At 42.8% G+C, this 72,089-nt stretch overlaps 1 long non-coding RNA gene across 2 annotated transcripts; it reads left to right on the plus strand.

The window, feature by feature from the left end:
• Window positions 1–13,038: 13,038 nt before the first annotated feature.
• LOC142140511 (uncharacterized) lies at window positions 13,039–33,225 on the plus strand. Of its 2 annotated transcripts, none has more exons than XR_012688521.1 (4): window positions 13,039–13,220; window positions 25,343–25,555; window positions 31,321–31,416; window positions 32,939–33,225. It is a non-coding gene; the product is annotated as an uncharacterized LOC142140511 (long non-coding RNA). The 2 variants fall into 2 exon arrangements; XR_012688522.1 differs by having other exon boundaries at window positions 31,321–31,412.
• The last annotated feature ends 38,864 nt before the right edge of the window (window positions 33,226–72,089 follow it).

Below are 72,089 nucleotides of genomic sequence, written 5' to 3' on the forward strand. Positions count from 1 at the left end.
AACCGGGAGGTTGCCCTGCTCTCCCGGGAGGTCTCCCAGAAATGCGGGAGTCTCTCGGACATTCCGGGAGAGTAGGCAACTATGCGTTAAAGAAAAGCAGCTAATGAATCTCTAGAGACTGAAGTGTCTTTTACATTTCTGTCTCCATTACTGTAGTCATGTTGTCTTACCTGTCAGTCTATGATTAAATCTTGGTCTCCATGAAAATGGCCACCTCCATTGGAGGGAGGTGTCTCTCTGACATTCAGGGAAAGTTGGCAAGTATGCACTAAGGTGTGTCATTATCATCATTATCATCACCATTTATTTATATAGCGCCACTGATTCCGCAGCGCTGTACAGAGAACTCATTCACATCTGTCCCTGTCCCATTGGAGCTTACAGTCTAAATTCCCTAATATAGACACACACTCACAGACAGACTCATACAGACAGACAGAGAGGGAGACAGACAGGTAGAGACTAGGGTCAATTTTGATAGCAGCCAATTAACCTATTAGTATGTTTTTGGAGTGTGGGAGGAAACCGGAGCACCCGGAGGAAACCCACGCAAACACAGGGAGAACATACAAACTCCTCACAGATAAGGCCATGATTGGGAATTGAACTCATGACCCCAGTGCTGTGAGGCAGAAGTGCTACCACTACGCCACCGTGCTGCCCACGTCTCTGCCCACTGCGCAGGTCTGTGAATGGCCTTCAGGGGAAGCTGCCTGAAACCCCAGGGGATAAATGTATCAAGCTGCAAGTTCCCGGCGGTTTCAAAAGTGGAGATGTTGCCTATAGCAACCAATCAGATTCTAGTTATCATTTATTTAGTACATTCTACAAAATGACAGCTAGAATCTGATTGGTTGCTATAGGCATTTACCCCCAGTAGTCCAGGAGGCCTGTCAATAATCTGGGAGCGAAGGAAATATATTTTAGCCTCATCTTTAGGTGTGTTACAACACAACTACACATTCATTCAGTTAATTATACCAGTATAGAACACTAGATGATGTCACACAGTGGGAGGAGCTTGTTTATTGAATACTTCTAGGCAGACAGAAAGATGTATAGTATAGTACAACTTACAGATGTAAACATTGTTTGCCAGTCAGTTTTCAGTAATTAGCAAGTACGGAATAATTTAAGTGGCCTGGTTAGAAATTCAATTGTAGTAGTTGTTTTCTTATTGTCTTAGCACTTTCATACCACAATATTTGTGTGCACGACTTACTAATATTTTATTGTGTCTCATTGGTCCAGTACACAATACTGCTGACCACAATCCACAGGTCACTTGCTTCCTGCTTTGTCAGAAGATGTGGCGGAAATAAACGTTATTCCCCCTTAAGGAGTTTTTTATTTTACAGAAAACATAAGAATTTAAATCTTCATTCCCAAAAGTAGGAAAATACCTTATAACCGTGTAACAACCGTAGACGCTTTCAAATGTTGCAGGATCAGAAGTGTTGCCAAGACATGCCCTGGGTAATCCTTATCTAATTATTTTCATTTAAAATCATCTTTAGGCAGGGCACCAGTTTGTTGTAACTGTGCGACACGCTTTAGTGAAAAAAGTACTGCACTAATATGGCTTTCAAAAGATGAATCATCATCACTTCCAATGTATAATTAAAGTGATTTTAAAGATAACAAAGAAATGCAGCTATTAGACTCACAGGCAAATGAGCACTTGGTGACACACAAATTAGCGCTTGCTCGTCTCAATTACTTTTGTCTTTTAACTCACGCTAATTGATGCATGATTATTGTTGCTGTTTGAATACACTCTGCTGGTAACATGGTGTAATGCTGCTGATGGTTGTGTGAAAATCTAAGACTGAGCAGCTTTATATTCCTCCCAAGCTTTCACTACGTCCGATGTTCTCAGCTGTTAATGTGGAGGCAGATTTGTTTTGGGGGATATGGGGCTGCACCAGTATTCATGGGAACATAGCCTGTTCATTTCACTAGGAACTATGGGGCCTATTTATTAAACATAGAATTTGATGGCAGATAAGAACCACTTGGCCCATCTAGTCCATAGTTGCCAACTCTCTCTGAATGTCAGGGATACTCCCTGAAATAGGGGTGATCTCCCTCACTCCCTGAAGAGTCTGGCATTCTCCCTGATGCTGAGCCAGTACAAGACATGGTTGGCTTCGCCATCTGTGACATGATGACACTGTTCAGAAATTGTGTCCTATGTCCATGTATTGATGCCTATGGAGGTGTCCATTTTCATGGAGACCAAGATTTAATCAAAGACTGACAGGTAAGACAACATGACTTCAATAATGGAGACAGAAATGTAAAAGACACTTCAGTCTCTAGAGATTCATTAGCTGCTTTTCTTTAATGCATAGTGGCCTGCTCTCCCAGAATGTCTAGGAGACTCCCGCAATTCTGGAAGAGCTCCCGGGCTTCCGGGAGAGCAGGGCAACCTCCCGGTTCTCGCCCCTGTAATAGATAAGTGGCGGGGGGCGAGGATTAATCAGGCAAATATTGCGTCATCTTAGCCCCGCCCCTTGCTGTAATTGGTCAAATTGTGACAATCGTTTAGGGAGGGCAAAATGATGTGATTCGTCAAGCCTCGTCCCGGCACTCCCAGCTCCCCAGGATCTCCCTGAAGCCAACGAGGAAAAGTTGGCAAGTATTATCTAGTCAGCCCGCTTTTTTTCCTATTGTAACCTCAAACCCTATTTTATCCTTAGTTCTTTACAAGGATGCCCTTATATCTATCCCAAGCATATTTAAACTGCTCTACTGTATAAGCCTCTACTACCTCTGACGGGAGGCTATTCCAGTTATCCACTACCCTTTCTGTGAAGTAAATTTTTCTTAAATTTCCTGTGAACCTACTTCCCCCCAGTGTCAGTACATGTCCTCCTGTTCTAGTACTTCTCTTCCCCCCAGTGTCAGTACATGTCCTCCTGTTCTAGTACTTCTCTTCCCCCCAGTGTCAGTGCATGTCCTCGTGTTCTAATGCTTCTCTTCTCTCCAGTGTCAGTGCATGTCCTCGTGTTCTAATACTTATCTTCCCTCCAGTGTCAGTACATGTCCTCGTGTTATAATGCTTCTCTTCTCTCCAGTGTCAGTGCATGTCCTCGTGTTATAATACTTCTCTTCCCCCCAGTGTCAGTACATGTCCTCGTGTTCTAATACTTCTCTTCCCCCCAGTGTCAGTACATGTCCTCGTGTTCTAGTACTTCTCTTCCCCCCAGTGTCAGTACATGTCCTCGTGTTCTAGTACTTCTCTTCCCCCCAGTGTCAGTACATGTCCTCGTGTTCTAATACTTCTCTTCCCCCCAGTGTCAGTGCATGTCCTCGTGTTCTAGTACTACTCTTCCCCCCAGTGTCAGTACATGTCCTCGTGTTCTAGTACTTCTCTTCCCCCCAGTGTCAGTACATGTCCTCGTGTTCTAATACTTCTCTTCCCCCCAGTGTCAGTGCATGTCCTCATGTTCTAGTACTTCTCTTCCCTCCAGTGTCAGTACATGTCCTCGTGTTCTAATACTTCTCTTCCCCCCAGTGTCAGTACATGTCCTCGTGTTCTAGTACTTCTCTTCCCCCCAGTGTCAGTACATGTCCTCGTGTTCTAATACTTCTCTTCCCCCCAGTGTCAGTGCATGTCCTCGTGTTCTAGTACTTCTCTTCCCTCCAGTGTCAGTACATGTCCTCGTGTTCTAATACTTCTCTTCCCCCCAGTGTCAGTACATGTCCTCGTGTTCTAATACTTCTCTTCCCCCAGTGTCAGTACATGTGCCCGTGTTCTAATACTTCTCTTCCCTCCAGTGTCAGTACATGTCCTCGTGTTCTAATACTTCTCTTCCCTCCAGTGTCAGTATATGTCCTCGTGTTATAATACCTTTCTTCCCCCCACTGTCAGTGCATGTCCTCCTGTTCTAGTACTTCTCTTCCCCCCAATGTCAGTACATGTCCTCATGTTCTTGTACTTCTCTTCCCCCCAATGTCAGTGCATTTCCTCCTGTTCTAGTACTTCTCTTCCCCCCAATGTCAGTACATGTCCTCCTGTTCTTGTACTTCTCTTCCCCCCAATGTCAGTGCATTTCCTCCTGTTCTAGTACTTCTCTTCCCCCTAGTGTCAGTACATGCCCTCCTGTTCTAGTACTTCTCTTCCCCCAATGTCAGTGCATGTCCTCGTGTTCTAGTACTTCTCTTCCCCCCAGTGTCAGTGTATGTCCTCATGTTCTAATACTTCTCTTCCCCCCAGTGTCAGTACATGTCCTCGTGTTCTTATGCTTCTCTTCCCCCAGTGTCAGTACATGTCCTCGTGTTCTAATACTTCTCTTCCCTCCAGTGTCAGTACATGTCCTCGTGTTCTAATACTTCTCTTCCCTCCAGTATCAGTACATGTCCTCGTGTTCTAATACTTATCTTCCCTCCAGTGTCAATACATGTCCTCGTGTTCTAATACTTCTCTTCCCTCCAGTGTCAGTACATGTCCTCGTGTTATAATACCTTTCTTCCCCCCAGTGTCAGTGCATGTCCTCCTGTTCTAGTACTTCTCTTCCCCCCAATGTCAGTACATGTCCTCCTGTTCTTGTACTTCTCTTCCCCCCAATCTCAGTGCATGTCCTCCTGTTCTAGTACTTCTCTTCCCCCCAGTGTCAGTACATGGCCTCCTGTTCTAGTACTTCTCTTCCCCCCAATGTCAGTGCATGTCCTCCTGTTCTAGTACTTCTCTTCCCCCCAGTGTCAGTACATGTCCTCGTGTTCTAATAGTTCTCTTTCCTCCAGTGTCAGTACATGTCCTTTGTCTTATAATACTTCTCTTCCCCCCAATGTCAGTGCATGTCCTCCTGTTCTAGTACTTCTCTTCCCCCCAATGTCAGTGCATGTCCTCCTGTTCTAGTACTTCTCTTCCCCCCAATGTCAGTGCATGTCCTCCTGTTCTAGTACTTCTCTTCCCCCCAATGTCAGTGCATGTCCTCCTGTTCTAGTACTTCTCTTCCCCCCAGTGTCTGTGCATGTCCTCGTGTTCTAATACTTCTCTTCCCCCCAGTGTCAGTACATGTCCTCCTGTTCTAGTACTTCTCTTCCCCCGAATGTCAGTGCATGTCCTCGTGTTCTAATACTTCTCTTCCCCCCAGTGTCTGTGCATGTCCTCGTGTTCTAATACTTCTCTTCCCCCCAGTGTCAGTACATGCCCTCCTGTTCTAGTACTTCTCTTCCCCCAATGTCAGTGCATGTCCTCGTGTTCTAATACTTCTCTTCCCCCCAGTGTCAGTGTATGTCCTCATGTTCTAATACTTCTCTTCCCCCCAGTGTCAGTACATGTCCTCGTGTTCTAATGCTTCTCTTCCCCCAGTGTCAGTACATGTCCTCGTGTTCTAATACTTCTCTTCCCTCCAGTGTCAGTACATGTCCTCGTGTTCTAATACTTCTCTTCCCTCCAGTATCAGTACATGTCCTCGTGTTCTAATACTTATCTTCCCTCCAGTGTCAGTACATGTCCTCGTGTTCTAATACTTCTCTTCCCTCCAGTGTCAGTACATGTCCTCGTGTTATAATACCTCTCTTCCCCCCAGTGTCAGTGCATGTCCTCCTGTTCTAGTACTTCTCTTCCCCCCAATGTCAGTGCATGTCCTCCTGTTCTAGTACTTCTCTTCCCCCCAATGTCAGTGCATGTCCTCCTGTTCTAGTACTTCTCTTCCCCCCAATGTCAGTGCATGTCCTCCTGTTCTAGTACTTCTCTTCCCCCCAATGTCAGTGCATGTCCTCCTGTTCTAGTACTTCTCTTCCCCCCAGTGTCTGTGCATGTCCTCGTGTTCTAATACTTCTCTTCCCCCCAGTGTCAGTACATGTCCTCCTGTTCTAGTACTTCTCTTCCCCCGAATGTCAGTGCATGTCCTCGTGTTCTAATACTTCTCTTCCCCCCAGTGTCTGTGCATGTCCTCGTGTTCTAATACTTCTCTTCCCCCCAGTGTCAGTACATGCCCTCCTGTTCTAGTACTTCTCTTCCCCCAATGTCAGTGCATGTCCTCGTGTTCTAATACTTCTCTTCCCCCCAGTGTCAGTGTATGTCCTCATGTTCTAATACTTCTCTTCCCCCCAGTGTCAGTACATGTCCTCGTGTTCTAATGCTTCTCTTCCCCCAGTGTCAGTACATGTCCTCGTGTTCTAATACTTCTCTTCCCTCCAGTGTCAGTACATGTCCTCGTGTTCTAATACTTCTCTTCCCTCCAGTATCAGTACATGTCCTCGTGTTCTAATACTTATCTTCCCTCCAGTGTCAGTACATGTCCTCGTGTTCTAATACTTCTCTTCCCTCCAGTGTCAGTACATGTCCTCGTGTTATAATACCTCTCTTCCCCCCAGTGTCAGTGCATGTCCTCCTGTTCTAGTACTTCTCTTCCCCCCATTGTCAGTACATGTCCTCGTGTTCTAATACTTCTCTTCCCTCCAGTGTCAGTACATGTCCTCGTGTTATAATACCTCTCTTCCCCCCAGTATCAGTGCATGTCCTCCTGTTCTAGTACTTCTCTTCCCCCCAGTGTCAGTACATGTCCTCCTGTTCTAGTACTTCTCTTCCCCCCAGTGTCAGTACATGTCCTCGTGTTCTAATACTTCTCTTCCCCCCAATGTCAGTGCATGTCCTCCTGTTCTAGTATTTCTCTTCCCCCCAATGTCAGTGCATGTCCTCGTGTTCTAATACTTCTCTTCCCCCCAGTGTCAGTGCATGTCCTTGTGTTCTAATACTTCTCTTTCCCCCAGTGTCAGTACATGTCCTCGTGTTCTAGTACTTCTCTTCCCTCCAGTATCAGTACATGTCCTCGTGTTATAATACCTCTCTTCCCCCCAGGGTCAGTACATGTCCTCGTGTTCTAGTACTGCTCTTCCCCCCAGTGTCAGTGCATGTCCTCGTGTTCTAGTACTTATCTTTCCCTCCTGCACCTTGTTAAATCCCTGGATATATTTGAACATTTCTATCCTGTCCCCCCTTTCCATTCTCTGCTCCAAACGATACATATTAAGATCTTTTAGTCTTTCCAGGTAAGTTTTGTGCTGTAGACCATGCACCATTTTATGGTTCCCTTCTTTGTACAGTCTCTAATGTATTTATATCCTTCCGGAGATATGGGGCCTGATTCATTAAGGAAAGTAAGGATAAAAAAGGAGTACATTTTCTCCTGGACAAACCATGTTACAATTCGAGGGGTGCATATTAGTTTATTATTTTGCACATAAGTTAAATACTGGCTGTTTTTTTATGTAGCACACAACTACTTGATAGCTTTATTTTAACACTGAAATTTAAAGTTGATCTAGGACATTCCCTCCCTCAACTATAAATCTGTCCCCACATTTTAAATTTACCTCCTTCTCCAATGCAACATGGTTTTGCCCAGGTGCAGAGTTACTCTTTTTTTTTGCTTTACTTTCCATAATGAATTAGGCCCATGGCGTCCAGTACTGAGCACAGTATTCTAGATGAGGCCGTACCAATGACCTATACAGTGGTATTATTACTTCTTTCTTTCTCCTAAGGATTCCTCTCCCTATGTAACCAAGCATAACCGTTAAGTATCATCCTATATTGCAATGATAAGGGATGATATTTCAAAGCCATTTATTATATTATGTTTATTATAAAGGTACACTAAATAATGAAAGTCTTTTTACAAGTGTTTATTAGCAGAAGAATAACAATTTGGCTAACCTCCCTACCCCCTACCCTGTCAAATTATATCACTATTTAATACTTTGATGTCTAGGGCTGGTTTGTGCCTTTATAACATTTCGCTTTATAATTTCTTAGTCTATCTACAGTAAGCCAATGTTATGTTGAATAGATATAGTTGGTTTAACTATGGAAAGTTAGATATTTATTTTAAGTGTGCAAACAGATAAAGCAACGCTTCATAACTCGTCTCATAGTTACTTGCACACAAATAGCACAACAGTTACTCTGACATTTTATTGCCATATCTTCTCAAATATATAGATTCCCGATATATTCTTGAGGGAGGCATCGTGTGACTATGATAGTGAGGACAGGGCTGCATGTGACAGGGGCAGTGACATGATGTGAGGAGGGGAATGGAGGCAGCAGGAAGCCACAGACTGAGAGTTATATAGTGGAAGGAGCAGGGACCCCAGCAGCACAAAGTATATCAGGAGATGAGAGATGTGTCAGTGAGGACAGGGCTGCATGTGACAGGGGCAGTGACATGATGTGAGGAGGGGAATGGAGGCAGCAGGAAGCCACAGACTGAGAGTTATATAGTGTAAGGAACAGGATCCCCAGCAGCACAGAGTATATCAGGAGATGAGTGATGTGTTAGTGAGGACAGGGCTGCATGTGACAGGGGCAGTGACATGATGTGAGGAGGAGAATGGAGACAGCAGGAAGCCACAGACTGAGAGTTATATAGTGGGAGGAGCAAGGTCCCCAGCAGCATAGAGTATATCAGGAGATGAGTGACGTGTTAGTGAGGACAGGGCTGCATGTGACAGGGGCAGTGACATGATGTGAGGAGGGGAATGGAGGCAGCAGGAAGCCACAGACTGAGAGTTATATAGTGGAAGAAGCAGGGTCCCCCAGCAGCACAGAGTATATCAGGAGATGAGTGATGTGTTAGTGAGGACAGGGCTGCATGTGACAGGGACAGTGACATGATGTGAGGAGGGGAATGGAGGCAGCAGGAAGCCACAGACTGAGAGTTATATAGTGTAAGGAGCAGGGTCCCCAGCAGCACAGAGTATATCAGGAGACGAGTGACGTGTTAGGGAGGACAGGGCTGCATGTGACAGGGGCAGTGACATGATGTGAGGAGGGGAACGGAGGCAGCAGGAAGCCACGACTTCTCACAAAACAGAAATACACTTTGTATTGCATATGCAATGTTGGAAAGTTGTAAAACCATTAGACTTTATTCATACGATTACAACACACACAATTCAATCAGCTTCAATCTGATCCTTTGGGATGAAATCGTCCACCTAATCTGACAGGATTATTGATCGATCTTTATTGATTAGATAGTATTGGAGAAATTGTCACCCACACACATTCATTCTATACCAATTCCATAAAAAAAAATGATTTTGATTGAATGATCAGATTGTAACGTGTATGGTCAATTTACGACCAATCAGTAAGCAGACAGGAAGCGTTTTACTGTTTCGAATATTAAGAAACTCTGAGTTAAAATCATTGTTTACTTGTTAAATTTATTTAACAGTGACACAAAATGAATGTAAAAATATGTAAACAGGACCTGGCAGAGTACATTGTGTTACTAACACTGCAGTTTACTACATACTTCAAATAACAATTACCACTGGTTGTGGAATGATGATAGAGCCAGGGCAAACAAAGGGTTTCTAAAGGGGGTCTCCAAACGTTTGATTTTGGAATAAAGCCAACAGAAAACAAAAACAAACTTACTTCAATAAACCTGCAACAGACACTTTTTTGTAGTGAAATTTTTGACTGTAAATAAGAAGTTTGGTTGAGCCACAGAGTGTAAGACGTCATCTAACAACAACTGGTGCAGAAGCAGCTACTGAAGGACGTTTGCTCCACTGTTTCCACTTGCTGGGTTTATTCCCATTTTTCAGGAAATTTGACCCTGATCAGGAAATTTTCATGAAACTCTGATGCTTATTTTAATGTTTTAAGTTTAAATTTTATTTTTTATTTTTATTTTTAAAAAACATGACCACTGCCGGGTATTCAATACATTTGGCAACAGGGAAGATTTTCCCAAATGTACAGCATGTGAATGCCATAAGTAAAAATGCTAATGTGCAGTGTATATATGTGTAACACGGGAATGACATAAAGAGAAGTGGTACTGTGCAGTGTATATATGTGTAACACGGGAATGACATAAAGAGAAGTGGTACTGTGCAGTGTATATATGTGTAACACGGGAATGACATAAAGAGAAGTGGTACTGTGCAGTGTATATATGTGTAACATGGGAATGACATAAAGAGAAGTGGTACTGTGCAGTGTATATATGTGTAACATGGGAATGACATAAAGAGAAATGGTACTGTGCAGTGTATATATGTGTAACACGGGAATGACATAAAGAGAAGTGGTACTGTGCAGTGTATATATGTGTAACACGGGAATGACATAAAGAGAAGTGGTACTGTGCAGTGTATATATGTGTAACACGGGAATGACATAAAGAGAAGTGGTACTGTGCAGTGTATATATGTGTAACACGGGAATGACAAAAAGAGAAGTGGTACTGTGCAGTGTATATATGTGTAACATGGGAATGAAATAAAGAGAAGTGGTACTGTGCAGTGTATATATGTGTAACATGGGAATGACATAAAGAGAAGTGGTACTGTGCAGTGTATATATGTGTAACATGGGAATGACATAAAGAGAAGTGGTACTGTGCAGTGTATATATGTGTAACATGGGAATGACATAAAGAGAAGTGGTACTGTGCAGTGTATATATGTGTAACATGGGAATGACATAAAGAGAAGTGGTACTGTGCAGTGTATATATGTGTAACATGGGAATGACATAAAGAGAAGTGGTACTGTGCAGTGTATATATGTGTAACATGGGAATGACATAAAGAGAAGTGGTACTGTGCAGTGTATATATGTGTAACATGGGAATGACATAAAGATAAGTGGTACTGTGCAGTGTATATATGTGTAACATGGGAATGACATAAAGAGAAGTGGTACTGTGCAGTGTATATATGTGTAACATGGGAATGACATAAAGAGAAGTGGTACTGTGCAGTGTATATATGTGTAACACGGAAATAACATAAAGATCACATGATCACATGATCCCTCCACACATGCGCTGTCCAGCACTGCTCTTCAGAGTTTTCAGATATATTAATGAAGCTGGCGTACATTAACATGTAAAAAAAGTAAGGGTGTGCACCGGCCACTTTTAGTGTTTTGTGTTTTGGGTTTTGGGTTCTGATTAGCTTGAGGTTTTGGGTTCTGATTTGTTTTGCCAAAACACCTGATGAAAGGTTTTGGTTCTGATTTAGGGTTTTGGGTTCTGATTTATTTTTAAAAAAGCATTAAAAGGGTTAAAATCAAGTTTTTTGTTTATTTTTCACTCCTACGCTATTATTAACCTCAATAACATTCAATAACAATCATTTCCACTAATTTCCAGTCTATTCGGAACACCTCACACCTCACAATATTGATTTTAGGTACAATATTTGATTTTTTTGGTTACAGCAGCAACAGTGAACGTATTTTGAAATAGCAGTACCTATTTTTGGGTACAGCAGCAACAGAGAATGTAGTTTAATATCTGATACGCATCTATGTGGACTGCGTAGTGGAGTGGCCCCGGTACCCAATTTGGTACCGGGGCCACAATATAAATCCCTCAACTGGTCTGAATTCCACTGCACAGCTATCTGGACTGCGTAGTGGAGTGGCCCCGGTACCCAATTTAGTACCGGGGCCACATTATATCACCCTCAACTGGTCTGAATTCCACTGCACATATGGCTGCTCCTACATCCTCTGCAGCATATAGAGGGTGTAGTTCGAGCGCGTTACTACCTCTTGTTTTTGGCGACCATGGTACAGAGCATTCATCATTGAGATCCCATCAAGTATGTCTAAGACAGACAGCGTCGAAGTGTTATTTGTTGACTTTGTGAACAAAAAAACTATCCCTGTTGCAAATCTTCGTGCAATGAAGAGTGACTTTTTCATTTAAAGGCTCAAGCTTTCAAGTGTAGTGTTTATAACATCATTTCACCAACAGGTAAAAATCCTTTTAATTGGGATAATGGAGCCACAAAGGAAATTGCACATATGTAATGCCCGCACAATGTTACTGGCGTTGTCTGACACCACAAATCCCCAGGAGAGTCTAAGTGGGTTAAGCCACTGAGAGATTATTTCCCTCAGTTTCTGGACTGATGCACCACTGGACTCAGCAAGGACAGAGCACTGGACTGATGCACCACTGGACTCAGCAGGACAGAGCACTGGCAAAAGCACCACTGGACTCAGCAGGACAGAGCACAGCACAGCACAGCACGAGAAATAGCAGGACAGAGGACCACCTAACACACCCTCCCTCTTCCCTGATCAATGCCCGAGTAAAGATGGCGGCGGCAAGCGGGGAATTTAAAGGTTCCGAGTATCGCGAGATCCGACAGCGGGATTATGACTCAGAGCCTCGTTTTAAGTTTCGGAATCGGCGGAAATACCCGGACAGTGCTCGGATCTGACTCGGATCCGCACTGTTCGGGGGGGCTCGGATCCCAGGAATCCGAGTCCGCTCATCCTTAAAAAAAAGAGAAAAAATTATCTAAGCAGCCTTTCATACATAGCGGTTCTGAGCACTTCCCATACACTGTTATGGGGAGTGCTCAGAAGATGCTTCAATAATACATAGTAATTTCACGTTTCGGGGGTTTAACACAGGGGAAATGGTTAATAAATAGGCCCCATAAAGAGAAGTGGTACTGTGCAGTGTATATATGTGTAACATGGAAATGACATAAAGAGAAGTGGTACTGTGCAGTGTCCATACATTCAGCATAGCAAAACAATTCAGAGTTTCATACAAAACAGAAATTATGCAGTAGTTCTGTAGTCAGATATGAAAGCTAGAATTAGATCAGTAAAATGCACATACATGTAATAAAATGTTACAAAAAAGAATAAGGCATAAAGGAAGCTGTCCATTAATGTGAAAACTGCTTTAATTAAATCTGACCATCGAACCATATTAATATTACTCTACAAAACTAATATTAATCTCCTCTTACATCCAATTTAAATAAAAAATATTAAACTTAATATTATAATTACTTACCCAGTGTTGCACATCAGACTGCAGATAATAACAGGTCATCTACTTTCTGTATTTTCTATGTTTGACAAACACTAGAGCACTAAACACAAAATTGTAAAAAATAAAATTCTAGAGACAAAAGTGACGGTGGCCATTTTGTTGAAGCCAATGTTCACGAAACCATAAGCAGGTGCTCATGGAAATGTGTCCTGGGCTGCAGACAATGTGTTATAGTACATTTAATATACCTACTAAGTGTGAGTTTCCATGTTTAGAGAAAGGGGTTTTCTGGGTAACAGGACCCCCTCCCCTCCCCTCCTGGGGGCCAGGAGACAAGGCTGACATAGGTCTCTGCCCATGGACTACTCCAAATCGGACCCTACTTTCTGGGGGCCACAACAGTCCAGCCGATAAAGGAGTCCATGGAGAGACCACCAAGGTAACATAAAGAAAAGAAAGGGGTTACTTCTTAAAAGTCTCCTAAAAGGAGAAATTATTCTTTCAATTATTCTTTCAATTATTCTTTAAATTCGTTAACTTAATTTACATATTTCAGTCAGGGAGATTAGTGTAAAAAAGCAATAGTAGAGCCCATGTGAAATTGGCCATGTTAGCAGGTAATACAGGAATGTTATTTATTGGTCTTAGAGATGTTTAATGTGAGAGAGACTTTTGCAGAAATTAGGCTGCAGGCAGTCAGCAACTTCTATTTGATTTTCTGACACTTGAGGAAATGTAAAATAACATCGTTTATCCTCCACTACAATCATTTAACATATTCTTGGTGCACTTGAAATCATCCAGGGTGTTCCCTGCGACTCTGCTCCTGAATACCAGCACTCTCCTTTGAACATAGCTGATGCTATAGAAAATATAGTTAATACAAGGTTAGTGTATGTCACCTCAGCATATTTTGATGCAAAGTTTTATTTTAATGTAGACTAAACAGAGTAAAAAAAAAAATTGCTTACATCAGTTCCTCTGAGATAATTAAAATGTCATCAATTGACTGGCACTGCAGAGCTGTGTCTTAATTACATTTTGTGAACATATTGAGCAAAGCATCAGAGGAAGACCACAGCGCTGAACTGCGGACATATCGAATAACATCTCAGCCCTATAGAGTAGAATCTATGAACTGTGTTTTATTGGAATATAATTACAATGCTTGTAGGGAGCAATCTACACTACGGCTGTGGTCTTTGTCTATCTAATTCATCTGGAGAAGCAGAGGTGATAAGTCCACTTAGATGTTATTGGTCATCGGACCTGGAATTAAACATATGCTGTTAATATGTTGGGCACAATTAGCTTTAAAACATATATACAGGCAGTTGATCTACTGTCCAGGGTATTTAACACTTAATATTTTCCAGATATATATATTTTTTTTCATAATTTGGAACTTCAAGTCTAAAATATAATAAATTACATTTAAAAATGAACTCTGTCAATGGTATATTGGTGACTTAGAGGGAGGCACGTGGTAATTATGTCCGTGTGTCTGTGTGTGCGATACAGACACACAGACACAACCTGAACCAAGGAGTTTATAGTCATACATATGTTATCTAAGGCAAGTGATCAGGATAAACCAATCATCTGCAGGCGTTTTGTCACATTTGTTCTAAGTCATACTTGCCTACTTTCTCGGGATGTCTGGGAGGCTTCAGAATTTCGGGAAGTTCTTCAGGACTCTAGGAAGAGTAGGTACACTCCTGGGTCCTAGTAGAGGCCAGGCTTAATGACGCACCATGATATTTGAATCAAAAGCTTAATTTTTCTTATGTCGCTTCCTCTTTCACATTATGTATAGCACTTCCTGGAAACATTTGGCGCACATTACACACATACGGGATAAAAGTAATTGGCCACATCTGTTAATTATTGAACTGAGGTGTTTCAATCAGACCTGTTGCCTGGGGTGTATAACATCAAGCACCTAGTCATGCAGTCTCCATTTGCAAACATTTGTGAAACAAAATAAGTCGTTCTGAAGAGCACAGCCGTGGTACTGTGATAGGATGTCATCTTTGCAATAATATGGTTCATGAAATTTCATCCCTGCTGGATATTCTACGGTCAACTGTAAGTGATATTATTAGAAAGTGGAAACGTTTAGGAACAACAGCAACTCAGGCACAAAGCAGAAGACCACGTAATAATCACAGACTGCTAAGGCACATGGTGCATAAAAGTCACCAATGCTCTGCTGATTCCATAGATGAAGAGTTCCGAACTTACACTGATATCAATGTAAGCACAAAAACTGTGCGGCGGTATCTTATTGGAATGGGTTTCCATGGCCGAGCAGCTGCATGCAGGCCTCACATCCCCAAGACCAGTGCCAAGCGTCGCATGGAGTGGTGTAAAGCAGACCGACACTGGACTGTGGAGCAGTGGAACGTGTTCCGTGGAGTGACGAATCACACTCCTCTGTTTGGCAGTCAGATGGGTGAGTCTGGGTTTGGCGGATGCCAGGAGAACGTTACCTGCCTGACTGCATTATGCCAACTGTGAAGTTTGGTGGAGGAGGGATTTGGTATGGGGCTGTTTTTCAGGGTTTGGGCTAGGCCCCTTATCTCCGGTGAAGGGCAATCTTAATGCTTCAGCATACAAAGTCATTTTGGACAATGCTATGCTTCCAACTTTGTGGCAACTGTCTGGGGAAGGCCCTTTTCTATTCCAACATGACTGTGCCCCAGTGCACAAAGCAAGGACTACAAAGACATGGTTTGATGAGTTCAGTGTGGAAGAACTTGACTGGCCCGCACAGAGCCCTGACCTCAACTTCATTGAACACCATTCGGGTGAACTGGAACGGAGATTGCGAGCCAGGATTTCTCATCCAAAATGCGCCTGACCTCCTAAATGCTCTACAGAATGAATGGGCACAAATTCCCACAGAAACACTCCAGCATCTTGTGGAAAACCTTCCAAGAACAGTGGAAGCTGTTATCACTGCAAAAGGGGGACCAACTCCATATTAAAGTATATGTATTTGAGTACAATGTTATTACAGACCCTGTTGGTGTAATGGTCAAGCGTCCAATACTTTTGTCCATATAGTGTACTGCACCCATGTTTGACCAAAGTGGTACTTTAGGAATCCTAACAATGTGGGTAGCACATCTTGAAAATAGTGTTAGTTGGACGTGATATTTTTGCTAATGACTTTATCAGTGAAATTCACAAATTCCAAGATAAGCTAATAAACCCAACGTAAGGATGCTTGAACTTTGAAGCATATAAAAGGGATGTTACACATGTTCCTCTATTTACAGTGAATTTCCCAGGCAAAGCAGCGGAGGCCAGCACTCAAAGGGCTCTAATTGAATGAATGAACTCTTCCTCAGAGCATCAAAGGACTTCATTTTATTGGATGGAGACCTATCTAAAATATCGAAAAAAAATGTCAATACATTGTCCAAATAGATTGCAGTCCATCGATGTCTATCCCGCAGCACCTCTGCAGCGATACATGGCGCAATTCAATGGCGCTAGTATCACTTTCTGCCAGTGACATCTGAGCTGTTTACAGTACCGCTGTCTGTGTGGACAGCTGAGGGGTCGCGCGATATAGCTCTGCGTTCTGCTGCACAATTGATTCGGAAGGATCTGCTGGTGTGGATGAGCCCTTATGTATAGGATTAACAAAAGCTGCCTCTTGTGTGGTTAAGATGTTTGTTTTTTTTCAATAAGTTTGCCGACCGCTTTATGCAGAAATAAAAACTTCAAGTTGTGGTCAGTGGTTAGATGCAGACTCTGTCATTTTGCTTTACTGACCACAGGTTCTCATTGATCAATTTTAAATTGGATTATTGTTGGGGTTAAAAGCGCCTGTACAGCAGAAAGTGGTTGTGGTAACTGGCAAACGGGAGATTGATAGCGGAATAAGCCAGGAAAGTGACAAGACAGGAGACTAAATTGATCACTGTCATCGGGTCAGTGGTCAACTGTCTGCCCTTTGCAGCCCAAACCAAGCATCAGAATAATGTTTAGACAAACCTATTTGATTTTTGAAGTAATGGGTATGTCAACCAAATTACAAACCTTACAAAGGTCAAAGGGATATCATTTTTCAGGCTGTGCGAGGTATTAATGTATTACATTTATAACACAGACCATCGTTTCTTCCATTGAGCCGGCCAGAAGATGGAAAAATTATTGCTTGATTCAGACTTTTGTTTAAAAGCTGATTTTCTTTCCTTTCAGCTGTACGTTCGGTGGAATGAAGGAGTGTTTAGGTTATAGCGACTCGATACGCATTCCGATGTTTTAAATCACTTGAGTTTAAATATATCTTACTTATGATTAGAGATGCTCATTGACTGAACTGGTTTTGGTTTTGGTTTTGGATCTGGATTAGCTTCATATTTTGGTTTTGGCAAAACCGCCCTCATGTGTTTTGGTTTTGGATTTGTTAGAAAAAATCCTAAAATATGCTAAGATCACATATTTTTGCTCTTTTTTTGTTCATACATTATAATTAACATCAATAACACTAATTTCAAGTCATTTGCAGTCAATTTTGACCACTTCACAGATCACAATATTATTTTCATACACTTTCGGACAAATACTGCAGCGACCAGGCTGGATGGTAAGCGACAGAGCAATGGCACAAACACACGGCAGTTCCTAGCACATCTAGGACACATTGGCACACAGCAGTGGCAGAAAAGAAAAGTGGGGCAAGATGGAATTGTCCTTGAGCCCATCCTCCCTCCCATCCACCGTTATGTTGGATCTTAAAAAGGAATCCAAAAATCGCGAGATCCGAGATGCGATGACGTAACAATGACGTTTTGCCTCGTTTTCAATTCCGAGGGCGCGCGAAAGTACCGAACTGGCTTGGCTCGGTACTCAGATCCCCTAAGTTCTGGGGCTAGATTTTCTAAGCTGCAGGTTTGAAAAAGTGGGGATGTTGCCTATAGCAACCAATCAGATTCTAGCTTTCATTTATTTAGTACCTTCTACAAAATGATAGCTAGAATCTGATTGGTTGCTATAGGCAACATCCCCACTTTTTCAAACCCGCAGCCTAGTACTTGTATAGAGAGTATAAAATGTATAATTTTTAATATGGCTTTTTTCTATATCATTTAAACCCATTTAGTTTTTTTGTTAGAGTGGGAAACTCGGTTAGACTGATATTTTTTTTTCCATATAAATGGAATTAAATATTGTTAAATCAACACTGTAACTTTTATATGTCCGATTAAGAGTTGAATATCAACCAGCCTTTGATTGATTATGTAATTTAATTTCTCTTTTGACTTCCCTGGGAGGATAAAATCATTTTATACAGAGCAGTGAATGCAGCACGTTAGAATTCCAGCCAACGCATTGGACGAACGTCGTTCCTAATTATGAAACACTGTTTATCACTTTGCCTAGATGTTTAGTTAAAAGCACCAATACGCTAATTAAATTTAGAGTCTGCCAATTATGGATAAATGGATTTAAATTCAATAAGAAGGAAAAAAAAACAGTTGAACTGTAAACAGAATCTGAGTGGATTTATTTTACTGATTTTCTTGTTAACCTTGATCCAGTTTTAAAAAGTATAAAGTAAACTAGCTTTGGTCTAAGGGACTGTGCACAGTATTTTTACAAAGCCTTTTTTATGTGTGACATATTTTTTTTTTTTTCTTAAATGTGTTAAATTTTGTGGGTACTCTGTAAATGTCCCTTTGTCGTTCTTGGCGTCCATTGTGGAAAATAATGATCCCTCCATGCTGATATGGAAAAATACAAAAATGGGAGGAGTTATTCGAATGGACATTGGATGGTGCAGACTGCATATTCCCAAATTAGCAGGTGCCTAAACAGTCTTTTTGGAGGCGCAAATCAATCAACTTAAGCAGATGCTTTAAACCAGGGGTGTCCAACCTTTTAGCTTCCTTGGGCCACATTGGAAGACGACGAGTTGGTTTGGGCCGCACATAAGATACACTAACAATAACGATAGCTGATCATCCAAAAAACCATAGAAAACATAGTTAACATATATATATATATATGAGAAAAAAAGTGATATATATGTGTGTGTATATATATATATATATATATATATATATGTATCACTTTTTTTTCAAATCCCCCTACACTTACCTTTCAATCGCCCTGTTCAAAAAATCCTCTCTAGTTATTATACTATAATCAGTTTTTGTATTGTTTCGATGCAATATCAATAAAGTGCGGATGACTCCTCTGTGCTGCGCTCCGCAATGGATGTTGGGCGTGATGACATCACACCCGACATTCACTGTGAGCACAGCACGGAGGAGGAGACAAGGGAGGGAGCCGGAGTACCAGCTGACGTGACCGCGTGACCGCAAGGTAAGTTTTTTTTTTCTTTTTTTTGCAGGATTTTTTTTTCCATTAACAGTGCTGCCCCCTTGCCACAACCAAAACTCCTTCTGGGCCACATTTACAGGTGTGCTGGGCCGCACGCGGCCCGCGGGCCGCGGGTTGGACAACCCTACTTTAAAGCAATAGCAGAATAGCAGACAGTGGGCCTGATTCATTAAGGATCTTAACTTGAGAAACTTCTTATTTCAGTCTCCTGGACAAAACAATGTTACAATGCAAGGGGTGCAAATTAGTATTCTGTTTTGCACATAAGTTAAATACTGACTGTTTTGTCATGTAGCACACAAATACTTGATAGCTTATTTGTACACTGAAATTTAAAGTTGATATTTGTGTGCTACATGAAAAAACAGTCAGTATTTAACTTATGTGCAAAACAGAATACTAATTTGCACCCCGTGCATTGTAACATGGTTTTGTCCAGGAGACTGAAATAAGAAGTTTCTCAAGTTAAGATCCTTAATGAATCAGGCCCAGTATGATGAAGTAGCCTTTATTTTGAGCCCATAAAATGTTGTGAAAACATCTGTGCAAATGAAGATTAAACTAGGCTGGTACACACTACAGAACATGTCTCCTCCTGATGCAATATCATTATAGCTTTTACCAACGACTGAAAAAAAAAAAGTCCCGATCAGCATGCTCTTCATATGTGCGCACCAAACACGTTTTATACGATTTACCGTCAGATCTGTGCTCTTCGTCTGTCATAACCATTGGCTGAAAAGATGGTGACTCCGCACACTATATAGAGATATATGGGCACTGCCGGTCCTGAGTGCGCACACACTGCAGGATTGGAACGACATCGTTCTATCGTTGAACGAGATTTATGGTTCGGTTTAAAAATCAAATCAAACGACACGATGAGCTTTGGACCGATAATCTTTCATCGCAGCAGCGTACACACTAATCCGATATCAGTCGAAGGGTCGTTTATCGTGTGATTGGGCGGATAATCGACTGAAAACCCTGTACTGTGCACCCAGCCTAAAAGCGGCAATACCTCACCCCCAAAAACATACTGGTAAGTTAATTGTCTGCGGACTCTAGAGTGCCTGTAAGTTCCAATGGGACAGGGACCGATATGAATGATATATTCTCTGTACAGCGCTGCATAATATGGTAGCAATATATAAATATACAAAAATTCTAATAATAAGGGTCACAGTATTTTCTCAACACAATTTTCCATCCGGCTTACGCAAAATTCCAAATTTTCTTCAGAAAGACAATGTCACGCCGGAGTCTGACCCAAATGGCTGAAAGCGAGAAATTCTGCCCATGTACTTCAGGAGTTGGACAAAACAGCTCTAAACAACCCCTGACAGGTGAAGTCCTGCGACCGCTGCCGCCTCTGTATGGAGCCAGGGAAGTAATGAGATTGATACTTGGAACCAAAATAAAATTGATTGTCAGCGTAAATCTGCATTTGTTCCCGTCTCATACAGTAAAACACGGGAGTTTTATGAAGGTTGGAAGATCAAATTCTAAGCAGTTAAATGAGAGAAAAAAAATCAGACAAAAGAAGAAGTAACAAGTGATAACTTTTCGGCAGACTAAGGTAAAGTGCTATGGGTGCGAGGAGCAGGTACGTTTAATCCCATCCAACGTGCCTCTAATTAGCTGGGCAACGCTGAATCATGTTAGTGCTTGAATCAAGGAAACCGAGTGACTGATTACTCCTTAATCTGATAAAACAAAGCTCAGCAGAAACACAACATTGCAAATAAAAAGTGCATTAACCTCTTGTGGTCTAGGCGTAGTACTTTCAACATCACCCATCATCAACTATTTTATTCATTACGCAACTAGCTTCTCTCTATTTTCCCATTGGATTTCCTTTCTCAGTAACTTATCATTGATTGATGATTAGGGCTCATTTAGACAAGGATTGTGAATCTACAAACAGAGCACAATGGGAACATCCTGCAGGCATTAGGATTCATGATCCTGGATGACACTGCTATTCAGGGCGGCCATCAGGGGGGTACGGGGGGTACTGTTGTACCGGGCCCGGGCTCACCAGGGGGTCCGGTACAACAGCTCAGCACAGGCTGCCTGTGACAGATCACATGATCTCAGGGGGAATGAATCCTCCACCCCTGCGATCGGATCCTGGTGCCTGGCTGTCACGGTGACAGCCAGGCTGAAGACAGAATAGCGGAGACCAGCGGCGGGCCCCAGGTAAGTATGTGTTGCTCATGGGGGGGGCGCTCATGGGGGGGCCCCGCTCATGGGGGGGGCCCGGGTGGCACGGGGGCCCGGGTGGCACGGGGGCCCGTACTGGGCCCGATTTTTTCTAAAGGCGGCCCTGCTGCTATTCACATGGTCGGTAGAATAAGCCGGACATCAGAGCAAAACACTGTAAATAAGATTGTTCAGTGTATCAGACTGACCAGAAGTTTATAAACTGCTTACTGTTGATTTCCCTCCAAACCTCTTTAACCGTTAATTTAAAACCCTAAAACCTTATCTATAAAATAAACACGATGACAACTTGATTTTGGCAAAAAACAGGTCACAGTTTATTAATCACAAAAATATGGTGGCGGAGAGAGCAATTGCAATCAGCTAACGACTAATAGCAAAACCAAAGAGGGTATGACCACAGGCACTGACCACTGGTCCCAGGACATCGTCCGTTACCATTATCCGGTGCTAGATCTGGTGTCATCGCGACTACTCACCTGTGGGCTCACAAGGACATACCCCTACGGGGCAGGTCAAGGGGTCCCTCCCACAAAGGCACCAAGAGACAGGGTGCTTAGAAGGGGGTAGTGACGTGCGACCAATCAGCAATAGCACCGTGTGAATTAGACACTGATTGCAAGAGCTCTCCCGCTAACTGCCTCCTCTGTCATAGGGAAAAGAGAATATGGTTAAAACATTACAATAGGGGATTTGTGAAGCAAAGAGGGAAAATCTACATTGAAGGAAAAATATATAGACTCAGCCGACTCCATTCCCCCTGCATCCATAGGCTGCAGAATGTTACCAAAGTTAACCCTTTAAGGTAAGTGCCTGATTCATGCCACACATGTCACGAGATACAGGGACTGAAGGCCATTTGCTGATATTTGCGCTGCTAAGTGAGGAGTCTAAACACGCCCCCGGTCTTCGCCAGGGACCCCAGCAAGGGAGTTTAGAGTTTTCTGCAACGGATGTGCAGGTCGCGGCCCCCAAGTTAGCTATCAGCGGAGTGGATGGTGAACAGATGTGGTTGTGCAGGCAGAGATCAAACCGTTCAAGCAAACGCGGTATCAAAGGTAAAGGCAAATCGGAGTCAGCAAGCCAAAGGTCAGATACAGTGGGAGCAATCAGGGAGATCCAGGAGCAGAACCAGAGGAAGACGGGTCGGCAGACAGGAGGTCAGTCAGAGAGCAGGGAAACAGGCTGGAACGCTGGAGCATAGGAAGACCTAGATACTCTGGCACCTACCTAGTGTTAGGGGCAGGTTAAAATAGAAGTGCCAATTCTCTGATTGGAGGTAGTGACCGCCAACAGGAAGTGCAGAAAATCACCCTGTTGCTTGCCAACGGAGACGCAAGCGAACTGCACATGCACACGGCAATGTGAGGCCGGGAGGAAGAAGACACAGGGCAATGGGACGAGCTGCTGGCAAAGGAAGGCGTCTGTCCCTGGCACCAATGGTGAATGCGGAGACTGCGCCTGACAGCACAGATGCGTTTACATGCGTTCAGCTTAAGGCCTCCTCCTCCCCGCACCGGGGCCCCCGACGCTCTGTATGGGCTCCCTCCTTTCCATTAGTCTTAGTGCATGGCACCTGCCACACCAATGGTAGTTCCGATACTGCATAACATCCTAAATAATGTATTGTACTGATTAAAAAAAATGGGGGGAAATGTTATTTTTTATTAATGTTTTTACGTTAATAATTATATTATTAACAGGTGACATTAATTGAGTTTTTAATTGTGTGCGTTTTTTTGTGCCTTTATACTCCACATATGTACTGGACATATCCAGTGTATTATCTGTTAGAGCAGAGCGGACCTAGACCCGTATTCATCAACAGGCCTATTCCTCGGATCCATTCCTGCATACAGACGTGCGTACACCCGATTTCCGTGCGATTTTTTTTAAAAAAGCACAATACGTTCGTTTTGCTTGTCTTGATGAATCAGGCCCAGTATTGGCAGACAAAAGGGTGTTGTCTTGCCTGAAATGATTATTGCATTGTTAGAGGATTATCATACCCCAATAATATTGACAGGAGTTATCTGGGGGGGGGGGAGATAAAATGATTATGGAGAAGAGAAGACACACAATAGTATCTCTACTGATTGGTGAGTTCTACAAGCTAACCTACTAGCACCATCGTGAAAACTATGTAAAGTCCTATAAGATATTTATACAATCCCTTCCTTAGTATCTATGTTACAAACATACAAAGGGGAAGCAAAACAAATACATAGTTTCCGACGTTTTCCCCTGTTTGCTGTCTATAAATAACTAATAATGTTGTTTTTTTCCTGATAAATGCTAGTTCTGCATTTTCTGTATTCACAATAAGAACAGCATTGATTTCAGACAAAAAAACACAAATTGGATCGGTCTGTGTATTTTTTGTTGATACTTATGGTGCAATCACTTTGCCTCGAGACAAAGACCCCTTAATTAAAACAAATACGGGTTTCATGTAGTCTATAATTTCACCTACAAGTTATAGCCCCTGACAATTTATAGGACCCCAAAATAAATTAATTCTAATAATAATAGGAAGAAAAATAAAAATACAACCACCATAGTGTATCAATGTGTAGAATTTCAGTCAAAGATGTCATTTGTAACCAGCTTGCTACAATAAATAGATTGCATTCATCTGTAATGCACGGCGGTCAGAGGCTAGCTAGGCTTACTATAGGTCCCTACAGCTGTGCATTAGCCATGATAAACTAATTTAACAGCGCCACCTAATGGTCACAGCAGAATATTATCAATCCCTATGGGAGCTGTATCACACTATCACATCCCCAGGACAGCACTTAAAAGAATGTTCTCTATGAGTAAGGATGTCTCATAACATGAATTATTTACTCTCTCTCAGTAAAAGTGCTGTGCATTATTTCAAACTCAGAAAGGGATGCCTTCTTTTTATAGAGAGTTTGCAGACCATATGGCTTATTTGGGAAACAGAACAAGGCAGAGTTATAGAAAAAATAATGTTCATTTATATATATGAAAAAAACTCTATTACCTTTATATAAATTTGTTTTATTTCCCCCCCTAAGGTTGTTTTTTTGTGTGGCTTTGCAATCGGTGTCAGGGGCGCACGCAGGATTGTTTCCCCCCCCCCCCCGACCCAAAAAAACCCAAAAACCACACGAGAGAGAGCTGCTGCGCATGCGCCCGCTCCGTTGCGGCAGCGCTGTCCTATACAGCAGCCGCGGCGCTGTCAAAGAAGCGTCCGCGGCGGTGCTGTATACAATACAGCACCGCTGCGGACGCTTCTTTGACAGCGCCGCGGCTGCTGTATAGGATAGTGCCGCTATGGTGACCACTTAGTTAGCGCAGGGGGGGTTTCTGGAGACTCAGAACCCCCCTGCGTGCGCCACTGGGTGTGGATCTACATGTCCCAGGATGTCTATGGCTTGACATGCTGGGATTTGTAGTGCCACTACAGCTGAGGGGAGGGTCACACACACATTTTGTTTACTACTACTGCAGAGCCATATTACACTAAATAATAATCATGCCATTGTCTTATTTTTTAAGATTTACCATATGGCTGAAATAGATTCCTTTCTCCAGCTGTGTGCAAGCTTTAAAATATAACTCGACATAAAACTAATGGTGTAATTTGGGGAGGAGTTCACTACGGGAAGATAAAATAGAAAACTTGAGATAATTCTGATTTGGTGAGTCTACCAGAGAGCTCCAATGCTCCAGCAATGCTGTCCTCTCTCCTAATAGGTTAGATTTTCTTCTGGGGGAGGGGCATAGACAGCCGCTACCTGTTTGAATCAGTGCTGGACCATTGGAGCCTTCGGAGAGACCAATCATATCTTAGTATCTTAAACAATTCTATCAAGAACTACATTTCTAGTTTTTGGGTGAAATTCTTCTTTAAAGCATAAGACAATAGCATTTTAATGACTTTTTAAAAACTCTAAACCAGTTGCAACCACTCGTAAGCAAAGGACATGTCTATCTTTACAGAAGTCTGCCTTCCAGACAAGAAGACGTGAACTGTGGATCAGCAGATTGTGTCTGAAGAGCGTTACATACAGTTTATGCCTGCGAGAAATTATGGCCATTCCATTAGCAAATCAGGGTTGACAGGCGTAGATTAATCTTTCACCTCTGGGACAACTTGCTGCTGTAAACCATTCTGTTGCATTTAAAATAACCTCTAGAAAATTACAGGTTCTGGTAAGTGGGGACATTTCTTAATTACCAGGAAAATTGTTTGAAACTGACAAATATGAAAACATATTTTCTTTAATATAAGTGTATCTGTGTCTGTACATTCATTTATTTAGATGACTATAGTTTGAATCGCCTTGGAACATCCTTTTTGTAAAAGATGATTTTTGGCAGAACATTTTGGGGCCTAAGGCCAAACCCCAAGAGAAAAATATTCAGTTAAAAAAAACTTTTGGAGTTCAAGATTAAATTAACCCTTTTTAGGCACATAATGAAGAATAACGCAAGGTGACCATAAAGAGCAAAAATTAAAATATATGAATGAACATATGTAATATGTATTTATTTAAATTTGCTTATAGGGTGTCACACAAGGTACACAGTGCATTTTAAAATTGCAAGAAACATATAAGACAAAATAGGATTAATAATTGCAACTGGAGAAGAACAGTAGGACTGAGGTCACTGCCCCATAGAGCTTACAGTCTAAACAGGTCATAGGGGATATATAGTAACTAAAGGCAATTTAGCAAGTTGAAGATCTGCATACACATTCACAAGTGCACATTGTGTGGATTGGACTTGTGGATTTTTGTGTTACGATCCCTAGAACACTTTAGTATATTGGAAAAAAAAATGTTGCTAAAATGATTTTGTTCTCATCACACAAATAGGAACACAAATAATACTCATCAGCTTAACATAACTTGACCAGGGCTAGAGGTTTGAGCAAGGATATGAGGCAGTTGCCATAGGCACACGGAGGTTTGGGGCTGAACAGCGATCAAAAAAAAGTGTTAATTCCTCTCCTGCTATAGAGGAAAGGAGACACCCCCACCCCGCACCACGGAATCATAAGGTGACAAGGGTCTTCAGACGCAAGGATTCTGGATTCTGATGAAACTTGCCCCAAGGCACCAAATCTTCTGCCTCACCCAGGGCCGGATTAACCCTAGGGCTAAATGGGCTACAGCCCAGGGGCCTCGGGCATCCAGGGGGCCCTTGAAAGTGCTCAGCAGCATTATTGATCTGTCAGGGATGGGGGCGCCCTCGGCGCGATCAATGCTGCTGAGCACTTTCACTACGGTCCTTCCCCGACGCGCTGTATTCTCCTTACTGAGGAGATCTGATGAGTCTCACTCTCACAAGGTCTGCTGAGTAAAGAGCGTACAGCGCGCCGGGGAAGGAAGTAAGTCGCTTGGGGGCGGCTCGGATCACCAGGGGAGCGGCTCGGATCACGGGGTGGTGGCTCGGATCACAGGGGGGGCCCTTATGGGGGAATGGAGGCCCCCTTTGCCCAGGGGCCTCCATCCCCTTAATCCAGCCCTGGCCTCACCCAAAAGGAGGGGACATCACTAAGTTCAGTGGGATGTTTACCTCAGGGTCACACCTCCACCCCTAGAATGGGTGGGGTAGGAGTTTCTGAAGACCATCATTCCGACAACAATAGGAGCGACAGGATAATAAAATGACAGACAAGAATTCCAGCAACAGAACATAACACCACTGAGATTCAAGACTGTGAGGACCCAGCGGGTGTGTAATATTTTTTAGAAAGGGTTGGACATTAGACGCCCACCGGGACCTCGCATTACTCCCTTAATAGCAGCAATGTAACTATTGCCATTTTAAGTGACGTGAATCTCAGTGGTGGTATGTTCTGTTGCCGGAATTCTTGTCTGTCATTTTTGTATCAAGTCTGTATTTCCTTGATGTCAGGATTAGCGCATTCTCAATTCTCCTGTAGCTCCTATTGTTGTGGGAATGATGATCTTCGCAGTAACGACTACCACCGCCTAAACCTTGGGGATTGGAGCCTATATGATAACCAACATCCCGCCATCTATGACAAAAAATATACAGTGATGTGACACATAGGGAGGAAAATAAAGAAGTGTTCCAGAATTCCAGGCGGCAATATAAAAATTGTCCCACCAAGCCAAAGGACCAGGTCAAAGGAGCGATGGTGCAAAGGATTAATGTGCTACATGCCTCATGCTCAGCAATTTTTACCAGGCCCCACGTGATTATCCCGACACCCCAGGGGCACGTCACCCCGGGCTTTCTTGTTGCCAGTTTTTTGGCCAGAGGACCAAGGTAGCCTGTCCATATTGGGGAGGCCCCTCGCTTTACCCTCATAGGACAGAACTAAGCTGATCTTAGCCAAAAGGCCAATCAGCGATACATAGGAACTAATGCTACAGATTATAGAGTTATGATAAAGTGGAATAACTGAGTGTAAATTGAAATTGAAGGGTGCCTGTGTTTGAGGGTCACTGGTAAAGTTGCTGACAGGGGCCTATTCATTATTTAGGACTCCCACCTTGTGGACAAGGGAACAGAATAATGTCCTGGTCATTTTTCATATCCAGGTGGAAAGTGTTTTTATAAATAAAATTATTAAGTGTACCCATTGTTCATACACAGTAGAAGCATCCACCTGCTGAATCAATATTGCAGTGAATGCAAGCTATGAAATGACTAGGAATTAGTGTAGTCGCTGAAGCACAACTAGAGAATTGATAGGATAAGCGGGATCTGCCGACAAAAATGGCTGCCTCCATTGTGTGTCTCCAGCAGGCCCACATGGCCTTTAAATGAAAAGCAAACGTTTTCCGATTTTATTTCACTCCATTAATTTCCATCTTCCAGGAAAAAAGCAGAGACAGTGCAATGTAAGTAGTGTAAACAGACGAGACGTAGTTATTACTGATCCCTACTCCAAAGATCACATTACTGTATAAGCCATGCACACCTGACTCCTCAATTAGCTTTTGCTCCCAGATCAGGAAATGGACCGTTCTCGGTTTGAGGCATCAATAATTGAATAAAAAAAAAAAAAAAACGTCATAAAAGATACTTCTTCCTGCAGTGTAAATGAATGGGGTTCTAAGTGTATAGTAAACACACAGTAATTGCCTGTAAATTAACATTCAATGAAGATGAAGAGGGGAATCTATTTTCCTTCTTTCTATCGAGGAGTGTTTCCTACTAAAGTGTTTTTATTGTCGCCCATTAAGAGCTGGTGATAAGCTCCATCCGATGCACTGTACACATTTGCGGTGACCTGCATAGCAGCGTATAAAGTAATGTTATACAGTATAAGCAGCGCTTCTCATAGGCACTCTGCTTTAATGAGCTATCAGGCTCCTTGCAGCAATTAGCAAAGGGAACGAGAGAAAGGAAAATCAAATGGAAATCAACTCTGCTTGCGCTGGTCCTCCGCTAGGACGACAGGCATTGTGTAATTTGTGTCTATCGCGGAATGAAAACAAATCAGCTGACTTTTTCTGCATCTATGTCAAGTACATGTAAGTGCAAACAGACGATTAGCAGTGTAAATGTTTTAAAAAAGTAGGGATATGATAAAGCTGCTAGTAGTGAAAATAGTATCCAAGGACTGTGTACAGCTGAAATAGTTTATTTTTGCTGGACAGGCGCTGAACAACCCAAAGTTCACCATAATACATGAGTTGTCCCTAATTAAGTAGGACAGTCCTGATTCTAAGGGACTATCCTGACAGTCAGGACTTTAGTCTCTGCACAGCATAGCAGCAGTGAACAGGTTTCTCTGCAGATGTGTTTTCGGGGTCTGTGAACATGACCACGGACTCTCTTTGGGTACTGTCCCGATTTGGAAATAGGAAATTTTGGGAAATGCGTCTGTTTAAGTGTTATTACATATTTGAAGACAACATTTCTCTGCCTGTTGTGATGATTTGGAATCACCGTGGGTGCAGACAATTTCTACAAGAGCAGCTGGGTCTCACTTTGGTTCTCTTGCTCTTTTTACGAATACAGCTGTGATCGGCTACCTAGACTATAGACGGCACCCTCAGTTCCTCAGTAAAAATATTAAATATTTTGTAACTGAAAAATAACAGGAATGACAGATTCAGTGGCCGAATAAGGGTACAGCGCCCCCTTGTTTTCCACTCCAGGCTAATACACGGTAGGTAAAAATGAACTCCTCCTTAATTTAAGCTCCAACTTCCTTCACCCCCACCCCAATGTTTATGTTCCTGTGTTTTCAAAACTCAGCTCCACTTGGTTTCTTAAAAGATTCACAGCAATCTTTGAAACTCATTTAATTTTCACTAAAATCAGAACCATATAGCAGAACAAAGGCATGAACAAGAGCTACTGGGGGTTAGAATGTGAATGTGGAGGGGACTGTCACACCTGCACCTGTCACCAGCCTTGTCTCTCCTACTTGCTGATACTCAAGCTCCCACCCAAGGATGACCCATTGTCTTCAGCCTTTACCATGAGAATACGTTAAGATTAAAACCTTACTATATTTTTCTTTCATGCTATCTTTTTATTTAGCCTCTTAGATAATCAGTCCCTGGATGGTTTACTGAAACATGGCGATATCCGCTTAATGCAGCGATAGAAAACCATCATGAGTTATCATTAAAATCTTGCCGAGGCAGCTGAGCGACTCTCCGTCGCCTCTGTGACACGGAGTGGTAGGAGTTATCTTATCGCTTTGCCGGGCCAGTCTCGGTGGATAGGCACATGTGTGACTATGACGTTCATGCATGCACAGTGCAACTGAATGCCCAGATTTGGACCCAGACTATCGCCGTCCTCAGACAACTTGTATCTACGCAATCTTTGGTGTGTACTGATGGCGGGAATCGAGTCATCAAGGCCACACCCACTTTACAAGACAGAGAAGCGGGATCCGGAAGGGTGGTCCACTCCCCCGGGTATCTGTGTGCCAGTGCAGCTCTAATACTTACCTTCCAAGGCAATTGAGATGCTGGTTGTTATATGTGGGGTTAGGTGGTCTCATGCTGGCATAATAGTATGTGTGGATGCAAGACCCAGGCTGGCAGGGCAAACACTGGTACATTATACGTAGCGGTACACAGACTTACGACGTATGAAGGGGTACAAGATGGCACTATATGTGTAAAGGGTCACAGGCTGGTGTGATAGTGTGGGGAACTATCTAGTACAGTGGTCAGGGAACAGGGGTAAATTACCCCAAATGGGGTAATAATGAAATCCCTGGGGGTAATGCTGCCGATTCACATGCTGTCAGTTGGATTGTAGACCCCTTTAAATGTGAAATTGCTGTTGTACCAGAAGAGCCTCAAGGGTTGGCAGAGGCACTTCTTGAGCTTCTTGAGCAATAATGAAGCACGTATTACATTTGAAGACAAAGCAGATCTATCATACTTTTGGATGTCAACAGCTGCAAAGACATTCAGAATTGCACATGAGGAGGCAGTAAGAATGTTGCTGCCTTTTGCAATAACCTACCTTTGCGAATAAGGAATTTCCACTCTAACGAACATAAAAACAAAGCAGAGAAATTGATTGGACGCTGAAGACTGTATCCAAATTGCTCTGATATCAAAATGCCCCAATATTGATGCTCTCATATCAAAAATGAAGCAACATCATTTCTCCAAAACCTGAAGTTTTCAAGTTGAAGCTCTCAAAGAAATTTGAATAGATTCAATAAAATTTTGAATTCCAATAATGAATAATATATGATTTCCTTCCTTTCAAATCAAGGGGGTAATGTCGGCATATCTAAATATATTTTGGGGTAAAAGGTAAAAAAGTTCCCTGACCCCTGATCTAGTATATCATTTGTGGGGACGCAAGCCTGGGGTAATATATAATTGTTTAAATATAAATACTTGTATTGTTAAGGATAATATGAACTTTTCTTACACAATAAATGCATGTTACATATTCATACCAGTTTATGTGCAAAGCCCCATCCCTAAATTTTTTTTTTTTTTTTGCAGCTTGAACATTTTATGTTACATAATTCGTTCCTCCTGACTGTTAAAGGAACGCTGCAAGGCCTGAGAATTCTGGAAAGGAGTGAAATGCAAATGTTGGTTTGTACGATATCTTTTCTCTTGATGAATCAGAAATACTCCCCAAAATAGGTTAACTAATTTGAAAATCTATAATATTTTGTTAAATTTTAATATTTTGGTAAAACAAATATTTATTTGACCCGTTTTGGTTTGATTAAAATGATGTTGAGAGCGAGACATGAGGCTGTTCAGGCATGGATGATCACCATTCACAGTTAGGAATGTTACATTTGCTTCTGAGACTTCTAAAATATCCTGAATCAGAAATTACTATTTGTAATAATTGTAAAATATATTTCAATGATTCTTTGAGCAATAGACAAACTCCTAAGGAAGAAGGGGGGGCTTGGTATTATTTTGAATATGGACAGAAAATTAAAATCTGATTTCAGCAAAACCTTTTGTCAAAGAGAGAGATCTGTTTTCAGATTTTTAAGTTTTTTTTAGAGAAATACTCATGGCGAAAGTAAGATGAAGGATATTGAAGATAGAAAATTACACTTATGGTTCTGTAGAATCCAGTAAGCTAAAAAAAAACGTTAAAATTAAAGACAAAGTTCAAACAGGGTAAAAAGAGGTAAAAATAGGAACAGAAAAGAGAAATTATACAACTTAATTGTAATCAAATAACTATTTTCAATATTTCTAGTAAACAATATTTCAACAAATGTAATTGAAATCAAAACTTTGAAAATTGGACCATACAATAAAACTAATACATTTAATCAATTTATAGCTGTAAATACATTTATCACAATACTTTGTCTGAATTTTATTTTATTTTGTCAACAAAATGAAAAAACATTTCAAAAATATACCTACCTTTCTCGCTAAACATATGAATGGGGATTGCTTTCATTTTTATTACTTGGTACTTTGCGATTTGATGCTTTGAAATTTAAACATGGAACACATTTATCCAAGGAAGTAATTAATGATTTAAATGTTGTTAAAACACATAATGATTTGGTTATAAAACACCATAGTAGAATCGTCCAGAATTTTAGATGATGAGGAATTCTGTTTAATTTCAAAAGAAGATCCTACATTAAAATATAAAGTTAACTTTAAAAGGGCTGCATTTATAAGGAAATAATTCACTTTATATTTATTTTCAAAATCTGTTGTAGCTACTTTTGTTTTGTTTTTGTTTTTTAAAAAAAAAATTTAACCCCCCCCCTTACCCTCCTCCCGCAAATAATAGATTTATGTTTAGTTAGTAAAAACAGATACTGTTTCACTGTATTCTATCATTGAACTTTCTCTCATTGAAGCTTGTATTTATTTATGATAATTCAAACTACATTTGATGGGGAGGAAGTTTCCCCAGAGTTAACTTTCTTATTTTAGGTTTTTGGCAGCTTTCTAAAATCGGGAATAGTAATCTTTTTGGTGCATACTTGTCCTTGTGGTGATGCTAGGTTTTTTATTTTAAGAGGTTCAGAACAAAATCTAAAAGAGATTACTTATTATTTACAGTATAATAATTTAAATCTTACATTTACAGTGAGTGAAAATAAAACACTTTCTTTTTTTTTAGATCTAGAGATCTTCTTTGACGATGGATCCTTAGACCCTTTACCCTGGGGCGTAAAGAAACATACTTTAACTAATGTCTTTCTAATGCTACTAAAACCATGTAAATTGGTTTGACTTAATATCTACTTACAACTGCACCTGCAGTCAGGACGAATGCGGTGATTTAACTGCACTAGAGAAATCGTAACACCAGTAGATAATCAGCCTTATAGGCTAAGGCATACTTTAAGCCAACTGATGAAAATAATGATATACTAATATTCAAGTGGTCATAGAAAAAGTTGGACAAAAGAAATAGCGGTATTCTAAATGCTTCTTTATCTAAAGCTGCATATATATTTATATATATATATATATATATATATATATATATATATATATATACATATATATATATATATATATATATATATATAGATAGATATATAGATATACATATATATATATATATACATATATATATATATATATATATATATATATCTCTATAATATAAAAGCCTAGTGACGTGTGTTAGTCTGTATGTGGGTGAAAAAAAAAAAACAAGCTGCTGCACCACCTGCTGGGCGGAGTTCTACACTGACCTACTAAATTCTTAGTGTGTGTGGAAAAAAAAAACTCAGAAAGGGCTGAAATTTGGTATACTAAGATGTTTTTAATTTGTTAATTTAATTTGTTAATTGTTAAAAGTGTTTATAAAGATTTAAAAAAAAAAATATATATATATTTCTTGAAGGAGAAGTGACAGTTGGGAGTGGTTGGTGGTTGCCGGGGGTGACAGTGGGGAGTGGTTGGTGGTTGCCGGGGGTGACAGTGGGGAGTGGTTGGTGGTTGCCGGGGGTAACAGTTGGGAGTGGTTGGTGGTTGCCGGGGGTGACAGTGGGGAGTGGTTGGTGGTTGCCAGGGGTGACAGAGCGAGAGGAGTGTGATACTCCGGACCGCTGAGAGAGATCCCTGTGTCTGGATAGACATCTGGATAGATGTGGCGATGAAAATGAAGGATGAGGTGATGGAGAAAAATGATGAGGTGGTGACATGTGGACAAAACCACGTTAAAAAAGGGCGCTTGCGTCGGGAAGTAACGCTCTTCCCCTGAGGAGGCCTGGGCTAGGCCCAAATGCATGACAAGAACCTTTTTAACACCTTAAGTAGCTTGATTTGACTAGAATGCATGAGTATCATGCACGGGTTAACTTGTATTATATATATATATCCACTGTCCACTTTGCCTTTATATATGGTAACATACGTCAACAATTGGTTTGTGCTTTCACAAGTAAATTGTGCTTTAAATACCATATAATGTTATACACAAATAAACTAGTTTATCAGTATATAGAATCCCTTATAGATAAATAACTGATATATTATAACATATCAAATATACAGCTCCCTAAAGGGTCCTGTCCTGTGCTCTTTCATTTTTATTTCTCAGTCGATAGTTACGCTTGAAGCAGCATGGACTCTCTTGAAGAAGGGTAGATTATATTCAACTATATAAGAAGTTCGATTAAAAACATCCCTTACGGTCAACTAAGGAGAATCAAATGTAACTGCAGCATAGCACAGAATTATGAAATACAAGCTCACCTCATTGTGAATGCATTTAAAGAGAGAAAGTATAATGAAGCTGACATTAATATTGTCAAAATAAAGAGAGCAATTTGGATAGATCGTCTCTCTAAATACAAACAAAAATTATGGATGTCGACGCTACAGAACATCTTATTCCTTTTTAAAACTAACAACGTTAATGCTTCGGATATGATTAATAAGGAAATCAGAAAACATTGGATTCCTTTGGAGGAGGGTCCCAGTTTAAAGTATATATTGCCTTGTAAACCAAAGGTTGCCGGTGAAATACTGTACATGGCCAAAAGTGTGTGGACACCACTTATACTTAGTGTGTTTGGTTATCTATTGCTAACGCATGCATAGAATCAACCATACACCATGCAATCTCCATAGTCCAACATTAGCAGTAAAATGGGTCATGTGACTTTTCAATGTGGCAATTTCATGGAATGTCACCTTTCCAACAAGTCATTTACTCAAATTTCTGCTCTACTAGAGCTGTCCTGGTCAATTGTAAGAGTGATTATTGTGAAGTCTAAACATCTAGGAGCAACAACCGCTCAGCCACCACACAAGCTCACAGAATGGTACTGACAAGTGCTGACGTTTGTAGCACATAAAAGTCATTTGTCCTTGGTTGCAACTTGGTAGTTCCAAATTGTCTCTGAAAGCAACATCAGCAGAAGAACTGTTCATTGGGAGCTTCATGGATGGGTTTCCAGCCACCCACAACCCTCAGATCACTATGTGCAATGTCAAATGCCAACTGGAGCGATGTAAAGCACACCGCCATCGGAATCTGGAGCAGTGATCAATAACACCATCTGGCAGTGTGAAGGACGAATCTGGGTTTGGTGGATGCCAGGAAAATGTTTGCTATACGAAAGCAGACTGGCAACTGTAGACAGCACAGTGGCTCAGTGGTTAGCACTTCTGCCTCACAGCACTGGGGTCATGAGTTCAATTCCCCACCATGGCCTTATCTGTGTGGAGTTTGTATGTTCTCCCCGTGTTTGCGTGGGTTTCCTCCGGGTGCTCCGGTTTCCTCCCACACTCCAAAAACATACTAGAAGGTTAATTGGCTGCTATCAAAATTAACCCTAGTCTCTATCTGTCTGTGTGTGTGTGTATGTTAGGGAATTTAGACTGTAAGTTCCAATGGGGCAGGGACTGATGTGAATGAGTTCTCTGTACAGTTCTGCGGAATCAGTGGTATATAAAGATAAAGAAATTATGATGTTGAACTGTAAAGTTTGTTGGAGAAGGAATAATGGTCTTGGGGTATGTATGGCCTTTAAGTTCCAGTAAAGGGAAATCTTAAATTTACAGCATACAATGACACTCTAGAGATTTGTGTGTTTCCAACTTGTGTGTGCCAACAATTTGGGGAAAGCCATTTCCTCTCTCAGCATGGCAATGTCTCCGTGTACCAAACGAGGTCCATCAAAAAATAATTTCCCAAGTTTGGTGCAGAAGAACATGACCGGTCTGCACAGGACCCGAACCCTAACCCCATTAAACACCTTTGCAATTAATTAGAAGGCCAGTGCCCGACCTCACTAATGCTCTTGTGAATTGATGCCAATCCCCGCAGCCATGTTTCAAAATCATCCCAGAAGAGTGGAGACTGTAATAGCAGCATAAGGGGGGGGGGGACGACCAACTCCATATTAATGCCCATGGCTTTGGTATGAAATGTTCAATAAGCACATATGAATGTGATGCTCGGGTGTCCACATAGTTTTGGGATGTAGGGAATATTGTAGCTTTTACTGTTTTACCTTATTTTGAACACAGTAACAATATAAGTAAAAACATAAGAATAATAATGAGGCACTGGAAAGTTATGTAGATTTTTCTTTTAACAATCACGTTATTCCCTTTTCTTCTTCAGATGTTTTAACATCAGGAAACGTTTAACTTGTCATAACAAATTGGTGATATATGTAGTTGACTGTTCTTGTAAAGATCACGTTATATATGTGGGTATTACTACCTGTTGTTTAAAAATAAAATTGGAGGAACAGATTTGAACCAAGAAAATAGCTGTTAAAAACTCATCCTCTTTTACAACATGTTGCTAAATTTTACAATAAAGACAAGTTTGAAAATTACCTCGTTTGTGGCTGAATCTAGGACGACTCTCTACATAGCAGAGGAACTTCTAATCTGGAAACTCAGGAGGTAGGTGTTCCTGCTCAGGTCAAGGGAGGGGTGAGCAAACCCAGTAAGACCTCTAAATCTCTTGTTAACAGTGTATATTTTGTGGGTGCAACTGTTGGATTTGTTTATATTTTCTATTTCAACAGATTTGCTACCAGTAAGACTTTTTGAGTTATAGGCAGATTTGATTTCTTCTGTGCTCATTATTTTTTGTTGGTTTCTTGGGTTATTGTTGGGTTGGTTTCTGTCCACATCAAGCTGCCGTTGTCTCTAAGCTGGGTGGCAACGTCTTTTGGAGTTTGGAGGCAGAGAGGGGTAATATATCCTGGCAGATAGTGTGTCAGAAGTGCCAAACATGGGCACAATGTATATATTATTCATACAATTGGATCGTATATAGAGTTATATTAATAACTGACTGTGATATGAATGCTAAATAAATCATATTTCTAGGCCAACAACTGCCTATCTAAAAGAGAAATACTGAGTTGTGGCAAATTGAATCTATTATGTTCAGGAGTGAGGCCACCATGAGGCAGCTGTCTAAGGCCTTCTACCCACTAGTGTCAAAGTACATGTTTACTAGTGTTTTTAATGCTACGCTTGTCTCCCTGCTAACACATGCTTGAAGAATTTTTATTGCCCCCCTACGGAGGGGAGATGAGGTGTGACTGCAGAGAAGAGCGGGATACCACGAATTGTGTAGTTTTGGAGTTGCCCTCTTACACAATAATGAAATCACGTCATTTCGGCAATCACATCATAGATGCCCCCATCCCGCTAACTTCACTAGGAATTAGGCAGGATGCGGGAAAATTGTCTGCTCTGCTGCGAGTGTGGGAGACTCACGTGGAATTCGGGAGTCTCCCAAACATTCCAGGAGAGTAGACAGTTATGTGCTACCAGGCAGCATGGAAATTAATTGACGGTTTGTAAATTTGCATTTTAAAGTGTTTCTCCTACCTCTATAATAGGATGTCATGTACTAGTGTATATGTAGGGGCACAATACAGTGCAACCTAGGGCTATCATATAGCACATTGCAATGTATTCCCTTTACAAGGCACATTGCAAGTTTCCCTTTACAAGGCAGCGCCGCTTTAAATTTAAGCTGCAAAGACGCCAAACTCGCAGGAGTTTACAAAACCGGGGTATGATACATTTAACCCCAGGTGTGAACCTAATCGACCCGGGAATTTGCAGGGGTGGGAGACGCTGTCACCTGGCAATATCCCGGGTTCATATACCCGGGATATTAACGGGCTGGCAGTGTGAAAATGGTATAAGAGAAATTAGTCTAAACATGGATTCTTTGATTGCATCGATTCTCCTGTTTGGAGAGATTATAGAAAACATAGTAGCTGGTCAGTTCTCTGTCTCTGATTTGTGGTCACTCAGCACCTCACTGTTATAGCTGTTAACACTGTAGGCCAAGGGATGATTATTCAGAGAGAAAGAGCGGTGACGCACGCAGGGGGGCGGGGGGGGGGTTTCTGGGTCTCCAGAACCCCCCCCTTCCGCTAACTAAGTGCCCACCATAGTGGCACTGTACTATACAGCAGCCGTGGCTGCTGTATAGGACAGCGCTGCCGAAACGGAGCTGCTGCCCCCCCTGACAATCCTGCGTGCGCCCCTGAAAGAGGCAGCAGGGGCTGGCTGTAGGAGAGACTGGAATTATAGGGGCCCCCTTGGAAAGGTTCCAGTGGGAGCCCAGTACTTTATGGTCACACCCATGGCGCCAATGGCATAAGCCAGGGCGATTTTTAAGAGGTTTGAGCCTACCTGTGAGATTTAAAGCTGCAGAAAAACGACTCCTGGGGATTGGATTTTGTCAAGTGAATATAATAGAACAAATTATTAACTTGTATGAGGTCGATGGCTTCCATCTGCCAATTGTACAGTACACCCTGTGTTTATCTAGTGTCACATCTGCGCTCACCGTAGTCTGCTAGGACCTAGTGTATAATCAGGTTGCAGATGTCAGACTAGTATTACGAGGAGGTCTCCTGAGAGATGCTGGACGATACAGTTTAATATATTCACTGTTTCCTTAAGTAAAACGTTTTTTTTTCTGGCAGAAACATCTTTGCAAAAGCCTCCAATTTCAGAACATATACAGTGTGTATGTATATATATTTCTATACATATTTATATATTAGAGATGCTCAGGCTCGGTTCCCCGAGAACTGAACACATCCAAATCTAGCAGATCCGAGCTGGCTCGGAATTTTCGCGCAGCCTCGGAATTGAAAATGAGGCAAAAAGTCATTGTTACGTCATTGGATCTCGCGAGTTGTGGATTCTATAAGTACCGCCCTCCACGGCGATCCAGCGCCATTTCACAGAGGGACACAGAAGGGGTAGCACAGTTCTTGGCAGTCTGTAGAGCAGTTGGGCAGCGTCATAGGTAGAATAGAAAGAGGAGGGGTAGCAGTGTTCTTCAAAGTCTCCAGTGACATTCAGGAGAGCTCCATTGCTAATTGTCATTGCTGAAATAGAAATAATAGGGCTGGCAGGCTTGGTCTTCTAAATCTGCAGTCACATTGTACTGTGTTATATAGGTAACAGACAAAGAGGAGAGCTCCATTGCTCCATTGCTAATTGTCATTGCTGAAATAGAAATAATAGGTCTGGCAGGCTTGGTGTAAATCTGCAGTCACATTGTACTGTATTATATAGGTAACACACAAAGAAGAGAGCTCCATTGCTAATTGTCATTGCTGAAATAGAAATAATAGGTCTGGCAGGCTTGGTGTAAATCTGCAGTCACATCAGTGGCGGATCCAGGGGGGGGGGGGGGGGGCGATCGGGGCAGGGGCTTGCTGCCGGCGGCTGCACACTGTGCAGGTCCGTTCGGCAGTGGTAATATGCTGCCCGGCTGCTCTGATTGTGTTTTAAACACAATCAGAGCAGCGGGACAGCACATTATCACTGCCGAACTGACCTGCACATACTGTGCAGCCGCCGGCAGCCTTAGAAGTTAGAAAGGGGGCAGGGCCTAAATCGCCCCCCCCCCCTATATCGCCCGGTGTAGAAAAAAATTCTAGATCTGCCCCTGAGTCACATTGTACTATGTTATATAGATAACATACAAAGAGGAGAGCTCCATTGCTCCATTGCTAATTGTCATTGCTGAAATACAAATACTAGCACTGGCAGGCTTGGACTTCTAAATCTGCAGTCTTTGTTTGAAAGTGTATGAAAATAATATTGTGACCTGTGAGGTGGTCAAAATTGACTGCAAATGACTTGAAATTAGTGTTATTGAGGTTAATAATAATGTAGGGTGAAAAAAAATCAAAAATATGTGGTTTTAGGGAAAAAGAAAATAGGGATTTTAGAAAAAAAATCGGGATCCAAAACAAAAACCAAAAAACACAAGGGCGGTTTTGCCAAATCAAAAACCAAAACACCAAGTTAATCTAGATCCAAAACCTAAAGCAGAACACGGGGGTCAGTGAACATCTCTAATATATATATATATATATATATATATATATATATATTGTAATAGCTGGATCCATCTTAGTATATGTCTCCTATAATTGTCTCAAGCCAATTCCTTCTAAATGAATTAAAAATGCAAATCTCATACCATAATTGTGTAATATGATAAGGCTGGCAGCTCAATCAATACCATCTACCCCGGTCAATAATAGGTCTATGATGCATGTTTGTCAGAACTGGCCAATCTCACTTTATCACTGGCTCTGCGGCCCGTCCACATCTATAAGAAATGACATTTTATTGCCAGTCTCCTATCAATCAAGTGTAATTTTGGAATCATAGAGATTCATGCTGTCGTCTTGCAGGCTGCAGGCCCGAGCTTTGCTCTTTCTAACCAGGCGTCAGAGACACAATGCTGGCTGAGCCGTGCCAAGGACTTCTGCAGCCCCCACCAGGATCGTCTTCACTGCCACTGAATTCCTTCTTCCTTTCTCAGCCGCAGATGACTGGAGAAGAATGTCAAACGCCACACAGCGGGCCTGATTCATTAAGGCACGCAAAACAAATGTAAATTGTGGTTTTTTAAAAAAAAATTCAGGCATACGCACGTTCGTATTCAATAAATAGCGAATCTGTAGAAACGTCTCTTAGTGAATAGGAAGTGTGTATACGTTCTGCAATTACAGCACTTGCTGTTTTGAAATAGACACAATATATTGCAGGATACGTACAATACAAATGTGGAATATAAAGTACTAGCAGGACGCACAGAAAAAATAATTAAATTAATGTCACCTGTTAATATAGTCATTAATCAAAAGACATTGTAACATTTTTTCTTCATTCCCTCCCATATATATATATATATATATATATATATATATATCTAATATATAAATGCTTAGTGGCATCTGTGTGTGTGGAAAAAAAAAACAAGTTGCAGCGCCACCTGCTGGGCAGAGTTATACACTGACCTACTAAATTCTTAGTGTGTGTGGGGAAAAAAATTCAAAAAGGGCTGAAATTTGGTAGGGCTCAAACTCATTTTCGTGAGGTAATTTTACCTCATGAACACACATGTGTAGAGGCGTGCGTTAGTGTGTGTGTGTGTGTGTGTGTGTGTGTGTGTGTGTGTGGAAAAAACTATTTTCTCAGAAAGGGCTCATCCAATTGACCTGAAATTTGGTATACTGACATTATTTGACAAAAAAATTAGAATAGTCAAGTCAGTTAACTTCCATCATCCCCCCTTCCCCCCGTGGGAGGGGTAGTAAAGGCTAAATTTACGAGTTGAGGGGTCAAACTCATTTTCGTGAGGTAATTTTACCTCATGAACACACATTAAAAAGGGCGCTTGCGTCGGGAAGTAACGCTCTTCCCCTGAGGAGGCCTGGGCTAGGCCCAAATGCATGACAAGAACCTTTTTAAGACCTTAAGTATCTTGATTTGACTAGAATGCATGAGTATCATGCACGGGTTAACTTGTATATATATATATATATATATATATGTGCATTATTTATTTTTTATTATTTAAGATTTATTATTTATAGTAATAAAGTATCACTGGATTAAGCAACACTAAAATAGCCTCTTTTTATATTGATAAATATATATTGTAGCAAAAACCACCCTTTAAGGATGGGCCGCTAATTATGGGTCAGTGCTGTGTGCTTGCCCCCCCGGGCTAAAGTCTGCCAGTCAGCCCCTGGATGTGTGCAGAACTTATGGATCTCAGAACTTATGGATCTCATACTATCATCTAGTGTTGTTGTCACTTCAAGACTGGCCGTTATACGTCTCCCTTATTTGGGGTGTATAGATCTTTACTGCAACTGACCAGCAGACTTCCTAAGCACCGGGGCTCTGCTTAACAGAGCGTGAAGGGGTTAACTCAAAGTATTAGTGAATGGAAGGGGGTGAACGAAAATTGTCCAAAGTGGGATTAAATTGTAAATCCCAAAGCAACAGAAATAAAACAATTCCTCAACAAGACATGCAGATACAATTAGCAAAGAACAGTAAAGTTTGCCCACACATGGAGCGACCCTTTCTAATGTGTCTATAATGTTGGAGGCCAAGTTGGCTGTTTGTCACTTTAGTCTGAGCGCAGTGTTAGTGTGGCATAGCACAGGAAAAGCCCACAGTATGTGGGAGGAATTAGGACAAAAAAGACTTTGATCTGGCAGAATAACCATTTATCCCCACACACGGAGCAATGTCAGGATCAAGCCTTTGTTTTGGGTTTATAGGCGAGTTAAGAAAGTTCCACGCCATTGAATGGGTTTGTCATGCGGTTGTTTTACGTCATCGGAAGTTAGTCCCTTGGGATCAATGAAATCTGTAATGCTGCCCCAACTCTTCCGGACAGGAGTAATAGGACAAGTCGGTAGGGGGTGATTGGAAACAATGGTTTCAATTTCAGGTCCATTTTTATTGAACTATCTTAAAAATGCTAGTACATACGCACAAAACTGATCGCATAATGAAACCACTTAAAGGTGTAAGAAACCTCTTAATACAACTTATTATTACCCTGTGGAAGGTGGACTTGGAAGCATTGGGGAGAGGACGTTGGCCAAAGATGGAGTTCTGGAGGAGGATGGGAGCATCACATGATCGGCCCACTTCCAAGCCTGAGAAGACCTCTTCACCAAGGAATATCTCGCTGCTCCCAAATGCTCTGGCCAATCGCAATAAATATTGCAGTAATTGCCATCACCACAGCACCAACCTGTTCTTTGTTACAATAAAAAAAACATACTAGTAGGTTAATTGGCTGCTGACAAAATAAACCCTAGTCTGTGTGTGTCTGTCCGTGTGTGTGTATGTATGTGTTAGGAACTCCTTCAGTCAGCACGACAGAACCCGGAATCTGCTCCGATGTCTGGTGTTCGCTGGAGCCCCTAGTGGTGGGGACAGACTTGGCTGCAGATGAACGGAGGGTCGTGTAGTGTGCACTGACTGGGGAGAACCCTGAGGCAGCGTGGTAGAACACAGAGATGTGAGATCCAGGCAAAAGGTCAAGGGCTGGCAGCAGGCAGGGATATCAGGTAACGAGCCGAAGTCAGGGGTCACAGGCAATACAACAAGGTCCAGAAACAAGCCAGGGGTCATACACGGGAAATCCAAACTAGAATACAGAACAGGAGCAGGGAAACAGGAACAGGAGCCTAGCTACACAGGAAGCTATAACTGGCAATGAGGCTAAGTCCTCACTGCCTTAAATAACAAGGAGAGCCAATAGGAGTCGTAGTAATACAACCCCTCCCACAGCATAATCTCTGCACCGAGACAATACTGGCAATCACAAGACAGCACCAATTCTAAATCAAAAGGACTCTCACAGAGTCTACTCCATAGGCATAAATAGCCCTACCTTTCCCTGCTGGAATATGCCCGGGTGTCAGCCCGCTGGCCGGGCGCTGCGGCCTCCGGATTACATCATCCCGGTTGTTGCCTAGGCAACCGGGACGTCAGAGGCGGAAGTGAGACCCCGGTCGTCATGGAGACGGCCGGGGCGTCTGGGAGAGCCGGAAGCGAGCCGCGGCGGCCCGTCGGGGAGCCGCGGCTCGTAACAGTATGTTAGGGAAATTAGACTGTAAGCTCCAATGGTGCAGGAACTGATGTAAATGATAAATATTCTCTGTACAGCGCTGCGTAATTGGTGCTGCTATATAAATAAATTATGATGATCAAATATAAACTAGCATTGTAATCCTGTATGTTAAACTTTAGAAGACACGTTTTAGCAATGCAAAGAGTAATAAATCAAAAAGAGAAGTGTGGCCATCAGCCTGAACGCAGTTAAAATCACGTGGGTGAGTGATTAGGTGTTTAGCCTATGGGCTTGTGTTATATGTGAACCAATAGGCAGAGAGGGGGGGGGGGGGTTTGTTTTATATAGGTTAAAGTTCTCCACCATTTTCCCCTCTCTGTTTCCGGATTCCTCCCTCCCACCCGGCTGTTTTTAAAATGGTTATGTCTCTTCGGTGGGAGAGCAGTGCAGTTGGTAAGTTTGCATATGGTGCTTGGGTTATATGTCATAGGTCACTACTCCCCCTTTAGTATGGTGTTGTCATCACGTGTGTTGGGTCCAGTGAATGGGACTCTGGGCCAGTATGTTGATTATCGCTGGCGGTTTATATAGGGGGTGTAGTCTTGCCGTTGGACATATATTTCGCACCGGCCAATAGATAAGGTAAATCCTGGGTTGGTGGTTCAATGGTCTGACCTTTCCACCGTTATTGGTTTTGTTTTTGCCATCTGCCCTGCTCTCGTCTGCCTTCAGCCCCTTTAGTTTAATATATCCATTTAATAAATATATTTTAATTCCAACGTTATTCTGGTGTCCGTGTCGTTATTGGTTTAGAAGGTATTATGGTAAACACTATGAGCTTCCGCACTGTGCATTTTATTATTTTCAAGCCTGGGTCAGATAATGCAATTTGTAACCAAAAATAATAAACACAATACATTCCAGGTATAAAAACAATATATTAGAATAAAAAAGAATTCAGTAATCAGACAACATTATGAGAAGGTCCCAAATCCTTCTTTTCTATGATATTACCGATCCCACGTCTTGTATTATTGGACCACCTAGTCTCTCCACAAGATACATGGATAGCAAATCAGCACAAGTATTGTACAGTATGTAGCATCAATCTATTAAGTTATTATATTTAGAAACAACCTCATCTGACAAAATGACCAATGTCTGGAGGATCTAAGCAGGAAACTGAAGCTGGGGAAAGGAATTATGAGCAAGAAAAATCTTTTTGAGAGGGTATTTCCGAGTGTGCATTATGGGATGACCTTGAAGAAAACCTAAACCGCAATGTAATTGAGAAAATATATCAATCATTGTGAACTAAGATACTCTCGAGGGGAAGCAAAGTGTAATTCAGACTATCACTGGATTAAATGGCTTAAAGTTAGTAATCTATTAAATGGTAGAAAGAATTGTTAGGGGCTTATTTAAAATCAGGAACAAATCCAGCTACAAGGTGCAAAAAATCACAACATTTTTGTTTTGGATGTAAAATGTACAACCGGATTTACAGCAGTGAGTGGGGGGGAGGGGGGGGGGCATAGCCCAACTCTAAAATACAGGGTACAAAGAGAGCATTTGCCCTGCATGCAATATAAAAGTTTGTATTTTTGCCCCTTGCAGTGAAATATAGTTTGTTTGGCTACATCTTAAGGGCCGGATTCATGTCTGAACGCAACTTGTGTTTTAAAAAACACCACGGAACTTAGCGTAGTTCCAACAGTATTCAAATCCAAGCGTATCTCAAGGTACTTTTCTATTTGCATCTAAGTGTAAGTACACTCTGCCTAAACAGACACACAGAACAGACTGCAGTATACGCACAAGCATAAGTATAATAAAAGGTCAAATCAGAATGCAATAAAAAAAAATTACTATAAAATTAAAGATCAACAGCATAGTCATTTATAGAAATATATGTGGATCTGAAAAAATGTTTGTAGTTGAATACGAGTGTAAGTACGCTAAGTACCCCATAGACTGTAAGCTTGCGAGCAGGGCCTTCTCACCTCTGTTTTACCAGGTTTGTTTATTAGTTTACTATATTTGTCCCCAATTGTAAAGCGCTACGGAATATGTTGGCGCTATATAAATAAATGATGACGATGATGATGAAGTAAGCTTTGCCTATATGCACTTGCTGTATGCAGATGGACACAACATGCTGCAGGATATGTACATGCATATGTAATATAAAGTCCCATCAGTACACACAGATTAAAAAAAAATAAATGAAACACATTAACACCTGTTAATGATATAATCATTAATAAAAAATACATGAAAAAGTTTTTTTTTTTACCTGAAATACATATACCAGGAGGCTATTAATGCCCACTGTACATAAAATGCAATTTTACAGTTGATCTTACTTGCAAACACATGTTGTGGCATGTGTACGGGACCGTCATCACTATCAGTTGGCGCTTACACCTGACTTGTAGCTGGTGCAAGTGATACGGCTGAAAATCATGTACCTGAGCGATGCCCAGAGCTTGAATCGGACGGATGTGCGTGTGCTCGACCTTGGTACGCCCTTACTGTACATTACCTACATGCATACGCCCCTTCCCCTCCCCGTTCAGCCCTTGAAATTGTAGGCGATCGGAAATGTCCTTTGCATTTCGAAGATGAATTGTATACACTTGCGTTCACTGGCATTGCTACGCAGAGCAATTTTACGCAAAATACGGCACGTATACTGATTTACATTCCTTAATGAATCAGACCCACAATGTGTCTTTACAGTCTAGACTAGTTACAGTTCTTCTGTGCCAGCTAGTGCCATGCATATGAGTTTTTTTTCAATCAAAGACTTTGCCGTGTCAGTCATCACCATCGGTCAACATTTATTACTGCCCTGTAGTGGGAGTGGGTGCAAGTGGTACGGCTGAAACTAGACCCGGATTTAGACCTCATAGGGCCCTAGGCAGGATACTGGTTTTGGGCCCCCTCCCTGAAACAATCCATAGCACTATATTTTTGCAGCCTACCATATACCCCTATAGTTAAGTAGACATGAAAGCATGTGCCGCCAAAGGAGGTGAGGGCGTGGCTTGCATCTTTGGGGGCGTACCTAACATGTGAAAAGAGCAAGGCCACCCTGCTGCAGAAAAAGGCACCCCTAAATAATTACCAAGCAATCCCGTTTTTTTAAGTAGTTGGGTCAAAACAACTTAATAAATATTGAAGTCAGGGCAGAAATACTTAAGTTGTTTGCAAAAATAATACGCATAAATCCAAGTATGTGCTCTTGTCACTTTTGTCCCTCTATCATCACACTGTGCCCCTTCATTGTCACTTTTGCCCCTTCACAATATCACATGTGCCCTTTCACCATCACCTCTGTGCCCATCACCATCACCAACTCTGTGCCAATCACCATCTCCACCTCTGTGCCAATCACCATCACCACCTCTGTGCCTCTTCACCATCACCACCTCTGTGCCCATCACCACCTCTGTGCCTCTTCACCATCACCACCTCTGTGCCCTTCACCATCACCGCCTCTGTGCCAATCACCATCACCACCTCTGTGCCCTTCACCATCACTAATTCTGTGCCCCTTCACCATCACCACCTCTGTGCCCTTCACCATCACTAATTCTGTGCCCCTTCACCATCACCACCTCTGTGCCCTTCACCATCACCACCTCTGTGCCCATCATCACCTCTGTGCCCATCACCACCTCTGTGCCAATCACCATCACCAATTCTGTGCCCCTTCACCATCACCACCTCTGTGCCCTTCACCATCACCACCTCTGTGCCAATCACTATCACCAATTCTGTGCCCCTTCACCATCACTACCTCTGTGCCCTTCACCATCACCACTTCTGTGCCAATCACCACCACTGTGCCCTTCACCATCACCACTTCTGTGCCAATCACCATCACCACTTCTGTGCCAATCACCATCACCACCTCTGTGCCAATCACTATCACCAATTCTGTGCCCCTTCACCATCACCACCTCTGTGCCCTTCACCATCACCACTTCTGTGCCAATCACCATCACCACTTCTGTGCCAATCACCATCTCTGTGCCCTTCACCATCACCACCTCTGTGCCCATCACCACCTCTGTGCCCATCACCATCACCACCTCTGTCCCTCTGTTGTTTTACTTACCTTTCTATTGCCTTTTTTGTCCGGCGCGCTGCTCCTCCTCGGTCAGTCCAGATTTAAAAAAAAAAAAAAAAAGAGTCACGTGATCGCTCGTCGGGTCCCGGCAGCCTCTTCTCCTCTCTCTCTATCACTGAGACACTGAGAGGAGAAGAGGCTGCCGGGACCCGACGAGCGGCACCCGACCCCCCCCCTCCCCCGATTCGCGGCACCCGACCCCCTCCCTCCCCCGACTCGCGGCACCCCCCGACTCGCGGGGGGGGGGGGGGGGGGTGCCGCGAGTCGGGGGAGGGGCCGAATTTTTATTTTATTTTTTTTTAAATTGCTCCTGTCCCCCCCAGCTGTGTCCCCCGAGAGCCGCTAGGCCCTAGGCAGGTGCCTAGGTTGCCTAGCGGTAAATCCGGCCCTGGCTGAAACCAATCATACTAACGAGAAACCTGGGACTTGAATTGTCGCATTTACGTTGGTATACCCTCAGCGCCCCCTTACTGTACATGTCCTACGTTAGTCTGCCCCGTCCCTCCCCTGTTCTGCCTATCAAGTCACAGGCCATGAATTGCTGGCAACTGCGTTCATCGGTGTAAGGTCCGTTTATGGGCATGCGCAGAGCTATGCAATATACGCTATGCACGTTGGAACATGAATCAGGCCCCTTAGTACTTAGGATCAGATAACTATTACTCATATTTGCCAACTTATGAAAAGTATGATCTGTGAGCTGCTGGGGCAGGTGGGCGTGCAGGGGGCGGGGATCCGAAAATCACGTCAGTTTGGCCGCGCCCCCGTGACGTAATGACGCACACGCATCATTTTACAGCAGAGGGGGGGATTTTGGATTTAATTTTGACCACTTCACTAGGAAGTGGGCAGATGCGGGAGACTGCCATACTCTCCCGGGGGTTCGGGAGACCCACCAGGAATTCGGGAGTCTCACGGACATTCTGGGAGAGTTGGCAAGTGTGCTATTACTGCATGATTGACCTCCATAATAGGGTATTTTATAATGAGTTGTAAATCCCAGGGTTAGGGAGAAACTATATAATCCTAAAAAAATAGTCTGGCACCCTGGTTTACGTTTGCTTTACCCACAATGAAATCGCTATTGGGTGATTTCCCTGTATTGCGTGGACCTTTTACACAATTTAGTAGACACAATGTGCAGTTTATTCTTTGTGAATTCCGAGTAAGGGGCTCCTTTTCTCTCTTTCCCACACCCCTTCCTTTTACTCACCCCATCAATTTAAGTTTATAAATATAAAAATGGAACACTGAGAGTGTTTTTTTTTACTATTTTATAATTACTTTTATTGTTGTATTACTGTTAAATTTTTGAACATTTTGTATTACTCCTTTATACTGTCGCTACAAATTCTCACTTCATCAAAATAAATTTTAAAAAAAGAATTTGGCAGTTTGGCTCCATCCATTAAGATAACACAACATTCCTTGTTGCAGGAACAGCCTCACTGAAACGACAAGAAGGGCTGAGGATGTCAATAATAGGAGTAGAGTATTTGTATATTGTCCCTTGGTAGTAACTAAAAGATTTAACTAAATCTTCTCATTGACCGGAAATGCTTATCCTGCACTGAGGAGCACTAATAATTACATTTGGCTGGTTGTTGGTGGACAGCAGAATATCATGTTGTAAAAACCCAGCTGGTAATGCTGACTCCAGACAGTACCTAGAAATCTATTCTCCTGAATAAGAGCAGTTTATTTGTATTTTCTCTCTACAATCTATCTCATACTTGCCAACATTTTTTTTTCCTTTTCCGGGAGATGCCAGCTGGGACGTGGGCGTGCAGGGGGCGGGGCTGCGAAATCGCGTCATTTTGGCCCCGCCCCCGTGACGGAATGACGCAAATCGCGTCATTTTACAGTGGGGGCGGGGCTAAACGCCGCGATTCCGGGTGAATCGCGGCGTTTAAACTAAATTTTTCCCCCTTCCTATCAGGGAGATTGCCACACTCGTCCGGGAGACTCTTGCAAAATGCGGGAGTCTCCCGGACAATCCGGGAGAGTTGGCAAGTATGATCTATCTTAAAAATCTCCCAATGTACTCATAGTTACAGTGAGGCTGACTCATAGCGCTTAATATGCTGACGAGAGAATCTTATCCTACACTAAGGAGTCCTAACAAGGATGAAATAGGCTGGCTGTAAATAGATATTCTGTGCCTAATTCATTAAGAAAAGTAAATGGCAATATGTGCCATATTCTGCATTGAATTGATCTGCGCATGCTCAGGAACGGACTATACGCCAGACTACACAAGTGCAACCAATTCATCTTCGAACGCAGGACACTTCCGCCAGTCTACGATTTCAGGGGCGTAACGGGGAAGGGAAGGGACATATGCATGTAGTCAATGTACAGCAAGGGCGTGTCAAGGTCGAGCGCACGCACACCCGTCCGTTTCAAGCTCTGGGCATCTCTGAGGTACGTGATTTTCAGTCGTATCACTTGCATCACCAACAGGTCAGGTGTAAGTGCCAAGCGATAGTGATCAGGGGCAAACGCAGGATTTGTAGAGGGGGGTTTCCACACCACACCGCCAGTGGGTGTGACCAGCATGCATGGGGGCGTGGCTATAATTTTATACAGAGCTTGGCTGCTCTCCAACTCTTCCTATCCCCATAATATCCCCATAATATACATGGACAATGCTGCTGCACTACTGTTAGGTGCACGCAGCTCTTTGTTTTCTAGCAGAGCCGTGTGAAGCGGGGGCAGGGTCCAGCCACCTCAATTATACAGTGCCCCAGGGTTAGAGGGGGGTTTCCAGGCACTAGATTTCCCCCCCCCCTTCCCCCTCGGTTTGCCTATGGGGATGGCAGTCACGTATGAAACAGAAAAATAGTAATTGATATCAGATAATAACCACTTGTCCCATTTAGTTTGCCCACGTTTTTAACCTATGGTGACCTGTATGCATGCGAGAACATGTGTTTGTAGTCAAGAGCAACTGCAAAAAGGCATTTTATGTACAGCAGTCATTAATGACATCCGGATAAATGTATTTCATGGGGGGGGAGAGCTTTTTTTGTTTTTTTTTCATTAATGATTATATTATTAACAGGTGTTAATGTATTTAATAATGTAAATATTTTTTCTGTGTGTACTGATGGGATTATATATACACATATGCATTGTGCGTATCCTGCAGTGTTGTGCCTGTCTTCATACAGCAAGTACCATATAGGCAGACTGCACTTACACTCGTATTCAACTAGAAATGTTCCTTGAGATGATCTTCTTGTTAAATATGGATGCACCTGTCTGCATTTTCCATCCATTTAAAAAAATTAAACGCAAATTGCGTTCCTTAGTGAACCAGGTCCTCTGTGTTATAACAAGCCTGTGCTATGCTGTAATCACCCAGCTGGTGTTGCCCAGAAGACTAGGGGGTATATTTACTAAACTGCGGGTTTGGAAAGTGAAGATGTTGCCTATAGCAACCAATCAGATTCTAGTTATCATTTATTTAGTACATTCTACAAAATGACAGCTAGTATCTGATTGGTTGCTATAGCCAACATCTCCACTTTTGAAAACGATTGTGCCTCTCAAAGCATCTACAACTTTATTTATTAAAATGATACAAGCAAAACACATCTGCTGGTACCGAAAAAATTAGAAATTCTTCATTGGAAATTTGAGTCAATTTGGTCATGGTCCCAAACTACGTCCCAATACACCCGTGTTATGACCATTACCTGTGAGGACACACCCCGTTTACCTCAGAGTATTAGGACCGCCCTATGAATATCAAACTGCTGGGAGATATCGATATATTGTAGGTGCTTTTGATCCACAATAAAGCAGTCGCATGGGCATTTTTTATTGGCCCAATCAGTAGATTTACAATAGTAGTAGGAAGTGTTAGTAGACCAATTTAGAACAGATAGGTGATGGAGGAAAGGTATCAAGGTACAAGGGACAGACACATAATGGCAGACTATAGCTGGAGCCTCCAACGTGATTTTTTTGATAACCCACATGAAAGAAAAACGTATCAGCAGTTTACTATATATTAATTGTAATTATCCAAATCCGCTTACTGGGCCTGAATCATTAAGGAAAGCAATGCATAAAAAATGAGTAACTTTGCACCTGGGCAAAACCATGTTGCATTGAAGGGTAGGGAGGTAAATTTAAGGTAAATTTAAAAATGTGGGGGCAGATTTATAGTTGGGGTAGAGCATGTCCTAGATCAACTTTAAATTTCAGTCTAAAAATAAAGCTATCAAGTATCTGTGTGCTACATGAAAAAAACAGACAGTATTTAACTTATGTGAAAGATAATAAACTTATTCACACCCCTTGCATTGTAACATGGTTTGTCCCGGAGAAAATTGACTCCTTTTTTTTGCTTTACTTTCCTTAATGAATCAGGCTCACTATGTTTATCTGTTATTATACTGAATAAAATGCCATTATATATTTCATGTGTTTACTTTTGTATGAATTGACACAATTTTAATGCGATGTGTAAGTAGGCGCTGTCTGACCATTACTTTTTTTGCATTTCTATATTTTTAAATGGGGTACCAATTATCTAAATAAAATAGAGCCAATCTAGCAAATCCGATATCATATTCGGAATAAGCACTGCAAAGTTACCCCAAAAATCACTCTATTATAATTGGCAATACAATGAGTGTTGAGCGGTGTCATTATTATTATTATTATTATTATTATTATTATTATTATTATTATCTTTAATAAAGTGCCAACATATTACATACCAATTTACATTTAGGTGATCATGATAGAAATAAACAAACTACAATGACATGAAGTAGAAGGTACAGATGGCTCTACCCACATGAGCTTACAATCTATGTGTTGGTGGGAATGCTTGATACATAAGGTAGCGGAATGATAACTGTCGCTGCTGGTGGGGAAATTGGGTGCGACTACTGTAAGGCAGCAGCATGATCATTCACCAATAATAACGCAGCCATTGGTGACTGGCACTTCTGTGTGGCTAGCGGTGGCGTGGTGCTGGTGGAATGAGGAGCAACAGTGGAAGGTGGAGACATGAAATATGAATCAGTCAATGTAGACCTATCAAGACAGACAGCTGCTGGAAACCAGGGCTGGATTTAAGGAATGGAGACCCCTGGGCTAATAGGGCCCCCATTCCTCCGTGAGGCCTTCCCCTGTGAGACGCCCCCCACCCCAAGCACTTACCTCTTTCTGTTCTCCTGTCACTGTAGTCCTTCCACGGCGTGCTGTATGCTCCTTACTGAGGAGATCACGTGAGAGTGAGACTCACAAGATCGGAGCGTTGTCAAGGGCCCCCTGGGTGCCCGAGGCCCCTGGAGTGTAGCCCAGTTAGACCTCGGGTTAATCCGGCCCTGCTGGCAACCATGGCTGTACGTCGCCATTTATCTCAACTGAACCGTCTCCCTCTTCTCAAGAGGGCTTTCGTTCTTGTGCTGAACGGTCACTCCTGTGGTCATCGGCCAGCTCGGACTAGCTGTGGGCCCGCAAAAAACGTCCCATTAAAAGTGTAGCATGAGGCCTGGTAGCCACCGGCTCAGAGCAGATGCACTAATAAAGTCTTTCTGTGTAATCGATACTGCTGGGTGCACAACAAGAACGCTGCTTTCATTAACTAGTGGTTGGAGGAAGGAGCTCCCTTTGGGGTTGGGTGGCTGGGGGTCTATGGAAGAGCCTGGATGGATTGAGTTTAGCTATTTTATTTATCTCACGTAACTCAACAAAAAGCTACATTTTTTATTTATTGGCTTTAATAACTGCGTTTTAAAATTACTTTTTATGACCATTTACTTCAGCAAGGAACGAAACTGCCCTTTACCTGTATTTTCCTTTAAAAAGACTCATTTAAAGCACATGTTGTTATCAAAGTACGTCTTCAGTATAATATCCCTTTAAGTAATTGTCCTTGGGATTGCTGAGAAATATTCCAGGTTCCTCTCTGAGCCCCCTCCCATTTTACTTTTGTGAAATTTGCAGAGGTAGAACAGAGATCTCTGCTTCCATTAGTATATGGTATTTAAATTGATTACAGTGCAAAGCTGTGAGTCAGCAGTGATATGGGCGAGATTAATACCGTACATTAGGCATCCTTTAAAAGGTAAAGAAATACTCCACATATCATTAAATGCTACTGGGAATATCAAATGTAAATATATTTCAAAAGTTTGCACTATCAATTATAATGTGGGATTGCAAAGACACAAATACCAACATAAGTGAAACGAAAATGTATTTTACATTGAGCAAATCGGATAATTTATCTTCATGAGTCAATAATATTTACTTCATATAGAAGATTACAAGACAGGAGCCATTTACATAGACATTGTTCATGGTTCACTGTATTTCTGTTAGTGTGGATTTGCATGCTACTTAGACCCAAACTAGACATGTGTGGCCCCCATAGCAAAATTGTTTAAGGGCCCACATTTATATGAAGTTGGAGGTGGTGTAGTCATAGCCACTCAAGGGTGTGGTCATCACCTAAAAAAACCTCTATCCAAGTGACCTAATATGCCCCCACTGTCACACCATCACAATTACCACTGCATGCAGTGTAACAGTCTGACAAGGTATAAAATATATTTACAAGCACCTGTATATCGTCTTTAAAAATTAGAGATGCTCACTGACCCCCGTGTTTTGGTTTTGGTTTTGGATCTGGATTACCGTCGTGTTTTGGTTTTGGTTTTGTTTTGCAATTTTGATTAAAAATCAATGTTTTTGGGCATAAAATAACCTAATTTAGTGTTCAACCTGTTTCTTGGATAAGTAAGGTAATTCTAAAGGTAATAAATTAGGAAGAAAACAGTTTAATCCCTGGTAGGCCATCCTTACTTCTGCACACAAACCTCTTCATCTTAGCCTATTGGCAATGCAGCCATCGTCTTTGGGTGTATATCACACCCTACACTTATAGTTAAATATATAAAGAAATGGACAAAGCCAGTTTGGTTTCTGTCTCTATAGGCCCCCCTTCACTTGTAGAAAATACTAAAAAATTCAGCCATTATAGACTGTACAATATAAATTGAAATGGACAAAGGCAGTTTGGTTTCTATCTCTATAGCCCCCCCCCCCCCACCCCCCGCCCTTCACTTGTAGTTGAATAGAAAAAAAGCAGCCTGCATAGACTGTGGAATTAGAAAGTAAAAATAAATGGACCAAGGTAGTTTGGTATCTGTCTGCATCAGATCTCCTCTTCACTATGATTAAAATAGAAAACTATTCAGCCATTATAGAGTCTAGAATATAAATAGAAATTGAGAAAGGCAATTTGGTATCTGTCTGCATCATAGTCATCAACATCATCATTAGTGCCCTCGTCGGCTACCCAAATCTCCCCCTCATCCTCTTCTAATTCCAAAGTGGCATCCTCAATTTGTGTATTACCGGCTACACTCGGGCTGTTCAGGCACACATCAGCAGAACTGCTAAAAGGGCCCTTCTTTATGGGTACACTAACAGAATGCTCACGATTACACATACCACTGGTGGATGGACTCTCCACAGGGATTGATGTAATTTTTGATTCAGAGCAAACATTATCCTCTAATGCCTTACTGTTTTCTTGCAGCTCTGCTTTCAAGCGTAACAGTAGTTGTGCACCACTTTTAGACTCCAAATTACTTGGTCTTGCTTGGTAACGAGTGACCATACAAGAAGAAGGCTCAGTAACATTTTTTGATCTGCCACTAATAGAGAAAGGCGAAGGCCTCATTTTTTCTTTGCCACTGTGGGTGTAGAATGGCATGTTGGCAATTTTTTTTTTTATCGGCAGTTAACTTTTCCTCAGTTACACTTCTTTTTCGCTTCAACACAGTAATTTTTTTTGGGATGTCTGTTTTTTGGCCTGATTTCAAACGACTATGTAGTTTGACATCGCCTTTCCCAGATGACGTACTGGGAACACTACCATCAGGACTGATGACAGAACCTGGTTGCTGATTCTGCTCATATGGACTGCTTTGAATCCATTATAATGAGGCCAAAGCACTTGTAGTGCTACAAATTGTTTTTTATACTGCTGACAAATATGACTTTTGACAGGCAGAAAAAATTACAGTAAAACACTGGGGAATATGGAACACCCCAAAAGCACTTGTAGTGCTAAAAATTGTTGTTTATACTGCTGACAAATATGACTTTTGACAGCCAGAAAAATTAATGCAAAAGAATGGGGAACACCCCAAAAGCACTTGGAGTGCTAAATATTATTTTTTTAGACTGCTGACAAATAGGACTTTTGACAGCCAGCACTTAATTGAACAAAAACCCTCCTCTATCCTCCTCTTACTGCTGTAACAACTGGTATTAAGATTAGAATGGTATTAAATAGAAACAATAATGTGTCCAATTACTGCTCTGTCCCTGCACTGATATAGCCAGTGTGACCTAACCCTGCTTTCTCCCTCTGTCAAATGGCGATGGATTGCTGTGGAGGCTGGTACTTATGCTTTTCAAATCTCGCGAGAACCGAGCTCAGAAATACGAATACATCACGATGACGTTTTGCCTCGATATCGAATCCGAACGGACGGGAGAGTACCGAGCATGCTCGGCTCGGTACTCGGATAGGCTAAATTCGGATGAATTCGGATCTCGGGGAACCGAGCTCGTCCATCTCTATTAAAAATCAACATCATTGTATAATCCTGCTTACTTTAAGTTGCGCAAAACTAGTCCCAATACCCAGACAGGAATCTGGTCAGACCAGCAGGTTAGCATACCTCCCAAAATTTTGCATCCCCGACACTTTTGCAATCTGTGATTCGAGATGTCCCTCCAAAAATCGCAACCATTGGGAACTATGGATGAGCAATGCATCCTGGTCCTCCTCAGCGGTCTGCAGGGAGAAGTTGCTTGCTGTCATGTCTGACCCACCTCCTTAATTGATTATATCTTTTCTCTTGAGATGTGATTGAGTCTCCACTATGTTATCAGCATATGGGAATATCATGGCTCACTTTAATGGCTCTTTGTGGGCTTATAGATGCTCTCCCCCATACAAATTGTACCTAGATGGTACAAAAGGATAAAAAGTAATGACTGCCACCTAAAAGTAGAAACATGTACAACCTCTAACAACCTCTAACCCTTAAAGTTCATTATAAATATGTTGTCCAGCAAAATACAATCTGGTACCCTCAGAGTCAATACCAGACCCTCGTCTCCAGGACCTCAACGAGGCAACAATTTATCAATCCTACGTAGGGATTTGAACAACACCCCTAGTAAACGTTTCTGCAGCCGTAATAAAGAAGTGATGTCTAGGCCAATTCATTGTGTAATAAACTGCTTGACCATACATGCAGTTGATCAGCCAGCAGGTTACCTATCTTGGAAGTCAACGGACTAGGATGGGATCTATTAGAAGTAATTATTTCATTCAGAATGTCCCTGGATTCTGGATTGTGGCTGACTGAAGCCATGTGAAAGGTAGACTTGAAGTCCTCATTTTCACTGGTCCCAGTCTATGAAAGTAATACTGTTTACATTTCCCAGTTCTGTTTTCATTCAAAAAGTTGTTGGTGCCACCCTGGGGTGGGACATAATTAAAGGGGGCATGGCATACTAAAAAGGGAAGTGGTTTTACACACATACTTGCCAACTCTCCTGGAATGTCCGGGAGACTCCTGAAATTCAGGTCAGTTTCACAGGAGTAGGGATTTCCCGCATCCCGCTAATGGCATCCCAAAAATGACGCGTCTTGCGGTGAATCGCGTCACTTAGACTCCGGCCCCTGCGACAAACCGACATTTCCGTTGTGGGGGTGGGAACAAAATGACGCGTCCGTGGCCCCGCCACGCCCCCTCCGCCCTCCCGCCACGCCCCTCTCCCAGAAAAATCTTTAAACAGTTTTTCATCAGTGCTCCAGTGATGTCACCGGTTTATAGTGAATTTATAGACTGGGTTATCATGAATGTTATTGTACCCCCATAAAATGGCTGCCTCCACTGTGTATGATAACAGGTGTTATTTAAAGGGGATCTTTCTGGTTTGTGAAAGCTTATGGCATTCACATATCTATCATGCACCGATATATTACACACTCTCCTGGGTGATAAGGAAACTTTGATTTTTTTGTAACACATACAAAGCACATAAGGCACATCGTATAATGTACGTTTTCAGGTCCTCTCTACGCGACTTTTAATACTTCTTCTATCTTACTAATGAAATATTTGTTATACCAACGGCAAGCACGTGGAATATCCCACTTGGTTTCTTCCTGTGGTTTTATTGACAGGCTGTTTATGCTGTTCCTCAGATAGATAGCTAACATGATTTGGTCTGTTTGAGTATCAAAAACATAACCACAATCCTACCAAAATCAATGCCCCTGCTTGAAGTTACCACAGAGAACCCTCTGTTTACACCACACTTTCCTGAGTTCAGTCACTTCAGCTGGATCTCCGGATCTTCAGCTATCTGTGCACAATGCACTGCAAATCTGATTAAAATACTCATTGGATTCCCAAGTGAATGTGATAATGTTTTAACATTGCTGAATATAATGGCTATTAGATTTATTAGCATTGATTGCTGAAGCCTTTGCACAGCTGTCCTTCTTCACAAGATTACGCACAGTTATTGTATATATAATTGTGCATATAAATATACCAGGACCACTAAACCTAAACACAAGTAGCTTTATCTAAAAGACCCGCTAAAACCATCCACAATTATATACAGTCTGTATTTTTTGCAGGTACAAATCATAGCTAAAATCAGGGAGACATTTTCATATGCGCAATAGACTTCCTGTCACCTGATCAAAGGACACTGCAGGAAATAATGTCATTAATAGGGGTAAAAACATTACATTAAGAGGACAGCGGTCTAATTCATAGTTGCCAACATTGGCAACTTGTGTCCCGGGAGGTCCGGGCGTCAGGTGGGTGTGTGGGGGCGGGTCTCAAAGAATCGCGTCGTTAGCCATAATGAAGCGAACACTGGCATTGCTAAGCCCCACCCTCTCGGTTTAATTTGCAGAGATGGCCGGGAATCGGGAGAATTGCCTGCTCTCCGGGGAGTCCGGGTAACCGATCCAAATTTCGGGAGTCTCCCGGACATTTCAGGAGAGCTGGCACGTATGGTCTAATTAGGACCCAAGGAGCATAAATGGAGAGGCTGGACCAGCTCACCACTTATTAAGAGAGGGGAGGGGAGGTGGGGGGATTAGGGGAGGTTAAAAGGGAATGAGTTAGGTAGATCAGGTGTGAAATAGAGGGGGAGCTAGTTAGGAGGGAGTCAATGGAAGAAGGGAGGAAGAAGTTGTAGGAATGGCCAGAAAGGATTAGAGAGGTACAAATTAAGGGAATCAAGGAGTGTAGACTAGTATGGTTTTCAGAATTTTCCCACACCCACACTGCAGATGGGTTATAAGTTGTATAATATGTTTATATGTTTTTTATTTGCAGACAAGGCGGAAAAGCACTGCAGTCATTGGCCATGGGGAGGGGGGGGTGCAAGTGTTGGCCATGGGGATACACCCCTTGGAAAGTGAGGCTGAAATTCTCAATATCACCCATATGGTGGGTCATGTATGAAGCAAGGATAAAGGGGGATGAGATCTCCAGGGCCTGGAGGTGCCAGGGGGCATTAAGGACACCCTCTTATTGGTTGTGATAATTGGCTGGAGCTCATTGATGCAGTGCTGTTTTCTTTGCCACCTTTCAAAAGATTGATTTTAAAATAAAGCTGTGACCTCTTTTTTGCCAAACGAATCTCATGTCTTCATTTCAAGAAAAAGAGGGGTGGGTAGTAAGATAGTGGGGCATCAGTCTTTAGGCAGTTTAAAGTCAGGAAGGCCAGCAATTCTTTCCAGAAACGGTGGCAACCATATTTCGGCGTTTAAAATGATGCCTAACATAGAGCAATACTTTGCAGTGAGGGAGATAAGTTTATACACAAAGTGAAACATGTTATCCCAAGTCCTGGTATGGCAGTTTTTACTAATAAATTTAGAGCGGAAGAACTAGGGCATGGGGGGTCCAGAAGCAAAAATATATTGCCCCCTACCCAAAAATAGACAAATAGATAGCTAGTGGCATACCTCCCAACTATTCCGATTTCAGGGAGACAGTCTCGATTTTAGGGCTCTGTCTTGCTGTTCCACCCGGAGACATGTTTGTCCCGCGAGTTGGAATGTTGGGGGAAGGAAGCTATCTAATGGGCAGCCTAGCGCTTTACAGCGCTCTGGGGGCGTGACCACACCTTCTTCACCAACAAGGCCACGCCCCCATCCTCCTGTTGAGGACAGACATGTTGGGAGGTATGAAAGTAGTACTTCTTTAACGTACCTCTTTAACTCCGCTAAGTTAAGCCCTCCTTTTTTAACCCCCTTGCTCATCAGCTCTCTGTTTTTTTAATCCCCCCACCTCAACTATCCATTTTAAACCCCCCACCCAACACACAGAGCAACATTTACACCAAGGCTGTCACAAACTCACTGTGCTTCCTTAATGCTTGCAGTGAGAGTAGTGTGCAGTCTCCACTCTCTGATTGGTGAATTTCTGGAACTATTCACCAATCAGAGTGCCCGAACTGAGATTGGGGATTCTGTTAAACCGCCCCCCCAACAAGCAGAGTCTAGATCCGCTCCCTGCCAGCACCTACCTGGGCTGCACTGGTCACATAGCTGGAAAGTGTTATGACAAATCAGCATTTTAGTACCACAGTTCTGTTGTAAGTATTGGCCGCAGATATCGCTTTGTTTTCAGAGAGGAGAGAAGTGAATATCTGTCCTTGTTATAGTTATTGCAGCTAAGTTATGGTGACAAAAAGAGCAGTGAATGTCTGTTATCTTATCTGCCTGTGACCGTGAATCACAGATACACAAGTTGTTTGGTACTGAACAGGTTATGGCTGAGATTTTAGTAACAATCAATAGAATAATATGGGAGGAAAAGAGGACATTTTAATTTAAACTGCACTCTGTCAACTGCCTGGGAGCAAAGAGCTGATGGAATAGCAGAAAAATAAGGTTTATTTGAGACACAGAAACATTTTAGTACAATCTTACTTGGAGGTTTATTGACTTTATGGCTACTTAAAAATAAATCATCTTTTATGACAATCCCACAGTTTTAGTTCTGAGCGATTCTGTTCCACTATAGTTTTAGACTTAGCAGAAGCTGCTACTTAAAATGTTGCATGTTCAGGTGATTAAACCTAGAGGTGAAAGTTCTAAATAGCTCATTAGAAACGATTGGGTCAACAGAACAAAGTGACTTTGTCATTCTAGTTGATGGAATTTGTTGTATAACACGGGCACACAGGAGCCAGAGTCCGCAGACAATGTTTGCACCGTTACCTGAAACTTTTGTGGCTGTGAGTCCGACGGCAGCCTGGCTGCGGTTAAACAGTTTGGCAGCAATGTGAACAAGTTGGTCTGTTTTTTTTTTTTTTGTTATTACGAATCAGCTGTAACAAATCCACATGCTGTATACAAAGGGTAAATCCTAAATTGTGTAATGACGCATCCGTCATCCGAATAACATATTGTTGGGGGGTGATAAGATTAACTAACTAACAGCTAAAACCGCAGCCAAACATGGCATAAATTATGTTCGATTGTTACGGGAAGTGTATCTCATGCACATTTTATAATGATTAACACAGCCTGGGGAAAAAAACATCGACTTAGGTTAAATCGCGTTTCCTTTATTTTATATATTTGCCATTGCAAAATTAAATATTTACCTTAACGTACAAGAGAAACAATGGTGGTTAATTAAACTAAATAAAAGGAGAATGTGTTGCACAAGCAAACAAATGCAGTGTTTACATAAAATAATGTACAGATTGGATGTTGTGTTAGAGTCTCTCTTACCCTCTCATCTCGTCCCTCTTTTTGGTGGTTTTGGGTTTTGAGCAAGTATTAAAGTCACAGTACTGAGAATTTCATTTCTGCCATCTATTTTTAAGGTTCAACCTATTATTGCCTCAGCATAATGAAGGCGGCCATGTTGTTTGATGAACCATATTTTATCACGGGATGCCAGTTCAGCAGGAACCCATGACAGGAATGTTGATGCCTTGGCATGGGCTCAGTCCACAAAATGGCTGCTTCTGCTTTGTGGGGGTAAAAGGTCGAATTTGGACTTGGCCTATATATTTAGAAGATATAGGAAAAGACAACATATAAAAATGTATTGTCTGTTACAGAAGTTTGTCATTTTATTTATATTCAACATCATCATTTATTTATATATCGCCACTAATTCCGCAGCGTTGCACAGAGAACTCAGTCACATCAGACCCTGGAGCTTACAGTCTAAATTACCTAACATCATACTTGCCAACTTTCTCTGAATGTCAGGGAGACTCCCTGAAATAGGGGTGGTCTCCCTCACTCCCTGAAGAGTCTGGCATTCTCCCTGATGCTGAGCCAGTACAAGACATGGTTGGCTTCGCCATCTGTGGCATGATGACACAGTTCAGAAATTGTGTCCTATGTCCATGTATTGATGCCTATGGAGGTGGCCATTTTCATTGAGACCAAGATTTAATCAAAGACTGACAGGTAAGACAACATGACTTCAGTAATGGAGACAGAAATGTAAAAGACACTTCAGTCTCTAGAGATTAATTAGCTGCTTTTCTTTAACGCATAGTTGCCTACTCTCCCGGAATGTCCGGGAGACTCCCACATTTCTGGGAGATCTCCTGGGCTCCCGGGAGAACAGGGCAACCTTCCGGTTCTCGCCCCCACAATAGATAAGTGGCGGGGTTAGGGCTTAATGACGCAAATATCGCGTCATCTTAGCCCCCTGCTATAAGTGGCCAAAATTGTGACAATCGTTTAGGGGGCGTGGCCAAAATGGTGCGATTTGTCAAGCTCTGTACCCACATGCTCACCTCCCCCGGGATCTCCCTGAAGCCAATGACGAAAAGTTGACAAGTATGCCTAACATACACACACAGAGAGAGACTAGGGTCAATTTAATAACAGCCAATTAACATACTAGTATGTTTTTGGATTGTGGGAGGAAGCCCACGCAAATACGGGGAGAAAATACAAACTCCACATAAGACCATGGTTGGGAATCAAACTCATGACCCCAGTGCTGTGAGGCAGAAGTGCTAACCACTGAGCCACCGTCTTTATATGACAACCAATGCAGCCATCTAATGGCAAAGGCCTGTCAGCTTTTCTCTGTTTTGCAGGAAATGGTGAGACTTCCTTTCCACAAACTTTAACATTTCTGTTTATATACCACCCAAACATCCCAAATGAAAAATCAGGACAAATTAGTTCACGTCTTTGATACAACCAGACCACAAACAGACTACAAATGAAACACCTATTTCTCTCAAATGAATGCTCCTCTCCAGTTGGCCACACCTCCTTGTCTCCTAAAAGCATACTTGTCACTTTTAGCAAATCATTTTCCGGGAGGTCCGGGGAGCAGGTGGGCGTGTGGGGGTGGGGCTCGGATAATCGCATCATTGGCCCCGCCCCTAAACTGTCATCGCCATTTTAAACCTACACCAACAGGGGGTGGGGCCGTGATGACTCCTGAATCGCGTCACTAAGCCACGCTCCCTACATTTAAATTACCAAACGGCCGAGATCCGGGAGGCTGTCCTGCCCCAGAAATTTGGGAGTCTCCCTGACATTCCGGGCAACTACTCCTAAAAGTCATGAGTGTACTGTAAATTTGTACTGCTGGTTGTTTTGAATACCATGTTTTCCACAACAATAAATGGGCAAACGCTGTCAATAGGCAGTATAGTGCACACTATGTTCAATAAGGGTCAAGTTAAAGATGTTTTTATTACAGAGCAAATATTAAAACCTGCTTCTTACACTGCATCAACACACATCACACCAGCTGTCACTTCCGTGTCCTCTCTCACCAGCTGTCACTTCCGTGTCCTCTCTCACCAGCTGTCACTTCCGTGTCCTCTCTCACCAGCTGTCACTTCCGTGTCCTCTCTTCTGTCCTTTTATTTAAAAAAACAAACTTTATGCACAACCTAACAAGACTACCACACACACACAGTAGAGTAACTGTCCAATAAATAAATATTATTCTAACCTTTTCAAACGGCAGAGATGTAAAACTGTAGCACAAATGTTCTTCTGTGGCGTCTCGCACTTACCTTTGGGTAATTGCGCCCTGTTTCTGCAAAGGTGCAAAAGTATGTGCTGGCAGATGGGAGGAGTCACAGGACTGAGTTATTTAAATCAGACAAAGGAATGGAAATTAATCATTTACATGGATGCTGCCTGCTTTGTAAGAGTGTCCACCGCCTTTTGCTTTCCATAATAGGATTTTACTTCTCTGCCACCCCATAGGTTCCAGAGATCTGGAGGTATATTTACTAAACTGCAGGTTTGAAAAAGGGGAGATGTTGCCTATATTGAACAATCAGATTCTAGCTGTCATTTTGTAGAGTGTAGTAAATAAATGATAACTAGAATCTGATTGGTTGCTATAGTTCAACATTTCCACTTTTAGTAAATATACCCCCCTGGTGTCATTCTGTATTTATAAATGGACGCATGTTGCTACTTCCACTGTTTCCTGTGAAAAAGCATATTTGTAGATGCACTTAAAGTAATAAAAAGCAGACAAAAGATGTAAGACATAAGACATGAAGCTAAACCATGGACCATTTTAGGAGAAAAATGGAAAAGATTAAAATAACAAAGATGTCGGTTCTAATTGGAAGCGGAACATGGCCTATAGACAAATTTGGGAGAGGTCCATCCCCCAGGTTTCTCTGAACATACGTCACCCCACGTGCATGCTGAAAAGATGCCAGTCCCACCTCACCTTTGGGTCCTGCAACGGATGTACTTCCTGCAGTGTTAGTTCAACCACTGGTTTGTCACTCACCGTACTGTGAGTGCTTCTTCCCGGACATTTAGGAACCGTGGCCGTCCTCCATCCTGAGGGTCTGCGCATGCGCAGCCCTTTCCTATACTTCAGTGTATGTCCCTTTAACTCAATTGGCAGATCAGGCAACACTCCCTATATTAAGCACCTGTGGTCAACACCACGTTGCCTGATCTTGGAGTCTCATTCCCCATGAGTCTCTGAAGGTGTTCCTGTGTTTCCTCGTGTATTCAGCGCTGCTGATTCCTGTGGTTTCCAAACCACTTCTACCTCTGTGGTTTCCAAACCACTTCTACTACTGTGGTTCCCATACCACTTCTACCATCAACTGTATCATCGTGACTGTGAGCTGATTCCTATCCGCTGCCTCCGTGCACTACAGTCTTCTATACCACTTCAACGCTATTATATTCCATTGTGACTGTTTGCTGATTCCTATCCGCTGCCTCCGTGCACTACAGCCTTCTCTCCATATCCACTCACCTGTTCATCATCAAGTCTGTGAGCTGATTCCTAGCCGCTGCCTCCGTGCACTCCAGTCTCCAGCTTGCAACTCGCCTGTGTTCATCATCGTGACTGTGAGCTGATTCCTATCCGCTGCCTCCGTGCACTACAGTCTCCAGCTTGCAACTCGCCTGTGTTCATCATCGTGACTGTGAGCTGATTCCTATCCGCTGCCTCCGTGCACTACAGTCTCCAGCTTGCAACTCGCCTGTGTTCATCATCGTGACTGCTAGCTGATTCCTATCCGCTGCCTCCGTGCACTACAGTCTCCACCTTGCAACTCGCCTGTGTTCATCATCGTGACTGCTAGCTGATTCCTATCCGCTGCTCCTGTGCACGTCAGCCTCATCTCATCTCTCCCGTGTGTCCGCAGAGTCCTGCTGCTGCTGCCAGCGCTATCGTCCATCTACTGCTGATCCGCTCTCCACGCCTTCCTGGGTCCCGCTGGTCTCTACCCTCCTGTCAGCATTGGATTCGTATCTCATCAGCTACTCCTCTGCTAGATCATCTCCATTCTCCTGGGTCCTCCATGAGTCCAGTTCCACGTTTTACTGATTCCTGTGGATTCGTGTCCCTGTTGGTCTACTTACCTGTGCGCTGCACCTACTAGACCCCTGCCTCTTACATCCAGGGACTTCTCATCCTGTCGGCCTCCTGCCGCCCAGGTATCGCTGCACTCCTATCTGACTGCCTTCTGAACCACGGTATGCATACTTCTCATTGACTGTGCTGGTGTATTGCATATCTTGCTGGACTGTGTTGGTTCTCCTCTGGAGTCTGCAATCCGCTGAGTCTATTGCCATCATTGACTGTGTTACCTTGTGCTGGATTACTTCAGAGACTTTCTACATTTGCAGACCTGTTCAGTCATTTATATATATTGTGCATATTACTGTGGATCGTGTTTAATGTGCCCGTGTACATCCTGTGTTGCAGTCTCTCCCCGTACACCTCCTCACATATATATTCAGTGGTACAACTTGCTGAAGGCAGACCACTGATTCCTGTTCCTGTATCACCTGTTCCATTCCTCTCACATAGCAGTGGTACAACTTGCTACCGCAGACCACTGACTTCCCGGATACCTCCACTTGGATTCCATTCCTTCACTCAGACAGCGGTACCACTTGCTATCCGCAGACCGCTGACTCTCATCACCTCCTCGTTTCTGTTGGACATTCCTCCTCACTATAGCAGTGGTACAACTTGCTATCGCAGACCACTGACTACCTCTACTTGCCCTTGTCCATACAGTTCCTCGTGTATTATTACCTCCATATTACCAGTGCTGCTAGTCATAGACTTTCCTGAGCATCTCCTCATCTACCATTGCCTGTTCCGTGATCACCCTGCTACCAGAGTACCCTATTACCATCTACATTGCTCTGGTAAGCCTACCACCTGGTGATCCCTGGGTAAAGACTCCTAGTGCCCGTGACAGTAAGATCAGGTCATGACAGACCCAGATACGGAACCTACCGCCAAAGAGATGCTGCAGCATCTGGTCAGCCGTGTGGAGCAACAGGATGCCCGCCAACAGCTGTTACTTCAGTGTTATCAGTCATTAACCTCCCAAGGAACATCTGGGCAGACTGTGACAGCTACTCCTGAGGCTTCTGTGCTTTCCTCCGTTTCCCCAGTGCTATCCCAGGTGTCTACAGCTTCCACGCTTCACCTGCCTACTCCGTCAAAATACGATGGAGACCCCAAAACTTGTAGGGGTTTCCTGAACCAATGTTCAGTCCATTTTGAGCTCCAACCTCAAAATTTTTCTACCCATCGTTCCAGAGTGGCCTATCTTATCTCTTTGTTTTCAGGACAAGCCCTGGCTTGGGCCTCCCCTCTGTGGGAGAGAAATGATCCAATATTGCAAGATAGTGCCAAATTCATTTCTACATTCCGAAGTGTGTTCGATGAACCAGGTCGTGTGACCTCCGCTGCTTCCAGCATCCTCCGCCTGCGACAAGGATCTCATACAGTAGGCCAGTACGTCATTCAATTTAGGATTTTAGCCTCTGAACTTCAGTGGAACACTGAAGCCCTAGTTGCCGCCTTCTGGCAGGGGCTCTCCGATAAAATTAAAGATGCACTGACTACTCAAGAGCTTCCTTCGTCACTTGAAGATTTGATCTCTCTATGCCATCGTGTTGATATGAGATTTCGTGAAAGAGAGGCTGAGAAAACAACTTCTGCTAAAGCACCTCTTCGTTCTAACCCTCAATTTCGTCCAGTTTCACCCTCTGTGATTCCCATGGAGATAGGACGTTCCAAATTATCTTCCGAGGAGAGAAAACGAAGAGTAAAGAATAGACTCTGTATCTATTGTGCTGATTCCACTCATATTCTCAGCTCTTGCCCTAAGAGATCGGGAAATGCCAGGCCCTAACTAGTTCTGGAGAGGTGAAGTTAGGGTCCCTGGAGTCCTCTCCATCTTCCATGAAATCTAAAGTCTGCGCTTTTGATGTTACGATTTCCTCTGCTACCAAAACCTTTGAGTCACAGGCATTAATTGATTCCGGAGCAGCAGGAAATTTTATTTCCAAATCATTAGTAAATCAATGGTCTCTACCAGTGATTACCTTAAAAACACCCATTACTGTGACGGCTATAGATGGATCATGTCTCATCAACGGTCTCATCACTCAGAGTACGTCTCCAGTAACACTTCAGATTGGTGCCCTGCATCATGAAGAAATATCGTTTTTAATCCTTCCTGTTACGACAAGTCCGATTGTCTTAGGCCTTCCATGGCTTCAGTGTCACTCTCCCCAGATTGACTGGCGCACCCCTCAAGTCACGTCTTGGGGGCCTGAATGTCACCATCGTTGCCTTTCCCAAGTTATTCCTCTCAAAGTACAGCAATCTTCCATCTCATCTACCTCACCGGGACTCCCTCCTCAATATGCTTCATTTACCGATGTGTTTGATAAAGCTCAGTCTGAACGTCTTCCTCCTCATCGTTCTTGGGATTGTCCGATCGACCTTCTACCTGGCAAGACTCCCCCCAGGGGCCGGGTCTATCCACTCTCGTTACCTGAAACTCAAGCTACATCTGAGTATATACAGGAGAACCTCCAGCGTGGGTTTATTCGACCTTCCACCTCTCCCGCTGGAGCTGGGTTCTTCTTCGTCAAAAAGAAGGATGGATCATTACGCCCTTGCATAGATTTTCGTGGACTCAATGCCATTACTATCAAGAATCGGTATCCCATTCCGCTGATCACTGAGCTATTCGATCGCATCAAGGGAGCCCGTATTTTTACTAAGTTGGATCTTCGTGGTGCCTACAATTTAATCAGAATCCGTTCCGGTGACGAATGGAAGACAGCGTTTAACACCAGAGACGGGCATTACGAATATCTGGTAATGCCTTTCGGGCTGTGTAATGCCCCCGCTGTTTTTCAAGGCTTCATCAATGAGATCTTTCGGGACTTATTATATGTATGTGTCGTCGTCTACCTGGACGACATATTGATCTTTTCCCAGGACCTGCCTTCTCACCACCAACATGTGGCAGAAGTCCTCTCCAGGCTACGGAAAAATTCATTGTTCTGTAAATTAGAAAAATGTTCATTCGAATTGCCCCAGATTCCATTCTTGGGGTATATAGTTTCCGGAGTTGGCCTGAAGATGGATTCAGACAAGGTGAATGCTGTACTACATTGGCCCCAGCCAACTACTCTTCGTGCTATCCAGCGTTTTTTAGGTTTTGCCAATTACTATAGATGCTTCATTCAAGACTTTTCTTCCATTGCATCTCCTATTGTGGCCCTGACTCGAAAAGGGGCTAATCCTAAGCAATGGTCGCCTGAGGCTCTTCAAGCCTTTCAAACACTCAAAGAGTCCTTCTCTTCGGCTCCAATCCTTCGACAGCCTGATGTGACACTCCCCTTCTTTCTAGAAGTAGATGCCTCTAATGTGGGCTTGGGAGCCATTCTCTCCCAACGCTCTGAACAGCAAAAATTCCATCCTTGTGCCTTCTATTCTCGGGGTCTTCTGCCCGCAGAGAAGAATTATACTATCGGGGACAAGGAATTACTGGCTATCAAAGCTGCATTAGAGGAGTGGAGATACTTATTGGAAGGAGCTCGCCATCCGGTGACGATCTTCACGGATCATAAGAACTTGTCATATCTTCAGTCTGCCCAATGCTTGAACCCTCGCCAAGCAAGATGGTCTCTTTTCTTTTCCCGTTTTGAATTAATAATAACCTTCAAACCAGCTGCCAAGAACAAAAAAGCTGACGCTTTATCTAGAGCTTTTGTGACGTCCTCTGATATAGAAGAGGTTTCCAACCATACCATTCTAGACCCCAAATGTATCTCACTGGCTGCTTCATCCACCAAAACGCTACCATTTGGGAAGACTCTCGTGCCTCCTACTCTAAGGAGGAAAATCCTTTCGTGGTTCCATGCCTCTCGTTTTTCTGGACACGCCGGTGAACACAAGACCTTTGAGATGCTCTCTCGAAGTTACTGGTGGCCTTCAATGAGGAGAGACGTCAAAGAGTTCATTGCTTCCTGTGAATTATGTTCCCAGTTCAAATCTTCCCGCAGAACTCCAGCAGGGTTGCTGCGACCACTACCCATTCCGTCCAAGCCGTGGACCCATATTAGTATGGATTTCGTTACTGACTTACCACCTAGTAAGAATCATAACACTATTTGGGTGGTGGTGGACAGATTTTCGAAGATGGCTCATTTCGTCCCTCTGTCTGGTTTGCCTTCCTCGTCTATCCTGGCTGAACATTTCATTAAAGAGATCTTCCACATCCATGGATGTCCGTCTGAGATTGTGTCAGATAGAGGAGTACAATTCGTTTCCAGATTCTGGCGAGCCCTTTGTAAAACCTTGGGCATACGATTAGCACTCTCATCTTCTTACCACCCGCAATCTAACGGACAGACTGAGCGTGTCAATCAAGATCTTGAGACTTTTATAAGGATGTTCTCTTCAGCCAATCAAGACAACTGGGTAGAGTTGCTTCCCTGGGCCGAATTCGCCCATAACAACATGTACCATGAGTCATCATCCAAAACTCCATTTTTTGTGGTCTACGGTCACCATCCGTCTTTTCCGGAATTTCCTGCCCTCCCGCCCACCCAAGTTCCAGCGGTGGAGACTGCCTGTCAGACCTTTAAAAATATCTGGTCTCAGGTCAAAACCTGTTTGAAGAAAACATCTATCAAATATAAATCTTTCGCAGATAAGAAGAGGCGGGCTATTCCACCACTAAAAATTGGAGATCGTGTCTGGTTATCTACTAAAAACATTCGTTTGAAGGTTCCATCTATGAAATTCGCCCCTCGTTTTATTGGTCCATATAGGATCATTCAAGTAATCAATCCAGTATGTGTGAAACTTCTTCTTCCTAAGAATCTTCGGATTTCTAATGCCTTCCATGTGTCCTTACTCAAGCCTCTTATTATCAACCGTTTTTCAAAACCTCCCTCAGCTCCGCAGCCAGTTCAAGTTCATCAGGAGGAGGATTTCGAAATTACTGAGGTACTAGACGCAAAAATTTTGCGAGGAGTCCTCCGTTTCCTCGTTCATTGGAAGGGCTTTGGTCCTGAGGAGCGCTCTTGGATCAAAGCTGAAGATCTTAATGCTCCTGCCCTTTTGAAGAAGTTTTATTCCAAAAATCCGGACAAGCCCGGTTCCAGGCGTTCTGTGCCCACCTTTAAAAGGGGGGGTACTGTCACTCACCGTACTGTGAGTGCTTCTTCCCGGACATTTAGGAACCGTGGCCGTCCTCCATCCTGAGGGTCTGCGCATGCGCAGCCCTTTCCTATACTTCAGTGTATGTCCCTTTAACTCAATTGGCAGATCAGGCAACACTCCCTATATTAAGCACCTGTGGTCAACACCACGTTGCCTGATCTTGGAGTCTCATTCCCCATGAGTCTCTGAAGGTGTTCCTGTGTTTCCTCGTGTATTCAGCGCTGCTGATTCCTGTGGTTTCCAAACCACTTCTACCTCTGTGGTTTCCAAACCACTTCTACTACTGTGGTTCCCATACCACTTCTACCATCAACTGTATCATCGTGACTGTGAGCTGATTCCTATCCGCTGCCTCCGTGCACTACAGTCTTCTAACCACTTCAACGCTATTATATTCCATTGTGACTGTTTGCTGATTTCTATCCGCTGCCTCCGTGCACTACAGCCTTCTCTCCATATCCACTCACCTGTTCATCATCAAGTCTGTGAGCTGATTCCTAGCCGCTGCCTCCGTGCACTCCAGTCTCCAGCTTGCAACTCGCCTGTGTTCATCATCGTGACTGTGAGCTGATTCCTATCCGCTGCCTCCGTGCACTACAGTCTCCAGCTTGCAACTCGCCTGTGTTCATCATCGTGACTGTGAGCTGATTCCTATCCGCTGCCTCCGTGCACTACAGTCTCCAGCTTGCAACTCGCCTGTGTTCATCATCGTGACTGCTAGCTGATTCCTATCCGCTGCCTCCGTGCACTACAGTCTCCACCTTGCAACTCGCCTGTGTTCATCATCGTGACTGCTAGCTGATTCCTATCCGCTGCTCCTGTGCACGTCAGCCTCATCTCATCTCTCCCGTGTGTTCGCAGAGTCCTGCTGCTGCTGCCAGCGCTATCGTCCATCTACTGCTGATCCGCTCTCCACGCCTTCCTGGGTCCCGCTGGTCTCTACCCTCCTGTCAGCATTGGATTCGTATCTCATCAGCTACTCCTCTGCTAGATCATCTCCATTCTCCTGGGTCCTCCATGAGTCCAGTTCCACGTTTTACTGATTCCTGTGGATTCGTGTCCCTGTTGGTCTACTTACCTGTGCGCTGCACCTACTAGACCCCTGCCTCTTACATCCAGGGACTTCTCATCCTGTCGGCCTCCTGCCGCCCAGGTATCGCTGCACTCCTATCTGACTGCCTTCTGAACCACGGTATGC

Source organism: Mixophyes fleayi, chromosome 2 (genome assembly GCF_038048845.1).
Source record: "Mixophyes fleayi isolate aMixFle1 chromosome 2, aMixFle1.hap1, whole genome shotgun sequence".
Lineage (NCBI taxonomy): Eukaryota > Metazoa > Chordata > Amphibia > Anura > Limnodynastidae > Mixophyes > Mixophyes fleayi.